General features: G+C 42.3%; 1 protein-coding gene across 3 annotated transcripts; it reads left to right on the plus strand.

The window, feature by feature from the left end:
• Positions 1-22,858: 22,858 nt before the first annotated feature.
• On the plus strand, positions 22,859-60,418 carry clmna (calmin a). 3 transcript variants are annotated; one of them, XM_085391152.1, is made up of 13 exons: positions 22,859-23,245; positions 43,692-43,753; positions 47,758-47,853; positions 47,959-48,042; positions 48,121-48,213; positions 48,936-49,132; positions 49,590-49,783; positions 51,355-51,437; positions 51,541-53,688; positions 54,112-54,293; positions 55,023-55,107; positions 55,195-55,247; positions 57,554-60,418. In XM_085391152.1, the coding sequence occupies exons 1-13, from the start codon at positions 23,161-23,163 to the stop codon at positions 57,669-57,671; spliced, it is 3,480 nt and encodes a 1,159-aa protein (XP_085247278.1). In that variant the 5' UTR covers positions 22,859-23,160; the 3' UTR covers positions 57,672-60,418. The 3 variants fall into 3 exon arrangements, with proteins under 3 accessions (XP_085247278.1, XP_085247279.1, XP_085247277.1); XM_085391153.1 differs by having other exon boundaries at positions 55,026-55,107; XM_085391151.1 differs by having other exon boundaries at positions 22,860-23,245; positions 55,020-55,107.
• The last annotated feature ends 6,846 nt before the right edge of the window (positions 60,419-67,264 follow it).

Here is a 67,264-nt window from a genome sequence, read left to right on the forward strand (position 1 = left end):
CCACCCGCCCACAACCCCGGCAACACACCAACCAGGACCCAAGGCCCCGAGGCCCGGCCAGGGCCCCAGCCCAGAGACGGAGCGCCCCCAGAACCTCACGCCCATCCCGGACCCACCCAGGGGCAGACAGGCTACCAGGTCAGTAACCCACGTCCGTCAGCACAGACCCTCCCCTAGCCCCGCTGCACGCAGCCACGAGGAAACAGTCACCCGAGAGCCAAAAGAGCCCCCAACCGGACATGACCGCTACCCCGGGTTGAGCCCCCCAAGGAAGATGCCTCCGGGGAACCCCCTGACGCCCTAAGCCTGTCCCTACCCCCACACCAATCACAACAGTGAAGGCGGGACCAAACTATGACCCCCCACCCCCACTAGGTGATGGAGCAGATCAAAGGAGCCCAGAGCAATTGATCTGATGTGGTGGCAGAGGCTGTATCAAGACTAATGTAATCTAATAGATAATTTCTATATTGGTTAGAATTAAGATTGTTTTTATTTTTCCAGTTCATGAGGACAGTTTTCTTGGCTATGCATAGGGCAGTGAAAACCATATGGGCTATATTCTTTTCTGAAGTGACATTATCTAAGCTGCCCAACAAACACACTAAGGGGGAGGTTGGAATGTTACATTTCAGACACTTTGATAAGTCTTCACATATCTCGCGCCAAAACTTCTGCACTGGAGGACAGAACCAAAGAGCGTGAATGTAATTGTCTGGTGTATTGCCTTGACAGTGTGAGCAGTTGTTGGAAGATGTAAAGCCCATCTTGAACATCCGATGACCTGTATAGTGCACTCTATGTAGTATTTTGTATTGTATTAATTGCAGACTGGGATTTTTAATCAATTTAAAGGTTTTTAAGCAAATCTGAGACCAGAAGTTTTGGTCTAAACTGACTGATAGATCTGCTTCCCACTTTGCAATAGGAAGGGATATTGATTCATCTAATTTAGAAAGCATTCTGTATATTTTAGATAATAATTTGGGGGGTTTAAGAGTAAGGAAATGTGCCGCACTTGGTGGTGTTTGTAATTCAACTTGACTGAGGTTAAATTTCTTTTTTACTATGGATTTAATTTGTTGATATTCTAAAAATCTTTTCTTGTTGATCCCATATTGTGCAACTAGTCTGTCAAATGGAATAAATTCTGTTCCCTCTAATATATGTTCTAAGTATTTAATTCCTTTACAACTCCATTCTGGGAAATTAATCATATTATTGTTTTGTAATATGTCAGGGTTATTCCAGATAGGTGTACGTTTGCATGGGATTAATGAAGACTCCGTTATTTTTAGAAACTCCCACCATGCTGTCAGAGAAGAACTGATGTTGATGCTTTTAAAGCATTCATGTCGTTGGATGTTTGAGCTGATAAATGGTAGATCTGAAATCTCTAGATCCTTGCATAGTGCCTGTTCAACATCTAGCCAGGGCTCATCTAAGAAGGTATGTTTTGACCATTCTGAGATGAACTGAAGCCTGTTGGCTAAGAAGTATTGGTGAAAATTAGGCAGATCTAATCCTCCTCTATCCTTGGTTCTTTGTAGCGTTTTTAAGCTGATGCGCGGGGGTTTATCTTTCCAAAGGAATTTGGAAATATATGAATCCAGAGATCTGAACCAATCTTCAAATCAAATCAAATCAAATCACTTTTATTGTCACATCACATGTGCAGGTACATTGGTACAGCACATGTGAGTGAAATTCTTGTGTGCGAGCTTCACAAGCAACAGAGTTGTGCAAAATACAATAATGTAAACAAGCAAAATACAAGAATGGCTACATCTGAAACTAATAAATATATGTACAATATATAATAGTATATGCATTTCTGGATGTGTATACTAAATATTTTTCTACGTGTGTGTGTGTGTGTACACATATTTTACAAATTAAATAGAGTAAACAATGAATAGAATATATAAAATAAATAAAATAAGATAAAATATACAGAGTGAGACATGTGCAAAACAGTGGCATTACTGTACAGTATGGAGTGCATAATGTTAAAGTTCCAGTAGTGAAGCTGAGGTGTCTATGAAGTGTTCAGCAGTCTGATGGCCTGATGGAAAAAGCTGTCTCTCAGTCTGCTGGTTCGGGACCGGATGCTGCAGAACCTCCTTCCTGATGGAAGTAGTCTGAACAGTTTATGGCTGGGGTGACTGGAGTCCTTGATGATCCTCCCCGCTTTCCTCAGGCAGCGCTTCCTGTAGATGTCTTGGAGGGAGGGAAGCTCACCTCCAATTATCCGTTCAGAGCACCGCACTACTCGCTGGAGAGCTTTGCAGTTCTAGGCGGTGCTGTTGCCATACCAGGTGGTGATGCATCCAGTGAGGATGCTCTCAATGGCACAGTGATAGAAGGTCCTGAGGATGCGGGGGCTCATGCCGAATCTTTTCAGTCTCCTGAGAAAGAAGAGGCGCTGCTGCGCCTTCTTCACTGTTTTGTTTGTGTGTACTGACCACGTAAGATCCTCAGCCAGGTGTACGCCAAGGAACCGGAAGCTGCTCACTCTCTCCACAGCAGCGCCGTTGATGGTGATGGGGGTGTGTACTTCTCTGCACCTCCGGAAGTCCACTATCAACTCCTTTGTCTTTGCAACGTTGAGGGTGAGATGGTTGTCTTGACACCAGTGGGTCAGGGCGCTGACCTCCTCCCTGTAAGCCGTCTCATCACCATTGGTGATAAGACCCACCACTGTAGTGTCGTCCGCAAACTTCACAATGATGTTGGAGTTGTTAGTGGCCGTGCAGTCGTAGGTGTAGAGTGAGTATAGGAGAGGGCTCAGTACACACCCCTGTGGAGCACCAGTGTTCAGTGTGACGGGGGATGAGGTGATGCTGCCCAGTCTGACCACCTGGCGTCTGTCAGACAGGAAGCTAAGGATCCAGCTGCAGAGGGAGCTGCTCAGTCCTAGATCCTGCAGTTTCCTGTCCAGCTTCGAGGGAACGATGGTATTGAATGCTGAGCTGTAATCTACAAACAGCATTCTCACATACGTGTCTCTCTTCTCCAGGTGTGACAGGGCAGTGTGTAGTGTCAGGGCTATGGCATCATCAGTGGACCTGTTGTGGCGGTATGCGAACTGTAGAGGGTCCAGTGAGTCGGGTAGTGCAGAGCAGATGAAGTCCCTGACCAGCTTCTCGAAGCATTTGCTCACGATGGGGGTCAGGGCTACAGGTCGCCAGTCGTTCAATGAGGAGATGGTGGAGGATTTGGGTACAGGGACGATGGTGGCCATTTTGAAGCAGGCTGGGACTACAGACAGAGAGAGGGAAAGGTTGAAGATGTGCGTGAACACTCCAGCCAGCTGAGCCGCGCATGACTTGAGGACGCGGCCGGGAATCCCGTCCGGACCAGTAGCTTTGTGTGCGTTCACCTTCCTGAAGCACTTCCGCACATCCTCCTCAGACACAGTGTGCGCACTGACGTCATCCGCGGTGCGCACACTGTCCGGTCTCATGGTGTTCGCTGTGTCGAATCTAGCGTAGAATACGTTTAGATCCTCACACAGAGAGGCCGTGGTCTGCGGTGTGCTGGTTTTCCCTCTAAAGTCTGTGATCGTGTTTAGTCCCTGCCACATACTCCGAGGGTTGTCAAACTGTTGCTCCACCCTGTCCCTGTACTCACGTTTGGCTGCTTTGATCGTCTTCCGGAGTTGGTAATGTGCGTGTTTGTAGTCCGATGTGTTCGCGGAGGCAAAGGCGGTGTTCCGTGCCGCCAGTGCCGCGCGAACATCTCCGTTAATCCAGGGTTTTTGATTTGGGAAGGATTTAACTGTTCTGGATGGGACGACATCTTCCACGCATTTCCTGATAAATCCACAGACTGAGTCTGTGTATTCATCAATGTCCCTAGCAGCCACGTGAAACATTTCCCAGTCCGTGTGATCAAAACAGTCCCGCAGCGCAGACTCCGATTGGTCCGTCCAACAGTGCACCGCCCTCCGGGTTGGAGCTTCCTGTTTCAGCTTCTGCCTGTAGGCGGGCAGGAGCAGGATGGAGCGGTGATCTGACTGGCCGAATGGGGCGCGGGGGAGGGCTTTGTACGCATCCCGGAAAGAGGTGTAGCAGTGGTCGAGTAGCCGATTTCCACGAGTGTTAAAGTGGATGTGTTGGTAGAGTTTGGGTGAGACTTTCTTCAGGTTTCCCTTATTAAAGTCCCCGGTCGTGATAAACGCTGCCTCTGGGTGTGCGGTTTCCTCGCTGCTGATCGCGCTGTACAGTTCCCTGAGTGCTCGGTCAGTGTCGGCTTGTGGGGGAATGTAAACAGCCGTAATAATCACTGCTGTAAATTCCCTCGGTAGCCAGAATGGCCGGCACTTAATCATCAGGTACTCCAGGTCCGGTGAGCAGAAGGAATTCACCGGGTGCACGTTCGCATAATCACACCAACTGTTGTTGATCATGAAACACACACCACCGCCTCTGCTTTTCCCAGTAAGATCCTGTGACCTGTCCGCGCGATGCACGGAGAACCCCGGTAGTTGTATTGCGGAGTCCGGTACTTTGTCCGATAGCCAGGTTTCTGTGAGGCAGATCACGCAGCAGTCCCGCATCTCTCGCTGGAATGAGATCCGTGCCCGAAGCTCGCACAGCTTGTTCTCCAGAGACTGCACATTAGCCAGTAATAAACTGGGTAACGGTGGTCTGTTAGTGCGCCGTCTCAGTCGAACCAGAACGCCAGATCTTCTCCCTCTGCGTCGGCGTTTGCGGCCTCCAGGGCCAGAGAACAAAGGCGTCTCAGGTGAGATGAATGGGGGGTCTGCAAACGGAGTGTCCGTGTTGCAAAACTTGAACTCCGGAAAGTTATAAGAAAGACCGTCTTTTATGTCCAGTAAGGTTTGTCGGTCGTACACAAGGAGACGTGCTACTCGCGAAAAAATGAAGGAAAAGTAAAATTAAACACAGAAAAAAGCTGTTGCTTGGGGGAGCTCGCGACAAGGCTGCCATACTCGGCGCCATCTTGTGATGGTTTGTTAGGGATCATCAAAAATAAGTAATTTATTTTTGGCAAGATCATCATTTTTATAGTGGCAACCCTTCCCATGAGTGATATGGGTAAACATTTCCATCTAGTCAGATCGCCTTCTACTTTCTTTAGAAGTGGGATGTGGTTTAATTTAGTTAAGTCTGAAAGCTTAGGAGAAACATTAATACCTAAATATTTAATATTTCCGGATTGCAGTGGGGCAGAGGAAGAATTATGGAAGGAGCAGTTAATGGGGAGAACTGTAGATTTTGGCCAGTTAATTGAATAATCTGAAACTCTTGAAAACCAGTTTATTAGAGTAATTACCTCAGAGAGGTTGGTTTGTGTGTTTTGCAGAAAAAGCAACACATCATCTGCATAGAGACTGATTTTATGTTCTATGTTCTTACATTTTATGCCCTTAATTGTTGTAGCCTGTCTAAATGCTGCTGCTAGAGGTTCGATAAAAATTGCAAAAAGTGAAGGGGAGAGTGGGCATCCCTGTCTGGTGCCCCTCAGGAGACAGAAACTGGAGGATGTCTGGTCATTTGTTCTGATACGAGCTGTTGGGGAATTGTATAATATTCTTAGCCAGTTTATGAAAGAGTTTCCAAAACCAAATTTGTGTAAAGTTGCGAATAAAAATTTCCAGTTAACTCTGTCAAACGCTTTTTCTGCATCTAGAGATAATATTATGGTTTCGATGTTTTTATCGTATGAGTAGTCTATTAAATTAAGTAATCTACGAGTGTTTGTTGAGGAGTGCCGACCTTTTATGAAACCAGTTTGGTCAGGATGAATTAAGAGGGGGGTCATTTTCTCTAATCTCTTTGAGAGAGCTTTGCAGATTATTTTAAGGTCTACATTTAAAAGAGAAATTGGACGATAGCGTGAGGGAAATAAAGGGTCTTTGCCTGGTTTTAGCAGGAGACTAATGTTGGCAGAATTCATATTTGGTGGTAGTCTGCCATTTTCCTCGATTTCCTGTAACACTCTGTGGAATACTGGTGCCAGAATTGTCCAGAATTCTTTGTAGAATTCTGCAGGGAAGCCGTCTGGACCTGGAGCCTTATTATTGGGCATACTTATCAGGGCTTCCTGGAGTTCACTTAGCGTCAGTGGCGAATCCAGTTCCATTGCTTGACTGTCTAGTAATTTTGGAAGAGTTACATTGTCAAGAAACAGATCAATTTCATTTTTTGATGGGTTTATTTGTGGTGAGTATAAAGTTTCATAGAAATCCCTAAAAATGTTGTTTATTCTTCCAGGATCATATATTGTGTTCCCCGATAAATCTTTAGCAGCACATATAGTTGTTTTTTCTTTATTTATTTTTAAGTGGTTAGCTAGAAATCGACCTGATTTGTTACTGTGTTCAAAATTCTGCAAGCGAAGTCTTTGTATAAGGAATTGTGTTTTTTTATTAATAGTTTCATTTAATTCTAGTTTTGTCTTGCGTATTTTGTTCAATGTTTCCTGATCTTGGTCGCACGCGTAGGCTTCTTCTAGTGATTTGATAGTTTTTTCTAATTCCTGAATATTTTTGTTTTCTTCTTTCTTTTTGTGTGATGAGAAAGAAATTATTTTACCTCTCATCACAGCTTTCCCTGCTTCCCATAGAACAGAAGCAGATATTCCGGGAGTGTCATTAAAGTCTAAATATGAAGTCCATTCCTTTTTAAAATATTTAATAAAGTCTTCATCTTTAAGCAATGATGTATTAAATCTCCAGTTTTTACTTGGCGTAGTATTATTCTTGTGCATTAGTGTTAAAGATACAGGAGCATGATCGCTGACAGCTATAGGGTGAATCTCAGTGTCTGAAATGTCGTTCAGCAGTGAGCTGCTGACCAGAAAATAATCCAGACGAGAGTAAGAGTGATGAACATGTGAGAAAAAAGTATATTCCTTACTGGTGGGGTGAAGGGAGCGCCATGCATCGCGAAGGCCAAAGTCGCTCATATACTGTTTGATTATATTTGTGGACTGCCAATTACGCTGAGTTCCTGTTGTGTTGAGCCTATCCATGTCTTCATTTAGTCCAAGGTTGAGGTCACCGCCAAGAATGAGTGTGCCATCTAAGTGTTCAGAGAGTGCACTAAAAAATCCGTGGAAGAATGAGGGTTCATCAACATTTGGACCATATATACTTACAATACATAGTTTTTTGTTCAATATTGATAGTTTAATAATTAGAAATCTACCCTCTGGATCTATAACTGTATCGAGTACTGTAAAATTAACATTTTTATGTATTAAAATTGCTACTCCCCGTTGTCTAGAATTATAACAGGCTGCAAATACGTTAGGAAACTCAGGTGTTTTAAGTTCGTTTAAACCTGTGACAGGTCTGTGAGTTTCTAAATAAATTAAATTAAAGCATGGACTTCTTGAGATCTTCATAATAACGGAGACTGAAGAATAGTATGAAAAAACAAAAACAGGCTGTGAGTGCTGTGTGCGGTGATGTGATCTGTGTTCCTGGTTATGTGTATCTCTTTTGGGTACTTTTCATACTGTCATACTCTTCCAATATTATAATGTCTCAAATCAAAAGCTGTTCCATTAACATGAAATATCAGATCTGGTGACACATACAGACTTTGGCTGCAAACAGGACATATTATTATTATTATTATTATTACTGTTATTGTCATTGATACTAATATTATTATTATTAGCATGGAGAGAGGTTAGCTAACTATTGTAGCTGCAGAAAGGTGCAATGAAGAAAGTGCTTAAGACCTATTACGTCAGAGCGACGCGACGACGGCTGTCCCAATCCGAAGTGTTCTACAAATGCGTTCTACAAATGCGTACTCCAAATGCGCCGTCGATTTCCCCAAATTTGAAGTGCACTTCGTGGTCCCGTATATCCCATAATTCATAGCGTGGCGGTGGGTATGGATAATTTTGCCGAAAAATACGGCAGACGGCTGAAGCGGAGCGGCCTAAGAGTAAACTTTCAAAAGTAAGTACTGAATATGATGTCACTTATTTATGTGCGAATGTTTAATAATGAAGAACATTAAAACATTACTGTTGGCCACATGCCGGCAAAGTTATGTGACATTAGTGATGTTAGTACTAATTTGGTTTTAAAGCCTTTACTTTAAAATATACGCCGTTCAATAGTCGACCTTAATCTTACAGAGAATGTGATGATTTTGTGGATAATTAAAGTCAGTCATATATCCACGAACACAACAGGCTGAAAGTCAGTGATGCTGCTCGGTTTGCAGTCCTGAATATCACGACACAAGCAGGATTCACTGCCCTGTTAATGTTAGCTGTGTTATATTGCTGCCTCTGTTCGGTGGTGTCGAGCCAAACGGACTTTAACGTGTGTTTGAACGAGCTGACGGTTCACTCGTTAAGCTGAAAGAAAGATGCTTTAATCACAGCAGTCACACGTGTCCACTGCACCATCTGGAACTCTTCTTGTTTACACTCGTAATAACACAAACACTAAATCCTGCTTCTCTGGTGCTGTTGTGTAGCAGTGTGTACACCTGAGACTGTCACCTGTCTGTCTGTCCTGCACTCTCTCTCTGTTTCTTTCTCTCTGATTGTGGAATAAAAGTATGAACATGTGTTTATAAGTTACACTTGTGTTTGAATCCTGCAGCTTATCACACATTTGATTTCCATGTGTGACGACTGCAAGTGTCCAGAGTGAGGACAGACTGAGGGACCCACTGCTGCACATCATCTGTGAGGCTTTGCACCCCTGATGATCCACCAGGACAAACTCAGCAGTGTGTGAGGAAGAGGAGGAGGAAGAGCCAGCAGCAGCTGACAGATGGAGAGAATAGACAGACTGTTCCCTGTTTGTGAAGGACTGCTAGGAAAGTTTAACATAACTGTCTGTGCTGAATCAGTCTTATTAGGTAATGTTCAAATAATGTGATCATCCCAGTGTTTCCAGTGTGGGAGAAAGTACTCAGGGCCTTCAAGTTACACACTATGAAAGGCAGCAACAAGTTTAATGTTCAGAAACCTAAAGTCTGTATCAGCAGCAGCAGAATGGAGCTAAAAATAAATGTTGGTTTCAGTTCTATGAAGCTTTGAGTATTTTGGATCAGTAGCTGCTGTGTTTGTTGCATCATATTACTGTAACTGTTTATATGCTTTATATATTCTGAGCTAAGTTGATCTATAGTGTTACATCATATTCTATAAGGATGTTATGTGTTTGTAGACTTTCTGCCCAGTTTGACCCATTTAGCAGAAGCCAGCCTGTTTAAGGCTCTGATATCTATTCTGTGTGACTTAAAGCAGTTATGACATGGTCTGATTTTCTCACCCAATAAAGGAATTTTTCATATATCAGTCTACTCTTCATTCTATCAGAAACAGTTATCACAGCTCGTACATTTCCTTTTTACCCATATATGTAAGCATTGAGCCAAATTTAGTAATGGCAACATATTAAATGAACAATATTTGTTTCTTATATATAATACATCTGTATACACACTGTCACGGGCAAGCAAGTTAAACAGGGCTCTGTTTAGTTGCCGAATCACACCACAGTCCACAACGTGGAGGTCTCCTGCTGAGTTGATGATGGGCCGGAAGTTGAGGTGTACTCTTGATCTCATACACTCTGACTTGAAACAGAAAGTGACAGCAAAACAAGATAGCCAAAGACTGTATCATGATAGACATGCCAAGGAGCGCACGTTTGTCATTGGAGACACAGTATATACCAGAAACTATGGCAGAGGACCCAAACGGATACCAGGACTTATACAGGAGATGACGGGGCCTGTTTCCTACTTGGTGATGCTGGACAATGGGACAGTGGTGAGGCGTCACGTAGATCAGCTGTTTGCCTGCCTGGAGCCGTACCTGTCAGCAGGAATGCCTGAAGGCCAACTGGGCGAGCCTCTAAAAGCAGCACCCATCATCAGCGCTGAGGCAGGAGACAATGATGAGAGGAACATGGAGGTGCAAGTTACACCAGTGATGAAGCCACACATGGAAAATAGTGATTCACAGGAGTCGCCAGCCACTGGGTTACGGCGATCGCAAAGAAACAAGAGACCTCCTGAGCATCTGAGAGACTTTGTGCCGTGATTGACAATAATAAGAAGGAGATTATGGTGAACTGTTATAGTTTAACCTAAGACTGTTGGACTAAAGGTTCATTATTACAGAGTGAAATTTCAGTAAAGGCTGGGGACTGGGTTGTTGCATTTTAATAAAGGGGACGTTTTTATTTGTGGGTATTTTATGTAGTGATTAAAACTACAGAGTAGTTTCAGTTTAATGGGGGAGGAATGTTATGTTGTAGCAGGGATTTGTCCACCAGGGGGCAACAGTTGTTTGAAAGTGGCGCCACACACACTGACACATGCCCCAGTTCCGAATAATAAAGAAGTGACTGTGAGGTCAACATAGTGTCCGTGGTTCCTTAGTTCTAGGATATCACATTCCCCACAGGCCTTCAGAACTCTGGAAGGAACTCTATAGGGTCCCACAGCTTTGTGGGGGTGTACCTTCTTCAGAGCTTTCAGGACTGTGTGTGTGTGTGTGTGTGTGTGTGTGTGTGTGTGTGTGTGTGTGTGTGTGTGTGTGTGTGTGTGTGTGTCATCTGGAAGGCAGTGTCCATGGGGTCGCTGGGGCCCTTTGAGGGTGTGTCTGTGTTCAGACTGTCAAACCTGGCGTAGAACATGTTAAGGTTGCCTGGAAGGGTGGCATCTTGGGTGTCTGTGGTAGTTGCGGTTCTCCTGTAGTTTGTGACAGATTTAATTCCCTGCCACATGCTGCGTTTGTTGTGATCGACATGGTCAAGTTTTTGTGAGTGGACCGTTTTTGTCCTTCAGTCCTCCCTAAAGGCCGTGTAGTCATCTGGTTTTATTTCCTCGTTGGATGTCCTTTCACCCAGCCAGGTTTCACAGAAACACAATATGAGGCAATCCTGAATGTCCCTCTGTGTGGAAATCCGATCGTGGAGCTCACCCATTTCACTTTTGTGAACAGTATGACCCTGGAAGGTTAGTCTTCCTTTGCTAACCAAGCGCTGGAGCTTCCATTCAGCTCCTCCCCGTCTGGCTCGCCTCTCCTTTGGCCTGTTCCTAGGAGGGCTCCCTGTCGGGGGCCGGCCTAGCATTGAGTCAGCATAATCTGCTACCTCAGGGTAGGATTCCAGTAGGATTCCAGTACCACATGAAAGCTCCTGTCGGGCATCATAGTGGTTAAGATGAACAGGCACATGGCTCAATACATGAGCGGAAACAGAAAGGAATTGGCAGCAATACCAGAGTAGTGCAATACCAGCTACTGGTAGCCGAGCAGTCGCCCAAGACTGCAAGATTAGGTTGACCAACTTGTGCATTGCCTGGATTGATTACAAGAAGGCCTATGACTCGATGCCCCACATCTGGATCCTGGAATAACTAGAATTGTACAAGATCAACAGTACCCTAAGAGCCTTCATTAGGAACTCAATGGGAATGGGGCCTACAACACTAGAGGCCAACTTCAAGCCCCTAACACAGGTTGCCATCAAGTGTGGGATCTGCCAAGGAGACGAACTGGATCTACAGCAAGGACATCGGAATGTCATTCGGACTGGAGAAGTGTAGTCAGATGATAACAAAGACAGGGAAGGTAGTCAAAACTGAGGGGATCAAACTACCAGAAGGCAACATTGCAGACATCAAGGACAGCTACAAGTACATGGGAAACCCACAGGCAAACGGGGACCCTGAAGAGGCTGCTAGGACAGCTGCAACCACCAAGTACCTGCAGAGGGACAGGCAAGTCCTGAGAAGTCAGCTGAACAGTAAGAACAAGATCTGGGCTATTAAAACCCATGCCCTGCCCATGATCAGGTACCCTGCTGGGATAATAAGCTGGCCAAAGGAAGAGATAGAAGCCACTGACATCAAGAGGGGTAAGCTCCTGACCAGGCATGGATAGGTTTCACCAATCCGGCACCCTGAAGCTGTATGCTAAGTGGAAGGAAGGAGGCCAGGGACTAGTGAATGTCAGTACCACAGTTCAGGATGAGACAGTGAACACCCACGAGTACATCAGAAAGATGGCAATGACCAACCGTGTGCTCAGTGAATACCACAGGCAGCAGAAACCCAAAAAGAGGAGCAAGAGGAGGAACCGTCATGGAAGGACAGGACCCTGCATGGTATGTACCACCGGCAGATAGAGGAAGTAGCTGACATCCAGAAAGCCTACCAGTGGCTGAACAAACCTGGACTGAAAGACAGAACAGAGGCACTAATCATGGCAGCACAGGAACAAGCTCTGAGCACAAAAACCATTGAGGCTGGGCTCTACCACACCAGGCAAGGCCCAGGTGCAGGTTGTGTAAAGATGACTCTGAGACAATCCAGCATATAACAGCAGGGTGCAAGATGCTAGCAGGCAGGGCACACATGGAAACGCCATAACCAAGTGGCTGACATAGTGTACAGGAACATCTGTGCCAAGTATGGCCTGGAAGTCCTGAGGTCAAAATGGGACACGCCACCTAGGGTGGTTGAGAAAGACCGAGCTAAGATCCTGTGAGACTTCCAGATACTGACAGACAAAATGATGATGACTAACCAACTGGACATAGTAGTGGTGGACACTGAGAGGAAGATGGCTGAGATATAGACGTTGCGATACCGAATGACAGCAAAATCAGGAAAAAGGAACACGAGAAGCTGGAGAAGTACCAAGGGTTCAGAGCAGGGGCGTTTTTAGCCCATTTTGGGGGTGCTGAAGATAGGGGTGCTTCAGCACCCCCAAAATGAATCACCCCCAAAATGAATCAAAGCACCCCAAAGGTTTCTTACTGTTTTTGGACAATATTTGCTGTTTGTGTAACACACTACTAAAAATATAAAAAAATATAAAAAAACATACAGTACTTGGTTGAGACGTAATAGTTTAACAACAAAAGTATAGATATCCGCCCCCCCCCCAAAAAAGTTTTTTTTTCAGCCAGCCTTCTCTGGCTCTAGCGCCCTGTCTGCAAGAGCTATGGTGGCTGAGACGCAGCGGAGCAGAGGTGTGAGTCCCTGGCTTAAAATAGGACATGTTAGCTGAATTTAACCTTCAGTTACTCTTTATATAGTTAGGTAGGAGTCAGGCCATGTTTCTTTTTAGCTGAAAAACATTACACCAGGTAACCTGCAGTGTTGAAAATGTGTTATGTTTGCTACCCTACCCTACAATCCGTCCTACTCTGTAGTAAAATCAGCGACATTTGACCGTCCTGTTTCTCCCACTGAAATTTATATAGCCTATTTAAAATCAAAAACTTACAATTGTCCACAGCCTACTGTGTTACCACTGTACTGTTTGAAATGGAATGAGAGAAGCTGGTTATTTTGTCATATGTGCTGTAAAATAAGGAGGGGATGTTTTTCTCATTTTCATTCATTATTTTAATATGGCATTATTAGTTCATTAGAAGTATATAACCAGCTTTGCATTAAACATAAATTGAAGTTTTTGACCTTACATTATCTTTTGCATTTACAGTGATGGCTATAATTTCAGTTTGATCTTTTTCCTTGCAGGTACCAGAATAATAACATGATTTTCCATTGCAGATGTAACCCTGATCATTCCATACACATTGCAGTTTGTTGCTTATTTTAGAGTTGTGCTCAAGTTAATTAAAGGTTAAAAGCTACAGCCAGCGCGAGTCTGGCTGATCTATGGAGGGCAAAGGCTTTGAGCTTGGAAGGCCGCACGCGCTTACACAGCACTTATAAGATGTTATTCTTGGTGATTTTGTGCTTAGTCATGTTTTAATATGTTTTAAGTAGAAGTAGCTGATCCAGCAATATTCATTTAATATTATATACTTGATTTAGAGCAATACACACTGATGGTCTGAGTAAATGAAAGAGTCCTTGTAGCTGCCATGTTGTGTCTTAGCAGGGTACAGACGGTTCCAGGAGACGGGGGCAGTCAGCGTCTGCCCTCGGGAAGGAAACAATGTTATTCTTTGTGTTAAATAAACTTGTCAACATTGATTGTATTGCACCTGTCACTACGCATGAAGGGGCGTTCTAATACCCTGATTTCATAAAACTATGGTGATGTGTTTTTTGAGACGAGATCTGAGACTGTCTGCATACAGTGTCCATCTCCCACGTGTGTGATCATTAAATCATCGTTTGACTCAACCCGACCGGACCAGTGTTGTTATTGTGGGTTTTTCCTCTGGTGTCCATCCCCAATATGTTGAACCTTAACAGTGCCAACATTAAACCTAAGGTACTAACTAGCCAACTGACTGGATGCCCATTAACCTTATAACCAGGGCTGCACATAAGTGGTCCGCAGGTGCGCATTCGCTGTCAAAATAAGACCCTAGCGCGTATTCCTGGAAATTCCAAGAAATTCAGAGAATACGTGCTTCTTTTGCGGTGGAGGAACACCAAAGTAATTGCTTACGGAGCTTGCTTCTTCGACATCTTTAAGAATTCTGAACAAATGTCTGTCCTCCTCCAGAACATCTTCAAATCAAATCACTTTTATTGTCACATCACATGTGCAGGTACATTGGTACAGCACATGTGAGTGAAATTCTTGTGTGCGAGCTTCACAAGCAACAGAGTTGTGCAAAATACAATAATGTAAACAAGCAAAATACAAGAATAGCTACATCTGAAACTAATAAATATATGTACAATATATAATAGTATATGCGTTTCTGGATGTGTATACTAAATATTTTTCTACGTGTGTGTGTGTGTGTGTGTGTGTGTGTGTGTGTGTGTGTGTGTGTGTGTGTACACATATTTTACAAATTAAATAGAGTAAACAATAAATAAAATATATAAAAAATATACAGAGTTGAGACATGTGCAAAACAGTGGCATTACTGTACAGTATGGAGTGCATAATGTTAAAGTTCCAGTAGTGAAGCTGAGGTGTCTATGAAGTGTTCATCAGTCTGATGGCCTGATGGAAGAAGCTGTCTCTCAGTCTGCTGGTACGGGACCGGATGCTGCAGAACCTCCTTCCTGATGGAAGTAGTCTGAACAGTTTATGGCTGGGGTGACTGGAGTCCTTGATGATCCTCCCCGCTTTCCTCAGGCAGCGCTTCCTGTAGATGTCTTGGAGGGAGGGAAGCTCACCTCCAATTATCCGTTCAGAGCACCGCACTACTCGCTGGAGAGCTTTGCAGTTGTAGGCGGTGCTGTTGCCATACCAGGTGGTGATGCATCCAGTGAGGATGCTCTCAATGGCACAGCGATAGAAGGTCCTGAGGATGCGGGGGCTCATGCCGAATCTTTTCAGTCTCCTGAGAAAGAAGAGGCGCTGCTGTGCCTTCTTCACTATTTTGTTTGTGTGTACTGACCACGTAAGATCCTCAGCCAGATGTACGCCAAGGAACCGGAAGCTGCTCACTCTCTCCACAGCAGCGCCGTTGATGGTGATGGGGGTGTGTACTTCTCTGCACCTCCGGAAGTCCACTATCAACTCCTTTGTCTTTGCGACGTTGAGGGTGAGATGGTTGTCTTGACACCAGTGGGTCAGGGCGCTGACCTCCTCCCTGTAAGCCCTCTCATCACCATTGGTGATAAGACCCACCACTGTAGTGTCGTCCGCAAACTTCACAATGATGTTGGAGTTGTTAGTGGCCGTGCAGTCGTAGGTGTAGAGTGAGTATAGGAGAGGGCTCAGTACACACCCCTGTGGAGCACCAGTGTTCAGTGTGATGGGGGATGAGGTGATGCTGCCCAGTCTGACCACTTGGCGTCTGTCAGACAGGAAGCTAAGGATCCAGCTGCAGAGGGAGCTGCTCAGTCCTAGATCCTGCAGTTTCCTGTCCAGCTTCGAGGGAACGATGGTATTGAATGCTGAGCTGTAATCTACAAACAGCATCCTCACATACGTGTCTCTCTTCTCCAGGTGTGACAGGGCAGTGTGTAGTGTCAGGGCTATGGCATCATCAGTGGACCTGTTGTGGCGGTATGCGAACTGTAGAGGGTCCAGCGAGTCGGGTAGTGCAGAGCAGATGAAGTCCCTGACCAGCTTCTCGAAGCATTTGCTTACGATGGGGGTCAGGGCTACAGGTCGCCAGTCGTTCAATGAGGAGATGGTGGAGGATTTGGGTACAGGGACGACGGTGGCCATTTTGAAGCAGGCTGGGACTACAGACAGAGAGAGGGAAAGGTTGAAGATGTGTGTGAACACTCCAGCCAGCTGAGCCGCGCATGACCTGAGGACGCGGCCGGGAATCCCGTCCGGACCAGTAGCTTTGCGTGCGTTCACCTTCCTGAAGCACCTCCGCACATCCTCCTCAGACACAGTGTGCGCACTGACGTCATCCGCGGTGCGCACACTGTCCGGTCTCATGGTGTTCGCTGTGTCGAATCTAGCGTAGAATACGTTTAGATCCTCACACAGAGAGGCCGTGGTCTGCAGTGTGCTGGTTTTCCCTCTAAATTCTGCGATCGTGTTTAGTCCCTGCTACATACTCCGAGGGTTGTCAAACTGTTGCTCCACCCTGTCCACATCTTATATATGCAAACGCGCATTCCAACTTATCTGGTGCGCGTCTTTTATTTTGACAGCGAATGCGCACCTGCAGACCACTTACGTGCAGCCCTGCTTATAACTCCTGTTGTGTGTGTGTGTGTGTGTGTGTGTGTGTGTGTGTGTGTGTGTGTGTGTGTGTGTGTGTGTGTGTGTGTGTGTGTGTGTGTGTGTGTGTGTGTTTGTTTTTGTGTACAGAGGGACAGCCAGGTTCATAATGGATATAAGGAAGTTTTTTCAAAAAAGGAGCCACATTCAGGTAAAAGTGTAAAATCAAATGATCCGTCAATCAAGGATAATGTTGGATCAGTGTTTCAATATTTATATCTTTTATTAGATGTACATGTGATTTGGTTATTTGCCTTTTGGTTGAAAGTACACTGAGAGAGGACTTTTTTATTAGTGATCTTAATAGTATCTTTTTTCATATTAATGTAATTTTTTCATCTAATTGAATACAATCTATTTGTGTATGATTGTCAGTCCAAAGAGGGAGAGAGGAAAGAGGGGAACATGAGAAGAAAGTACAAGGTCAGGAAGAACAGGTAAGGAAACAGACAGGGAACAGTGACAGGCAAAACAGAAACTGTTAAACTGGCAAAGAAAAACAAACAAACAACTAATTTTACTCGTACAATCTGGAAGTTGTGTTCTCCCTATATTAAAGCTGCTGTACAGAATCTGCAAAACAAACTGGGTTGAAAACTTTTTTGACCCTCTTTAACAACATTCCAACATAACATTATCATTGATTGGGGAGATTAAAATTAATGATATATTTTTATGTGGTTCAGCCATAACTCTACTAAAAGGGCAACTTTTAGAGGGTGGTCTCGTAGGGTGTCTTGCATTGAAATCTGCTACAATGACCTGGTTACTGCGTTCACCAAATATCAACACAATTTCAATCCACTCCTCACGTGTTGTTGTGAAATCTGTTTATGTTGTCCTAGTAAGGCTACCATGAGGGCAGCCACTAGAGGTCGCTAGGAGACCGGTGTGTATATGTGTTTTCCAGAAATTGATGTAGCGACGTACACTGCTGCTACAAGCCAATAAAAGTGGTTCGTGCTTGAGAACCCTGCGTCTTATTGCCTCCGAACATGACATGGTGTCAGAATTGAGGACTTCACGCCGAGTTACACGAAGAAATGGCTAAATTTGGACCTCCGGAGCCGTTCGACTTTACACAGCCGGCGGAGTGGCCGATATGGCGGCAGAGATTCTCCCGTTTTCGAGTGGCGTCCAAGCTAGGGATGGAGAGCGGCGAAGTGCAGGTGAACTTGCTTCTTTACTCCATGGGGAGAGATGCCGAACCAATATATGGCTCATTTGTGTTTCCTGCTGCTACGGAGGCCAGGCCAAGTCCGCAGTTTGAGTATGATCTGGTTATACAAAAGTTCGATGAGCACTTTGTCCCAAAGAGAAATGTTATCCACGACCGTGCCTGTTTTCACAAACGGAGCCAGAGGGCCGGGGAGACTGTCGAGGCTTTCGTGCGGAGCCTGTACGAGCTCGCGCAGCACTGCGAGTTCGGCGGCAGTAAAGACGAGCAGATCCGGGATCGTATCGTCATTGGATTAATTGACAAAGATGTTTCACAAAAACTCCAGCTCGAGGCGGACTTAACTTTGGATAGAGCCATTCAACTAGCACGCCAGAGTGAACAAGTCAGACAGCAAAGTGCAGACCGAGTGGAAAGCACGGTGAATGAGGTGAAACAGAGGCATTATAACAGCATGAGAAGGAGTTACTGCCAACCTCATCAGGTACATGAGCAACAACATGGTAAGAGTAAACCAAAATGCCAAAGATGCAACAAGGTGCATGACAAAAGACAAAACTGCCCAGCCCGCAATAAAAGATGCAGAAAGTGCAATAAGTTGGGACACTTTGAAGTTGTATGCAAAACCAAAATGCTAAAAGAGGTCAGGGCTGAGGCTGTAGAGGACTCAGATGAGGATTCATTCTTCATAGGGGAGCTTTTCCTGGGAGCAGTAATTGAGCCAAAAACAACAGTCATTGAGGAGTCAGGCTCAGATGCCGACTGGGACATTGAGCTATTGGTAAATGGCAGTCCAGTTGATTTCAAAATTGATACAGGCGCAGACACCACTGTTATGACAGAAACGACCCTTAATAAGCTACAGCAGAGACCCAAACTTATCCAGTGTAAGCCAACTGTGTACAGCCCTGGTGGAAAAGTCAAGTGCATGGGTAAATTCCTTGCTACTACAGAGTACAAAGGCCAAAAGTACCAGTACTGGATTACAGTTATAAAAGGGCAATATGCAAGTAACCTACTGGGGAAGACAGTGGCAAAGCGAATGGGATTAGTCACTAGAGTTAACAAAATCAGTAGTGACTTAACAGAGGATGTGTTCGGAGAAATTGGCCTGCTGAACTGTGAACCTGTAAAAATCGAGCTGACCGAAGATGCAGTGCCGTACAGTGTAACCACCCCACGCCGGGTGCCTTTTCCTCTCCTCCCAAAAGTGGAAAAGGAAATAAAGCGCATGCTCAAACTTGGCATCATTGAGGAAGTCACCGAGCCAACAGACTGGTGGGCACCAATGGTGCCTGCTCCAAAGCGCAACAAGGATGAGGTCAGGGTGTGTGTGGACTTAAAACGTCTGAATAAGGGAGTAAAGCGTGAACGGTACATCTTGCCCACATTGGATGACATAACTCCTAAGTTAGCAGGGGCTAAAGTTTTCTCCACTTTGGATGCCTCCAGTGGGTTCTGGCAAATACCACTGGATCCCAGCTGCCAAAAACTAACCACGTTCATAAATCCCATGGGCAGGTTTTGCTTCAGACGCCTGCCATTTGGCATAACTTCAGCACCCGAGATCTTCCAGCAGCTCATGAGCACCTTGCTCAAGGGCCTAGAGGGGACTGTCGTCGTGATGGACGACATATTGGTTTTCGGGGCTAACAAAGAGGAACATGACCAACGCTTAGGTGCAGTATTACAGACAATCAAAGCATCAGGACTTAAGCTCAACAGGTCCAAGTGCCACTTTGGAAAGAATGAACTACAGTTCTTCGGTCACATCATCAGTGCGGATGGTGTGAAACCTGATGATGGCAAGGTGGAGGCTATTGCCAGGATGCCCAGCCCCACCAATGTAGAACAACTCAGGCAGGTACTCGGATTAATAAACTATGTTGGAAAATTCCTGCCAGGCTTGTCCACGGTGCTGCACCCCCTCTCCAATCTACTCAAAAAAGAGACTGTATGGGTGTGGGGCGAGCCTCAGGAGCGAGCATTCAACAAAGCAAAAGCAATGCTCGTGGCTGCACCAGCACTTTGTTATTATGATGCAGGCCGACCAACAGTTGTCAGTGCGGATGCCAGCAGCTATGGCCTGGGTGCTGCACTGTTACAGGACAATGACGGGGAGTTACGGCCTGTTGCCTTTTGTTCTCGCACGCTCACAGACGCAGAGAAAAGATATTCGCAGATCGAAAAAGAGTGTTTAGCATCTGTCTGGGCCTGCGAACGTTTTACCCGCTACATCCAAGGCATGGGTCATGTACATCTACAAACTGACCATAAGCCCTTGGTGCCTTTGATCAACTCATACGACCTTGATAAAACGCCACTGAGATGTCAGAGATTGCTGATGCGACTGATGCGATTCAATGTCACTGCTGAGCATGTTCCCGGTAAACAGTTAGTGGTGGCGGACGCACTCTCCAGACATCCACTGCATGGATGCTACCCGTCCGAGACAGACAGCCAGGTCAAGGCATATGTGAGCAACGTAGTGACAAGCAAACCTATCAAGTCACATAAGTTGGAGGAAATTCGTAGAGCAACACAGAGGGATCCAGAACTTCAAAAAGCAATCATCTTCACCAGACAAGGGTGGCCTCGGAGAATGGCAAAGAGCTCACCACTGCAAGGCTTTTATGCAGCTAGAAGCCACCTTTCAGAATCAGATGGTCTAGTGCTCTACCACGATCGCATCGTAATTCCCACAGCACTCAGACCCAGTGTCCTTGACCAATTACATGAAGGCCACCAAGGACTAACTAAATGTAGAGAGCGCGCAAGATCAACAGTGTGGTGGCCCAACATTGGACTTCAAATAACACATAAGGTGAGGTCATGCAACTTTTGCAGAGAGCACAAGCCTACACAGCGACGGGAACCTCTCGTGACTACTCCTCTGCCCAATGGCCCCTGGCAAAAGATTGCAGCTGATCTTTGCGAGCTTGAGGGTAAGAACTTTCTTGTCGTTGTTGACTATTTTTCAAGAGACATTGAGATTGCTTCCCTCACTACAACAACCAGCAGACAGGTCATTAACAAGCTTAAACACATGTTCGTTAGATGGGGCATCCCGTTAGAACTGGTCAGTGATAATGGGACGCAGTTCACATCATCAGAGTTTCAAGACTTCAAACTGAGTTATGGCTTCACCCACACTACGTCGAGCCCTCATTACCCCCAGTCAAATGGAGCTGCTGAAAGAGCTGTCCAAACGGCCAAGTACATTCTCAAATAGCCTGACCCCTGCTTAGCCTTAATGAGTTACCGCTCTACACCAATTGCAGCAACCGGTGCAAGCCCAGCTCAACTTATGACAGGACGTCAAATCCGCACCACCGTCCCAGTACTCGAAAAGACATTGCTGCCCAGTCCAGTCAATAGGGACACAGTGTGCCAAAGAGATGCTGCAGCTAAGGACTCTTACAGATTCTTCTACAACAGCAGACATTCAGCTCGTCCACTTCCTGAGCTTCTCCCAGGCCAGGATGTTGTAGTGAAGCTTGACGGGGAAAAGGGGTGGACGACTCCAGCCAAGGTCATCAGTAAGTCTAAGGAGCCGAGATCCTACTTGGTGGAGATGGCGAATGGGAACGTGACTCGCCGCAACAGACGACACCTTCAGCCTGTCCCAGGCACCGCTGATCCTGAGGAGCAGCAGCAGAGCACTGTTCCAGCTACGCCGACTACTCCAACTAAAGGGGCGGCCGCTTCCCAAGAACCACCAGTAAGGCAGACATCGCCAATCCCTGTCCCGGGGTCTCCTCTCCGCCCTACCACACCTGTGAGAGTGACTTCCAGGGGGCGGGAAATTAAAGTACCTCTCAGATTCAGAGACTGAGGACTATCTCCTTTCTATGTTCTAAGGGCAGAATAATCCCTTATCAGGACTGAGGGTAGTCTATCCCCGTGATGTCCTGCGTTCTGACAACACTGTTTTATGTTTAAAGTACTTTTGTTAAAGGGGGAGATGTTGTGAAATCTGTTTATGTTGTCCTAGTAAGGCTACCATGAGGGCAGCCACTAGAGGTCGCTAGGAGACCGGTGTGTATATGTGTTTTCCAGAAATTGATGTAGCGACGTACACTGCTGCTACAAGCCAATAAAAGTGGTTCGTGCTTGAGAACCCTGCGTCTTATTGCCTCCGAACATGACACGTGTTAACCTCTTTGATATGTCAATGGCTGTGAACAAGGAGAAACTTGTAAAAAAACTCATGAAAGAATAAAGCTACGTTGAAACCAAGCACACCATTGTTTTTCTTGTGACATTACCAATAAGTTTGATGTGTCACATGGCCCTCTTCCTATTGAAAAAACAAAAGTTGTATCCAAGATGGCCGACTTCTAAATGGCCACCATGGTCACCACCCATCTTCAGGAGTTTGCCCCCTCACATATATTAATGTGCCACAAACAGGACTTTAATATCACCAACCATTCCCATTTTATTACGGTGTATCCATATAAATGGCCCACCCTGTAGATCAAGTGTCACAGCCTGGGTCAGTGGAAGGACAGATCAGGAGGCCACACATGATATATTTTTTTTTCAAAAGTTAAACATAGTAAAGCTAAAATAACCATAAAGATCGATGAATTCAGTAGTGTATGTAGTGTCTGACTCTCTCCAGGCTCCCCAAATGAGGAAGCACCGAGAGACCTCACAGTGTCACACAAGCTAGTCAGTAATTTATAAGTAATTTATTCATCAGCACCTGCGATGATCAAATAATGTTTGTGATGCTGAAAAGTAGCATTCTGCATAATGTGCATGTGTACTTACTCAGTACAGCTGATGCATTATTAAGCTATTTAAGCAGGGTTACTGTATAACTTTTTACTGAGTAAAAGACTTCATTTTAATGTTTTTCCCAATTTAAAATGAAATTATGCAAAGATAAACTCCTGTGTAGCAGTGAGCTGTAAAAGTCATCCCCCCAACGAAAAGGGAAAAGAAGGGGTAAAGGGAAAAAAGGAAAAAGAGGGAAAAAGGGAAATCAGGTTCTGCCATCAGTTATTTTCCACCACTTGGAGGAACCTGTGTATGTGTACAAAGCGAGAGAGGGAGAGCGAGCGAGAGCGGGTGGGCGGGCTCTGGCGCAGCTCCATCCCACCTCGAAAATACCAACCAGGTGCTGCAGCTTCTTCCTCCTCTGCTGCCCGCTGGCCTCCCACATGCTTGTGGACGTGAGTCGCTTCAACGCTGCTTTGACGGAAGCCTGCGGCAGTGAGCAGCTGCTATGTGCTTCCACTGATTGACACACCGCCGTGGTGGATTCCGCTCGGACGGACGGACAATAGGCAGCCCGGTGCAGCAGCAGCTTCTCGTTCTTAGCCGGGGAGCTTTTCCAGCATTCCTGTCCGGGAATTCTGAACTCACCGCGGCTCCAGATGGCCGGACACGGCTGGGAAGACTGGTTCGAGAGGGAAGAATTTATCGGACAAATCAGCGATATCCGAGTGCAGAACCTGCAAGGTAGGAACATCTCCGCTACTGTAGTTTGAGTCCACAGAACAGTGCGGATGGCCTGGCCACGCATGCACCAGCAGAGTGCACAGTGCCCAGGAACTCAGTTGCGTAGAAGATCGTTTTATTCTGATGTGGGGAACTTTTCTTTTGTTGTATTTGGCTGCTTTCACTTGCAGCACGAAGGTTCCAAACTTTCCAAACGGAGCTCACAAACGCTTTGTTCCACACTGTGCGCCCAGGAGCCTCACAGACTCAGTGACCCGGTGATCTGCTGTGTGGAGGCTTTTATTTACTGAAGTGCACTTTCAGTGTACTCGACGTATGCGGTCCCTGATAGGTATACTCTTTTCAAGACTAGTACACTAAAGATTATTTTAAAAAGGGAATGATCATAGAGCTGCAGTAATTAGTTATTCTATTGTTGGTCTACTTATTTGAATTATTTGTCTATTATTTGAATCCAACATAGAATCACTGAAGTGGTCACACAGTAACCCCCCCCCCCCCCCCCCTCTCTCTCTCTCTCTCTCTCTCTCTCTCTCTCTCTCTCTCTCTCTCTCTCTCTCTCTCTCTCTCTCTCTCTGTGTGTGTGTGTTCATTTTCTAAAACCATCCAATCCCAGTAGTTGATTAGACCAGGTTCACTTCCAGAGAAAAAATAACTTCCACTAAATCAGAGTGCACTAGTGTGGACACTTGTATGTCATCACTGGGTAAAGTACTGCTGTTGCTGTCTGAATGACTTTTGTATTGGCCTATAATGCTCCTGCAGAAATGTGGGGAGGCATCCGGATATGAACCTGCAGCTCAGGTTGAGGCGTCCTGACTTCCTCAGTATGTATTAGAGCCAGCTTTTCAAGCAAACATCTATGTGTTCTTGTCTAATAAGTTATAACGCTTCTTTAATTGGAGTGTGCTTAAAAGCCAGTATTAAAATGTGAGTTGTCTTAAGATTGTTTTTCATGTCACACATAAAGCAAAAAAAGTAACATAACAGTTTTCATAATTTCCCTAAATACTCCTCAGAGAAAGCAATCTTGTGGTTTTTATTATAAGAAGGGGGGCATGAATGTGTGAGCTAACATGTTGTGGATTGATTCTTACAGACAGCTCTTCTGCATGTGTAGGTGCATTACATTCTATTTTTCACTCCTGTGGGTGTAAGAATGGCTCTCTCTGCCTCTTCTCCAGAAGCAGAGCACATGTGAAAAAGCAAAGCCTGCTGTGGATTTTAAGTAATTTAACACCACTGTTGAACAGTGAAAACATCTTTAGATGTTTAATTCCACTGCAGTCACTGAAAATCTCTTATTTAGCTGCCAATCGACCTGAATAAGAGCCAAACATGTTAAATGAAACCAGGTTATGCAACATGATCAGAAAGGTGTGTTTTGTTATTTTGACACACACATCTATGTTCGGTCATTCTCAACCACCTGCGGCGTTTCCCATTTTGACCTCGGGACTTCCAGACCATACTCTGTATGGATGTTCCTGTACACTATGCCGGCCACTTGGTTAATGTGTTCCATGTATGCCTTGCCTGCTAGCATCTTGCACCCTGCTGTTATGTGCTGGATTGTCTCTGGGGCATCTTTACACAGCCTGCACCTGGGCCTTACCTGGTGTTGTAGACCCCAGCCTCTATTGATCTTGTACTTGGAGCTTGTTCTTGTGCTGCTATGATTAGTGCCTAGGTCTTTCAGTTCAGGTTTGTTCAGCCACTGGTAGGATTTCTGGATATCAGCCACTTCCTCTATCTGCCGGTAGTACATACCGTTCAGGGGCCTGTTCCTCCTCTTCTTTCTCTGGTTTCTGCTGCCTGAGGTATTTACTCAGGTATACTCAGGTTTTTGTAAGGAAAGAAAACAGACACAGAATATTATTGCACAGCATACTAGCAAATCCACCAAGAAATCATGAAAGAAAAAGAAAATGAAGGCACAGGTATGAATCTTACTGGAATGTTGTGAGAGGATTCAAAATGATTTAATCATGTGCATCATGGTTTGGTACAATCTAGACTCAAAGCGACGGAGGGAGTGTAGTCATGTGTCTGGCTCATAAACCCAAGCCCTGCTGTCTCTACGGGAGCATGTGCTCTAATGAGAAGCCCGCACATTCTCAGCCATTCATTCCTATATGGTTTTAAACAAAGCTTTTCCCATGAACATGGACATGTCAATTCCACCTTCTTAAAATGCGCCAGTTTCACGCTTTTGTCCCTCTTCTCTGCACGAAAGCTCGATGAGCAGCTATCACTTTAAAACAATGGCCTGGAGGTTGTTACATAACACAAAATGAGAGGGAGAACGAGAGAGAGCAGCTCTCTGTGCATAACAATATTGAACGTTCCCACACATCCCACACAGCTTTCTGTCCTACCTCACTGGGATGTAGGTTTCTTTCTGAGTACAGTTAACATTGCTGGTTTGCATTCAAGTAACACATTACTAAAGAATTACTTTCTGCTAGTTTATACCATAAACACGGGATGATTCTAAACTTGATTATGATGTGCTGAATCCTTGTGAAAAATTCATTTGCTATGAGTGTGATTTCATTTAAATGTACAGGACTGTCTACAGAGCTGTATTCACATTCCTTTACATTTATCCCACGATGACCAGAGTTTATTTTTCAGGTTGTTTCCACTCATATCATGGGTCAGAACACTTCTAATCTTTGCACAGTTGTCACAGGTGTTCCTTTTTGATAACAGCACGAGTCCCACTATATGTTCTCTATTTGACCCTTTCCTTCAAACACATGCTGAACTATATCCTCATGGCTTTTTCTGTGGTCTGCTTGATGTCAGGAAATTATTTTGGGGGAAAAGTAAGTATCAATCTCTGTCAAAGAAAGTTGGCAAGTCTAAGAAAGCATAAAGGATGAGTTCTCGAAAATGTATTTGATTGCTGTCTCCTGATGCTCTAGACTAGCCTCAGTTACTCCTTCTGAAGTTCTTGAGTAGAGTTTTGGTGACACTTCTCTCAGAGCTGTGGTCATCACTGTTGCTTCTGCACTTTTTCCCTGATAGATTTTTTTCCTTCCAGTCAACTTTACTTAAATATGCTTTGATAAAGCATTCTGTAAACAGCAATGACCTTCTTTTGGCTTTCCTTGTTCATGGAAGGTGCCGATAGTCATCATCTGGACAACTGTCAACTTTGCAGCCTTCCCCATTATTGCCATCATCTGTACTGAGGTAGAGAGAGGTGCACAGTATTTATACAGTTTAAACAGAAATGTACTGGAACTTAATAAACGTGGATAATAATAATAATAATAACAATAATTAATATTAATAAAAATAATGAAGAAAAATAAAGAATAGTGGTTTTGTGATTTTCACGAGAGATAGATATAATCTATTAATATAAGATATAATCACAAAAGTTAAACAAAGATATATTACATAAGAAATGTTGGTATATTGCTATTCATGTGTAATGAATATTAAACGTACATCAGAACTCAATTTTTTTTAATTAAATGGTGGAAAAAACGAATATTGAACAATACTCAGATTTCTAAATGCATCATTGTATTTCTTATTGAGGCGTACCATTTTAATGTGTCCCAAGACATTATAGACCAGGGGTGAGAACTCCAGGCCTCGAGGGCAGGTGTCCTGCAGGTTTTAGATATCACCGTGAGTCCACACACCTGAATCACATGATTAGTTCATTAGCAGGCCTCTGGAGAACTTCAAGACATGTTGAGGAGGTCATTTAGCCATTTGAATCAGCTGTGTTGGATCAAGGACACATCTAAAACCTGCAGGACACCGGCCCTCGAGGCCTGGAGTTCCCCACCCCCCCTATAGACCCTCATATTGTCTGTGTACTCAGGTCCATGGGATCCTGTACTGATCCTCGTTGTTTTCAAGAGAACTGACTGGTCAGTAGGCTGTGATTTTTATACACGAAATGATTATACCCAAGCATAGCCTACAAGCGTAAGCAGATTGGGTGTGCAATAAAAGATATTATAATGTACCACAGTCGGAAAGCAACCCTGTTCATAACACTGAGAGTTAAACATGAAATTACCATGATAACCACCAATGTTGATTCATAGTACAGGCCTGTGATCTGTGCATTACTATTTACAGTCAGACTAGAACTGCATATAAATTTAAATGTTTTCTTTTGTCTGATAGTGTTTGACTTTGGACAGTTTAAACGTTTGTCTTTTGCTCTGCAGGAAACCAAAACCTGGTTTACCTCAAAGTCACATAATACTACTCAGACTACTAACAGCAACCAGAGAGCTTCCAGTACCGGCAGCTTTTCCTTCAGTGAGTCTGCATGCTCAGAATCAATTTAACATGGTTACACACTTTTAAAATCTAATCTGGGTTTGCACATGCTTTGGTAACCCTGAAAAAAACAAACAAACAAACAACAACAACAACCAAGCAAACGTGGGGTTCACCCACGCCAGACGTGCTGCTGCGCAGCCCTCCAAGATCCTGACTGTGCGTCACTGGAAGTGGACGAAGTGTGCGACTGCTGATGTTTATTGCTTGACAAGTGGGTCAGAATGCAGCAGGAAGCAATAACAGAGTTCACTGGGAACAGGAGAACTGTGGAAAAAAACAACAACAACAAAAACTTCAGAGATCAAAAAATAAAGCATCAAAAGCACAGTCAGTAACTGCAGTGACTCTTTTCATTGTTTTTAACACTTCAGCTCTTTGTATGTTAGAACCTTGCTCTCTTCCGTGGTCGGCTCAGGGACCAACAACAACACAAGCAGAGCGGCCCAGACACCAGTTGTAGCACATACTTTGTGCATTGCCTCTATGTGAGAACAGAGCTCACTGCAGGCAGACGGACAGGGACACACTCTCACTGCTCGACCATAAGACCGGCTCGAGTCTCCATACACTCACTGCTTGAGGATCCTGGAGGTGAACAAAGGTCTCGTCTTTTGAGTTCATTCTTGTTTGCATTTCCTGCGGGCAAGGCATGTATAGACTTCAGATTTCGCCTTGATACAGTAAAAAAGCTTTCACTGCACAAACACTCTCTAGCCTGAAACTTATAGAGTAATAGACTCCTCCTTTGTGTGTGCACATTGGACACACAGCATAACAACCAGTCAACTTTAAAGCTTGTGCTGTATTCACATACAAGCTTCTCCCTGAGCCAACAATGGGAAAATCTTTGTAATTAACAAAGTGCACATCATTTCATTACACTGCTCTAACACTTGTGTATACAGCCTTGCATCCATTTTGTAAATGTACTATTTTATGTACTACATTCCACAAACACATAAGAATCTCCAGAAAAATAGGCCTGCTGACTGAAATATACATTTGAAAACATCCAAAGGGCAATTCAGTTAAGTTCAACTCAAAGACACACAGTGAAACAGAACAGAGAGCAGCAAAAGACAGAAGATTAGCTGTAGTTCAGGAGGCTGAGCAGGGCATCTACTGAGTGAAAGGTTGGTGGTTCAATCCCTAACTGCTTCAGTCTATAATCTAATATATAACCTTGGGCAAGTTGCTCTCCGATACATTCATCTGAGTGTGAGCGTTAAAGTATTTCAATATAGAAACAAAGGGCTCGTATGAATGGGTCAATTATGTCATGCTGTATAAAGTGCTTGGAGGCTCAGGTAAAGTAGAACAGTGCTATATAAGAACCAGTCGATTTACCATTGACTTTACACTGAGCTGAAATGAAATCCTAGCACATAAGTCAGGAAATGAAATTTGATCATTGTGCTTTTGCCCAAGAAAGTCTATAAATGGATTTTTGGATATTTATTACAGGTCAATAGAGTTCAAGTTCGAGTAATCCTCTCTGTTGTGTTGAACAGAATCTTTTAAAGATTATTAAAGAGCACTGGCTTGGTAAAGCGAAAGTGGAAAGGTGCAGGGATCTTTTGCTCTAAAAGGCAAAACAGGATGCAAATCTGTGAGGTTGCATAACTTTGAAGAAAAAATCTTTCCTGCTTTCATGAAAACTCCACGGTGGTTGTATATCATTCATGTTAAGAAGGTTTCTTCAATTCAGAGGATAGCAAAGTATCACAGTATATCTTTACACATTACCAAGAGCTGTGCGTGGCTGGACAGTTGGCTGCAATAAGAACAGACAGATCAGAATATTGTGACTTTATCAGATTTCTCAGAGCTACTGCACTGTAATCCTGATTGTGTGTTTGTTGTAAAGATTCTTGTTTCATTTGCCCCTTTCCTCACGCTCCCTCGCCTCACCAGGACCACTTTGCTTCCTCTTTTACTTTCTCACCACTGATTGGCTCTGGAGTTTGTTCCTTAATGGAACTCACCTGGCACACATTATATAAAGACTGCACTCACTACCAGCTCACTCTTTTCACTCCCACATGGGGCAGCAGCTGAGAGTTAGCAGTCCATGTGGGTGTCCCCTTAAGTTAAGCTATCACTGATAATAACGAAATAAACCGAGATATACTGCAACAGATTGATGGCTGTTTCATTTTGCGTTCTGACCAGAGGACACGATGATGATGATAATTTCAACCTTCCTATGAACCTCGTAATTAACAGTATTGCGATGGCGGGTGGGCAGAGTGAAGCAATTTCTCTCCTCCTTAAAATATTGATCTCAGATGAGCTCAAGTCTCAGTGACCTTGACTTTAAGATCAAGGTCAGAGGTCAAGTGTTTTGACAATCTTGTGAATGCGATAATTTATTTTTTGGGGGGACCATTTTTACCATGATGAACTACTCCATAACAATTTTAGGAACTTTCAGAAGAAGACTTGGACTACTCAAAGTAAAATAATCAAACCAAATCTGTTGCATCCCTAGTAAATACTACTGAACAGTTTTGATCTGTAACTGTAGCAGACTTTAACCAGAAACAAAATTATTCTTCACTCTAAAAGATAGCAAATTGTGATATCCCTTTACATTTACTGTAGACTGGAAAGCATTAGGTTTTAATTTGTCCAAACAGACAAGCTTTTTCAGTGGAATCTCCTTTTGCCCAGCTGTGAATTATAACAAAAATTCATCTTGCCCAGTCTTACTTTAACTTACTCCTGTTAATGGCTGTGTTTAACATAGTAATTACACAATGAATGACCACTGAAAGTCTGGAAGAAGCTCCTTTTCAACATTTATTCCCACTTCCTTGTCTAAAAATAAAGTGCTGGGTAATGTAAGCCTGGTTTTGCTCAGTTTTCATCTGCAGTCTGTGATTGGCCTGGAAAAGCTGGTTTTATGACATGCACATGATTCCCTGGAGCCTGACAAATGGCCTGGTACGGACACATGCACTGAAGTAGAGCTGCCTCCAAAGAAATGGTGATGAGCCATGTGCCTCATTGTTACTAAGAGATTATGCTCTCAGGTTGACTTGCCGCCCCCGGGGGTGTTCACTGAAGAGGTTTAAGTGCAACAGAAAAACATCCACCCAACCACTGAGCAGGGATCGCTTTTCAATTCTCCACATATTCAACCTGAGGTCCATCTCTTGATGCTTCACTCGTTTCTTTAAGCATCCTTCATTTCGAAGCTATTGCCTCAGTTTTTGATCAAAACTAGTGTTCGAGCTTTGTTGAAGTAGTGGCTGGTTTGTATAATTTGCTGGAATTTAGATGATGTTTAAAACAGGGTGACATGAGCCAGTTTATACTGTGTTCAGCTCTTATATCAGTTCAGAATCACCCTCTGATTTCGTATGATGGCCCAAGGGTTCGGTAGCGTGGTCACCCCATGATCGGAAGGTCGGGGGTTCAAATCCACTGAACGGCTACCCTGAGGTACCCCTGAGCAAGGTACCGTCCCTACACACTGCTCCCCGGGGCCTGATTTGCGTCCGCCCACTGCTTCACAGAGTGAATGGGTTAAATGCAGAGAGTAATTTCCCCACAGGGATCAATAAAGTGTACATTGTTGTTGTTGTTATTTAATCACAAGCTGTTGTTTTGAAGCAGAGTTGCACACTTCTCTGCAGCTTCTATCCTCCTGTTATCCCCCCAAAACCCCATCCCCTTAGAGGCTGTGTCAGCTCCCAAACAGACAAAAAACAAACTAAAAGTTAGTTTTTTGTCTGTTTGGGAGCTATGTTTAAGTCAACAAATGACTTAAACATAAGAAATCACAAAGAAAGAACAATATAGTATCCATATCTTCACAAAAGACTAAAACATTGAAATGTGGATTATTAAACATTAAGTCCCTGTTAGTACACGAATCAGTAACTGATCAACAAATCGATTAACCCGGCCTTAGAGAAACTGGGTTACAGCAGGATGATTACTGGTTGTTGTTGTTATTATTAACAACTTTTATTTGTAATCATCTATCGTCCACATGGGCCTAACCCAGAGTTTGTCTGATTTCTCAGACAGAAATTTCTTCTTATCCATGCCGTCACTCTGAGAACGCTTTTCAGCTTGCTCTAATTTTCAGTATTAGTTCACAGATGTTGGTGTCATTGGCAGCAAACTGTATGATGTTCTGCTTTCACTTCACCTGAAATGTTCATTCAGCCTCCTGTGTCTGATCTTCTGATACAAAGACACTTGGCCCATTCGACCATAGCTGGTTGTGTATCAGGGCCTTTGCTGTTTGCCTTCTTGTGGGAAGGTCAGCTGGATTAACCTTCCCCAGGATGTGTGACCATGAAGATAAATTGGTAAGCATCTGGACGTCGGTCACTCTGTTTGTGACAAATGATTTCCACCTTTGTGCAGAACTGCAAATCCATTGTGAAGTGATCTTATTTTATCTGGCTTTCCTCAGTCTTCAATGAGATGATCAAGTTGTTTCCCAGTCTTGATCCAGTCAGGGCTTCCCATGAGCTCCGGACGCAGCATTGTTATTTATTTTTTTTTATTTATTTTTTGGATGGATTTAGATGCGACTAAGCTCATTGTTGTTTCTCCTTCTTGTTTTTTAGCTTGCAGATATGCCACAGCACTGTATGCTTTCTCACTCCCTTCACAGAACACATGTAGTTCCAATTCATAATTATTTTGCTGCATGCTGGTTTGGTACCACCTTGGTTTGGTGAGCTGATGTATGAATAAGTGAGTTCTGAACACCACTGTTTCCATTCTCGGGCCAGATCTGGTGGCAATTCTTCATCCCAGGAGAGCCCCCTCTCCCACTTCCATTTCTTGAAATGCACATGATGCTAATGGTAAAGTCATAAGTGCGTGTTGAGGAATGCAGAACACTTCCTTTAGTTCCTTTCCTCTCTGTTAAAAACCTGACTAGTGCCTTAAGGTCAAAGGTAAAATCGTTAGTCTCTGGCCTCCACACTGATTCAAGTACTTTAAGTGGTTTTCCATTTGTCTCAAGTGCCAACATGTAGTTTGCGGAGCTCTCCTCATCCATTTGCAGAGCTTCATACCTGCAGCAGCCAGTTTTGTTTGGCAGTTGTTGTTCTATGTGCTTCTTCAACCGTGCGTGTACTTGAAATGAATTCATCCACACAGAGTGACTCCCTTATTGTATTCACAACTTGTGGTTTGTATGTTTCATATTGCTTTAGGTGTCTTTGAATCCTAGCCACAAGCACAAATGGGCTTGGTGTAACCCCAAACACCAGTCTCGTCATCCTCAGAATGCACAGGTGTTCATTCCTTTTACTGTCGGTGTACCTGAGAGTCACAAGAACCTGCCAGAAAGGCAACTTTATGTTTCTACATCTAATAGGAACAATGAGCAGATCTGGATTCAAGTTTGGCTCTGTAAGTAAGCAACCATTCAGCAATGGACAGCTGTCTTCATGGGACGACACATCGAGGACCACTCTTAATTTGGTGGTTGCTTCTGAGCACTACATGGTGAGGCATATAGTATCTTACAGTATCTGTGCTGATGTTATCTTGTCTCGCATCTTCTGCTATGTTCTGCTCTAAATAGTTCTGCACCAAATCTGCTGAACAATTTCTGTTCACCAGGAATGGCCAAGGACACTTGTGGGGTCTCCACAGCTTTTATTACAATTTTCTGCCTAGGATGCCAGATATTTTGTAGCAAGACCTTTACTGTGATTCATTTTGATCTTGTGGGAACAAAGGAGCCAAACATGTGCATACATTCTGAATTTGTATTTTGTTTGTTCCATTTCCCTTCCATGCTCGTCATCTGCCACTCTTGCAGCTTCGGCTGTGCCACAACGTGAATCTTGTTTGCTCATTTCTCCTGGGTTTCAGCATCAAAAAATGATGTAGCAAATTCTCTTAGCCAAGCAAATGGACAGGACGTCAGCTATAGAGACAAATGTCTTCATATGAGTCTTCAACATGGCGTACAACACAAGCACAAAATATAATGGCTTCTTGATATTCTTAATCTGGATTACCAAGCATTTAGGCCCATGGCTAGTGTTAATTTAAAGTCATGATCAGAAGTTTAATAAATAAACAGGACAAAGACTGAGCTGTTTGGCCACAATGTGAAGAGGGTTAAAGGTGAGGCTTTAACACCTAAAAACACTGCACCAGCAGTCAAGCACGGTGATGGTTGTGCAGTGTTTTAGACTGTATGGCTCAAAGCACAAAGTGGATGGAATCATGAAGGAGGACAACTTTACGCCTTGATGATGTCAGTTATGATATGGGCTTCTGCTCCGCGGCTGCTGAGTGAGCCCTCATCTGGGACTCTCCTCAGCTCTTTCCGGGACAGTGGCGCGGCTGCCCCTCTGTTGGTCTTCCTTGGTCTCTTGTGTTCTGGGGGCCTCTGGATGTCTGGAGTTTTGATCTCCTCCACACCTGCTTCACGCCCTGGAGGACGGGGCTGTGGCCCCCCACACCCTCTAGCAGATTATTACATGAAGGAACCTTTTAAAAAAACAAAAAACAAGCGCGTCCATGCTCACAGGTGTACACACGGGTGATCACACCCACAAACTACACCCTTTTTGGCTCCTACCTCAAAGCACACTGTGTTCTGTTGATCTTATGTGCTGCACAATAATGTTTAATATTTAGTATTTACTGTCATATTCCCATATATCATTGTGATGTTGTTTATTCTATTACTCTTGTTCTCTTCTGCTTGCTTTCTTTTTTCTTTCTCAGCAGGTGATCCAGGTGATTGATATATGCATTTTTTTTTCTCTGCCCGTTCTGTTGGTTTTTGTCTTTTGCCCTTCTCCCCCGTCCCTCTTCCCAGCTGTTTCTCTTTCCCTCTTTCTTTCTCCCCTTCTTTCCCCCAGTCAAGTCTGTCCCGTATTCAGTAAGTGAAAATAAAATAAACAATAAAAGGTGAATCAAATGGACCATTACGGCAAGGCTGGGATGGTCAGTTTGGTAAAGTAAATCCGTTGGGCATCTTTCTTTGCCTTTAGACAACAATTCTGAGGGCAAAAGAGCCAAACGGGACAGGCCAAAAAAAAAAAAAAAAAGTTATGATATGGGCCTCCAGTATTATGTGGTGATGTTGTTGATGAACATAAAATTCTCAAGTCTTATAGAAATGTTGAAATAAAAAATAAAATCTGACAAAATAGTTGTAACACATTTTAATATCAGTGAGTAGCTTAAAAAGTAAAAAGTTTGTGGCAAACACGTGTGATTTGATGTTGATTTGTAAACCAATCCTCACTGTCAGTTTTATCCTCTCATCCTATGACACGAGAGATAAGCTTAGTCAGTCGTGTCAGCAGCGTTTGTTGTTCTCTGAAACATTTTTAAACATTAACCTAATAAATGGCTTCCTTGAGGATTTATTGATGCTTGCAGAGGAACAGGTGCAACTCGTGCACCAACATCAGTGACCACATAAAAAATAGTCTGGGGCTATTTCTTTGTTTGACTAGCGTGCCACGTCAGAAAGGGGGGGTGTGAGCATATTGGCTTACTGGTGAGTGTGAAAGACATGAGCAAAGAGATTAATAACTGATTAACAATCATGGACACTAGTGGTGCTGGCTAGCATACAGGGCTGTGTTGAGTCTGCATCATTGTAATCCTTTTTCCCTCCATCCACAAAAAAGGAGGGGTTGTTCCGTTGGCCAAGTTATGTGGACCAGATGTTACAGATCTTACAATTCAGTTTTATTTAGACAGCGCCAAATCACAACCACAGTCACCTCAAGGCGCTTTACTTGGCAATGTAAAGACCCCACAATAATAAAAGTATGGACATGGATTACCAATCCGTTTGAGCACAGCAGAGTGTGTGCTCTAATTGTTTAGATGGCTACCTTACTACGAGAACAGACTGAAAGCACTCTCCACACCGCTGTGAGTTGACCTCTGTATAGGGAGATAAAACAAAACACTCTGTTCAGATCAGTATCCAGATTGTTTTTCTGTGTGTTTACTGTGAGACAGTCACAGTTACCTGAATTCAAAGGTGAGACCTTTGCACTGTGAAGGGCGTGCTTTCAGGTAGGGTTGGGTGATAAAACGATTAAAAGAATTACTGTGAAATAACTTTTCCTGGACAGACAAGAAGGGTACCGCGCTGAACAAATCATGGGGTTGGAACAGAGTTAGAGCCATGCCAGTTTAGGCAGATTATGAGAAGCACATGTGCTAAAGTTCAATATACAGGGTGGGCCATTTATATGGAAACACTGTAATAACATGGGAATGGTTGGTGATATTAAAGTCCTGTTTGTGGCACATTAGTATATGTGAGGGGGCAAACTCCTGAAGATGGGTGGTGACCATGGTGGCCATTTAGAAGTCGGCCATCTTGGATACAACTTTTGTTTTTTCAATAGGAAGAGGGCCATGTGACACATCACACTTATTGGTAATGTCACAAGAAAAACAATGGTGTGCTTGGTTTCAACGTAACTTTGTGTATGTGTGTACGTACACATACGTACACACATACGTAAGTGTGTACGTGTGTGCACGTAAGTGTGTACGTGTGTGCACGTAAGTGTGTACGTGTGTGCACGTAAGTGTGCACGTGTGTGTGTGTGTGTGTGTGTGTGTATATATACAATATATAAAAAAATAGCTTTACTTTGTTGTCTGGGTCAACTTTTCTTGCAAGAGACAGAGAGAGGCGTTGAAAGACTGCTCCAACGGAACTTGTTGTTGAATTGAATTGTTTTCGGAGGAAAACACGAACACTGTGTACAGTCGAGTCTTAATAGCTTACTTACAGCTGGGCTCGTCAGGCACTCTTCTTGGCTGCAGTGGTTATTATTATATTTACATGCTTCCAGCTCCCGTTTTTGCTCGATGACAGCTCGTACTTTTCCACTCTCCTTTTTCTCCCTCCTCTTGCTCACACACACATAACGTGTATGGCAGTCCATTCTCCCTGCAGCACGGACTACACTGCCCATGATGCTACATTCTTTAGAGCTATGCCTGTAGCATTCTGCCTGTTAGCTTAGCACAACAACAACAACAAAAAGGCGCTCTCTCACCCAGGAAACACACAGTCGCAGAGAGAGAGAGAGAGAGCGCGTTGCCCTGTATCCATGGCAACCGTAAGCTGCCGCCTGGCACAACAGAACATCACAGCTGTCAAACAAAAACCAAACAGTCCTGACCCGCCACAATATGAAACAGGAAAATACCGCAGTGTAATCCATTTATTTCAACAAAGTAACTGTATTCTAAACACCACCTTTTTAAACGGTAACTGTAACGGAATACAGTTACTCATATTTTGTATTTTAAATACGTAACGGCGGTACATGTATTCCGTTACTCCCCAACACTGGATACAAATAATATCAGGCTGATCCTGCCATGATTTGTTCCCCCGGTTCAAATCACGGACAAACAGTATCCCACAGTTGTTTGTTTTTAAACCCATTTTGTACAGAGAGGCATTTTTTGAAAAATGTATTGATAGCAATGTTGAATATTATTACACAGGAAAAAAACATCTACATGTTAAAATAATCACACCGTGACGCCTCTGCCTTTGTAAATGGAGGGACAGTAACTGCGTGTGTGTATGTAAGCGTGTAAAACCTGCAGATAGAGACAAAATACTGTTAATCTGACTATCTGCCATTCTGCAATTCATCTCATATAAACAATAACGTGGCGCACAGCGTGGCGTGAAAAAAGGCACATACCTTTGACGTTGCGTGACCAACTCTGTATTCCTCATCCACACGTGAACGCAAAAAAGAAGTTTTTAAAAACCTCAGTTTTCGGTGTGGACGAAACAGCTGCGCTTTCAAAAATACCCGTGTAGGTGCTGATGTAGCCTAAAAGAGTTAGTAGTTTATTTTATTACTACCTGTAATTTATTGCAGATTACTTGTATTTGCTTAATTGTTTACTAAATGTTTGAGGTGTGAAATAAACCACAATGGAGCAAAATATGGGCGTGTGTGTGGTTGGAGGATGTGTTTGTGCGCGCGCGGGGGGGTGCGAGCGAACATTTTTCTTGTAAATCAAAGGGGGTCCTAGCAAAAAATGTTTGAGAACCACTGGGTTATGGCGTTATTTTTGTGCCACTATTCTGAGCGCACGTAAAAAATATTTTGCAGGTGCAAGTGTTGCATGTTGAGGAGAAATTTATTTTGAGCGAAGAAAAGCTAAATTTGAGTGAACAAAATTCAATGCTGCGTGCAAAAACTGTATTTCAGTGTTTGCTATTACACACACACACACACACACACACACACACACACACACACACACACACACACACACACACACACACACACACACAACAGCAGCCCCTCTCGCTCAGTGTTTGCATTTGCGCTTTATTGAGACATCACATATTTACAAGAGTGCTGTAACGTTTTCGGAGATTTGATTAAAACAATTTAATGGGTTAAATGTCGACGGGGAAAGAGTGGACCAAAGCGTGGGGAAACAGCTTCTTTGAACTCTGCTGTTATGTAATGTCTCTGGATGATGCAGCACTGCAGTCTAAAGGGATGCTCCTGTCATAGCTGCTCAATAAATATTTCAGTGAAATTGCTCTACTGCTATTTTGGTATTCTGTTACCTTGAGTCACAAACCAGCATTAACGCTGCAAGTGTAATACTGATAATAATTAGGTCCCCAAACACAAAACAATCACAATCACTAAAAGAAAGGACTTTCTCTGGGAATTTGCAGTATTTCATCTCTTGAGTCGGCATTCAGAGTGACACCAGTGAATGTGTAGGTGGATCCAAGATATGTGCAGTGATTCATTTTCAGTGTTATCAGAGTGTAAGAAGTTGTCTTTGTGGCTCAAACTAGCAGAAGTCAAAGCTAACCCTTCCCTTTGAAATTACCATCTTTTAAAGACGTTTAATTAAAAACAACATGTCAGGTAATGCTGTATAAGAACCAGTCCATTTTTTACTACAAAGCCAGTTCAACCTATCTGGGATATCTTTCTGTTATCTGGATTCACTTGCCCTAACATTGTTGATCAGCGTCAGCAGTAACATGAAGCTGGTTATCAACTCTTAAGTTAACCCCGAGTTTCCCCTGCATGTTCATATGAAAGGGGTAACAGCAGCTGACCAAACACGAAGGGGTGTTTCATGGATCGCATGACTCTTCCTTCAAAGAAAACAATCCCTCCAGAGATGTTATCAAATGGTGATAAGCTCTAAAAAGCATAAATGTAAACCAGTAAACTGCAACACTGTTGATAAAAGGACAAAAGATCAGTGCTGCACAGAGCAATAAAATAAAGATTTTAATTCCAGTTAATTATTTTATCACTGTGTTCTCAGTGCTGCTGTTTATTTCCAAAGCGGCGACTGCACATTTAGAGCTGTGAAGACTATTTAAACATTAAAGCTTACTGTCTCACAGCCTGATGAAGAAGACGTGGAAATCGCTGCAGTTTGTCGCAGATCACAGTGATAACACTGCGACTGTTTGCTCGGGTATTCTTGACGTGTGTTCTGTGTTCTAGTAGCTGCAATCCCAGCAGAAGAATACATTTGATAGCAGATTAGAATGAAGTGTAAAAGAACTTTTTAACATTTTAATTTTGATACACGGACATTCCTGTGACAAAGCGACACACAGTTTTAAGTATGGCTTAACAACCTGTACATATAACATGTATCCCCAGCAGAAAATCTCTTAAAACATGCTGTAAATAAAAGAATCAGTGAAAATGTTTCCAGTAGATTTGGAGCCAAAAGTGAACACCTAACCACTTACTAATTAATTATAATTGCTAACTTTCTGAGTGCTCTTCCTCCACCTCTGTGTACCCAGTAATATCATTAAAGCTGTAAATACATCCTTCATACTGCCCATAATTTAAAAACAAAAAAATTTGCACAGCAAACAAATGAGAGCAGCCAGCCAGAGAAGGCTTGGCTTAGATAAATGTAACTTGAGCACAGATGAAAGGTGGTTGTTGGGTAACTGAGCATAAATCCCAATTTTTGGATAACTCTGATTTGTTTGGTCTCAAAATTCTCACAAATGTCAGCGACACATTTTAAACAATACAAAATGTGTTTTAGACATGTGAGAGGGTAAATAATGCTGCTGCTATGGAGTTCAGAAGTGAAATCATCAAATAAATTTGAAGCCTTACGTATACAAGGCAGGATTTAAAAAACCGTGGGTGGTAACAGTCATCTTAAAGTTAGTCATATTTTGCTCAGTCTGTTCTCTCAATGCCTCAAGCACAATCTGAGATACATGGAGTTACTTGCAACATGTGAAATAGCAGCTTCATGAATGTTGATGGTGATGCAGTTACATCCCCATCCCCGGTGTCTTTCTTCTAGCTAATGTTTTGTGCCATTAGCTTTGTTGGTGAGAATATATACTACCTGCTCCAGTGCTAACCAGTTAACTGTAGCTTACGTCTTTGTGTTGTTGTGTGCTGTTCAAGTAAATCTGTTGCAATGAATGAGTGAGAGGATCCAGGCAAAAGACAGTGAACACAAGTGAATCTAACAGGGTGAAAGAAAGAGGCACAAAAACTATACTAAGACTAAAACAAAGCAAGAACTGAAAGTACAGAATACTGATGAATATAAGAACATGATACAACAGACCTGCAGAACCAAGGACACATGAAAACCACGTAAAGGTAAACATGAGCTCCGAACTTCAAAAAAACTCATGACCAAAAAATAAAAAAAATCAGTTTGTAGGCATTTTCTAAAAGAGGATGACAGATGTGCGACAACCAGAACAACAATTTCCAGTACTGAGTTTGTTTGCTTTCTTCTGAAATGATTGGTAATCTACCCTCACATTTGAATAAAATGATGATCATATATCTATTGTAGTACAGTCAAAGCTTATCCATTAATCACCAAGTTATGAAATCTGACATAACTTTTGAAAGAAGCCCATTCATTATGTGTTATGAAAGTAATGTCAGCAGCTGAAATCGTTTTTCCAGGGGTCCGTTCTTCGTACCTCGCTAAGTAGGTTAGCTGGATTTGATTGTTGACGATTTCGCGTGATCTTGGATCGTTCGGTTCCCCGAAGCTCATCCGGGACTTGCTGCCATAGCAACAGAGCCGTAAGCGTAAACCTGCTCGGGAGCAGGTTCACTTTATGTAAACAGGATTAGATCGCGGCCACGCAGGTATGTCTGCTTCATTTATACGAAAGCAACAGCGATATTCCACCACTGTTTCACCATAAATAAATATTATCAATGTAACTAAAGATAATGCAGCACTTGATCCTTTTATTGATTTCATACAGATACATACAGGTCATTTCCTAAAAAAGGGAAATGTACTATTAACATTCTATTACATGTATGTGATTATTACAGATGTAATTCATATTTCAGAGTAGTAATTGGAAATTACTTCGTGTAATCAAGATGGGAGACCACGGCTATAAAAGCGAAGGTGGATTTGGGAAGTCTGTCGCAGTCATATCCTGTCCGTTTACGCGAGCAGCCCATTGCGGAAGGTGCAAGATTGATAAGGAGAGTCCTCAGAATCCATATTGCGGGACAGCGACAGTGTGCTCATAGAGAGATATCGATATTCCCGTGAGGGTATTATTTACTTAACCAACTTGTTGACGAGGGGGTGCAGGACCACCACCTGTCTTTTTGTGCTCTGCCCTTTTCTTGGTTGCTGTTATGAACAAACAAACAGAGTATTCCAGGGTCTCTTTCCAAGAGACGAAAAGCAATATAAGTGATAAATATTACCATTCTGTAGAATATTCTTATATTTCCCTTTTACTTGTTCCCATGTTCTAGTGGGTCCTGTTGTGGCTCTAATGTGTAAGGGGATATAATATAACATAATATAATGTAATATAATATTGGATAATATAGTGTAATATAATAAATTTACCCTACCGCCTACTGGTGTTGGCCAGAGGGGCCGATGGCGCGATATGGCAGCCTGGCTTCTGTCAGTCTGCCCCAGGGCAGCTGTGGCTACAACCGTAGCTGCCTCCACCAGTGTGTGAATGTGAGAGTGACTGAATAGTGGCATTGTAAAGCGCTTTGGGTGCCTTGGAAAGCGCTATATCAATCCACTCCATTATTATTGTTATTATTAAATTACTTACGAGTTTAATTTGTCAGCAACTTTCTGCCAGCCCTCGCTCCTTGCTTTTGCAGCCTTTGCAGTGTTCCCTTGCGTTCTGATTAAACTCTGAAACTCCCGAAATCCCTCACTCAAGAGTTCTTGCTCTGCTGCCGAAAAATACCGAGCGCTCTCCTTCGACATTTTCGCCGACCAATCAGAGGGTTGCCGATCAATGTTTCTACTATCGATGCGTAGCCCCTTTTACGACACCCAGTGATCTCACATTACTTCATCCAGCTGTACTGATCGTCAACAGCAGGTGTGTTCGGGGAACCGGATTAGCGAGCTCACGGTTAGCGCGATGGTTTGGTCTTGGATGTGTCATTTGATCTTGGATGTAGTAAGCGACGTACGAAGAACGGGCCCCAGGTGTAATATCTGACACACTGCTCTGGTCCCTGTTAGGAAATGAATGCTGAACTGTGGCAAGTGGCTGATGTTTTAATGAAACATTAAGTCAGTGTCTTGCATACCTAACAGTGTATCCTTTTTAGAAGTGGGAAGTAAGTAATTCTTTTTTAATAGGAACTTAGTGAAGCTCAATTAAAAATAGTCAACAAGAGTGGCATCAGTGTTTGAGGATATGACTGCTGAAAGCAGAGAGACCCATAAAAAGGCTTAGCATCACAAGATGAAATAGAATTGGTACTGAAACTATTTCATCATTGTGGGAATAGTTAGGACCTAACTAGAAGTATGTACTTTGAACCCTTGATCATCGAGTACGGTGGGATTCAGTCTGTAGCACTGGCTACTCTATAATTGTTTTAGAGCATACTCTTCAGTTCATCTGGCTCATCTTTCCTCAGGCTTTTTCCCGTCATGCTTTTTCGGTTTTCTCACCTAACGCCACCCCCTTCTTCTGTCTGCTGTGACAAAAGCCTCAGCTACACCCCCTAAATACCAAAACTGGCACTCTCTGAGAACAGTGAGGTAAATCCTCTGCTGGAAGGCATTCCCTTTGAGGAAACACTGCTGAGGTTCACTTTACTGGACACATTGACAAGATGTATCAGCATTCTACATGTTACTCCTCTGATACAGAGGTGCAGCTGATATTGATTTTTGCTTTAAGGTGACCTGTCATCAAACTGCACTGTGATGATGATGATGATGAAACATTCAGCATTACTGCAACTGTATAAGCTCTCGTTACCCTTGTCTGCAGCGTTTGCTTCAGTACCTGACCCATTCTGAACATGGAAATAAATAACAGCTGACTTTGCTGCCATGGCAACCCCTCCGGTCCGCTCTCTAGTTGTTTCCCTCCATACATCCACTCTCTATGTTGCAACTTCTGCCTCTCTAGTATTGGTAAAGGATATTAACAGGAAAAAATAATAATTGTAATTCATCTGACCAACTAGAGTTTCCGCTAGTTGGTCATTAGCTCAGCGGTCCACCTGGCCTGAGGTGAACCAGACAAATATTACTGGTGTATCTGTATTCTGTATATCATTGGTGTATTTGTAGTTTATTAGTGGACAGATAACAGAGTTTACAGGCATGACTACTGGAAGTAGTCAGAGAGCACATGTGACACACTGACTGATAATAGGACCAAATCCGCTGCCAAGCAGGGGAGTTTACATGTTCTCCCGTTGTGGGTTCTTTGCAGATCCTCCAGCTTCTTCACACACTCCAAAGCCATCCTTGTTAGGCTTGTTGGTGATTCTGAATTTGCCATAGGTTTTATTGTGAGTGTGAATGGTTGCCTGTCTCTGTGTTGGTTGTGCGATAAAGTGGCAACCTGTCCAGGGTGTACCCCGCTTCTCATATCGTGACAGCTGGGATGGGCTCCAACCCTAATTAAATTGTTCTTTTTATGAGACAATAACGTTTGGAGCATACTCTCTAAATACTACTTTCCATGCATTGTGACTGAACAACATTATGTCACAATGCAATGCATTGTTTTGAATAGTAACCGCAGTAGACCTACGTGTGCTGTCTTCTTTGATAAAGTAACTCTCAAATCCTTTTTTCTTGTTTTTCTGTGTTACAGTTGAAAGGGAACTGGTTCAGAAGAGGACCTTCACCCGTTGGATAAACCTCCACCTAGAAAAGGTTTGTGCAGAGCATCAGGATGTTATCACTGCAGAACATTCACAGGACTAGAAACATAAATCATGCTCAGTTACTGCAGTTGCTACTCTTTAATCTAACTGCGGTTAAGCAGAGAAACCCGCTCATACACATGGTAGGACACACAAGATGGATATAAATGGGGACAGCCACTCTGAATTATGTATGTGGTTGTGTGAAACTGCCTGTGTGTGACATTAAACTTTCATTTGGTTTTCTACTGTTGATCCAATCTACTGTTAATCTATTCCCCAGACATACTCTGTTTCTAGAGACTGATTATGATTCTGTGGAGTCTGTGCTTTTCTACTCTGGAGCTTCTGTTTTGCTTTTGTTGGCAGTTCTAATCAGGGGTGAGTCAGAGTTAGCTGTGAGTTGGAGTGTCTGATCAAGGCTTTTGTTTTGCCTCACACAATGAGCCTCTCTTCTCTTATTCACTCTTTGGCCATGTGTCAAATTTCTGACCCACTAATTGACAATCATGCGTTTGTCTGCTGTCAACTTGGAAAGTTGATTCCCCCACCCTCTGACCCCTCCACCACACAACATGCAAACCATGTTCAGATTGGTTCACAAATCCCTGAGTTGTTTTTTAATTGTTATGACAACAGAGCTAAGTGTTGGCTCATGCAGACTGATTTTAACGATAAGCCTGTGCTTGCACTTGCTGCCGTTGGCCTACGTACCATGTCTTTAAGCAGGTAACAATTAAACCAAGACTTCAAAACCCATCATTTGACCCAGCTGTCTTAGCTAATTATAGGCCAATCTCCAACCTTCCTTTCATCTCAAAAAAGAGTAGTTGTCAAACAGCTAACAGATCATCCGCAGAGGAATGGCTTATTAGAAATTTTGAGAAAATAACTCGAAATTTCGAGAAATATAACTCAAAATTTCGAGTTACTTTTCTCAAAATTTCGAGTTAGCTCTGCCAATCAAAAATATACGTGAATGAGGTCGCTTTCTTGTTACCCGGAAGCATATGGCGCAGAGGAACGCGCACTCAAAAACGGATCCCAACAAATTGGCGCTTTCGCGAGTACGTTTACTGATAGTAACACCATGTGATTCAGCTAATAACACAGGGATTTCATCATTTGTGAAGCCAGGCTGAAAACACGCAGCAATCTGTGCATTCACGACTGGATGTAATAACGGTAGCTTAGCTGTAGCATTTGTAGCTGAGGGCTTCAGCTTCCGGGTAACAAGGAAATGACGTCATTCACGTAGATTACTGATTGGCAGCGCTAACTCAAAATTTCGAGTTGCTTTTCTCAAAGTTTTGAGTTAATAAATCGAAATTTCGAGTTACTTTCTCGAAATTTCGACATATTAACTTGAAATTTCGAGAAAATAACTTGAAATTTCGAGAAAATAACTCGAAATTTCGAGAAAATAACTCGAAATTTTGAGTTATGGATCTTTTTTTTTTTTTTTTTTTTTTTTTTATTAGTGGGGGAAACGGGCTTCCATACAAAGGGGTGGGATTAAATAAGTGTTTACTTCTTCCTACTCCCTTTCAACATGTAAATTAATCAGAACGGTTTTTTTTGTATGTAATTTGTATAGTATTTTTTTTCTTTCTTATTTTATTGTTATTATATTATTATTATATTGTTCACATGTTGAAATAAATTACCAATCAATCAATGTTGAATTGTCTCGCAGCTGCTCTATTCCCATGTTGTTGCAGTATGTTAATGACTAACCTCGTATTGTGGATGGATGATCTCAGTTGTTCTCCTGACTGAAGTTTGGTCTGTTTACGGCATCCTGTCATGCAATTACATTTGTCCCTGACCACCAGAAACCTTCACGTTAACTTTTATCGAGTATCAAGTTAGCGTTCATCCTTCAGCTTCACTGTGCTAATGTTATGCTAACGTAGCTGTTTTACTAGTGATCACGTAGGACATCATTATGTACCAGCTAGTCCAACTTCAGTAACCCTAAAAAAGTCGCTGCTGTTCAGTTTTCTGTTTTCATTTATGTTGGAAGTGATAGCAGAGCTGTACGTTTTAATTTTTTCAGAAATCTCTCAGTCAGAACATGCTATATCATGTTTAGGTGGAAACTAGCGAGCTAACTTCCTGCTAACTTCTAACTCCGTTGAATTTAATAAATTCATGGATGCCTGGATGTTAAACTTAATTGTTACACCTGGTAAAGCAGCAACGCTGATCATTTTATTACAGATGAAAGGATTTAGACAGTTTTTAACTCTTAGTGATGCCGCAGTGTTCGTTTGACATTGGGTCCAAAACTCCATCTGCTTCAGGTCCCAGATTACTCTGCGAGGCTCCTCACTACGGCAGCCATAATGCTCCGACAATCCATCAAGCGGTGCGGTTTCATAGCTTACCAAAGTCGTACTAAAACATTTCTTGACAGATTTGTGCACGCTGTGTACCACATAAAATCGGTTCGAGGTCAGTAAGCACAACCGGAATTCATACAGAAGGCACACTGTCGATTTTTGAGAAAATTAAAGGATTTTAAGTGTGACTTATAGTGTGTAAAATATGTTATACAGAAGAAAAGAATATATCGTGATATATATCGTTACCGCACATGCTTCATATTATACCGTGATATGGATTTTAGGCCATATCACCCAGCCCTAACTCAAAGCATCCGTTTAAAACATTAACATTAATTAAAGTGTACAGCAGTGAACCTTTGATTTTTCACAAAGCTCTTATAGTTTGCTGCACAGCTGATGACAGGAAATGTTACACAGTTTCTACAATCTTTCAATGCCCAACCTTCATCAGCTTGTTGCCAACCGGAGATTTCAGTGATTTAAGACAGTATTAATGTTGTTTTTGCTCTGTGCTGCTCAGCTTGAAGCGTAATGATCTATTACAGTTTAGATCTTGTTAATTCCCATCACAGGTCATGTTAAACTAAACTCTTCAACTTCTTGAAATTGAGCCTTTATGCTAACATTTTCTGTTTACTTTATTAAATATCAGATTTCATTCAGATTTAAATGATGTAGGTGTAATGATGTAAAGTAGGTTTGTACAACCCAATCTACAACAAAATGAGATGTTTTAATAACTGTAAATAAAAAAGAATGCCACATTTCATTTCAAACTTTTGGTCACACGTTCCCCCAAAAATGCCCATATTCTCAGACCACGTGGAAGAACATACCAGAGTCATCCAGATATGCTACATAATTTTTCACACCAGACTGCACAGTGTTCATCAGCCTTTGAAAAGTGGCTGGGACATTTTTTCAACTTAAAAGATTTGGCAGTGTATTATACAAACCCATCTTCCAACATCCGATGACCGATCCGTGCTGGGTTAATGCAGTATACGTGCTGGATGATGGGTTTGTGGTCACCACTCTCTATGTAATGCTCAAGAACTGTGGCTAAGACAGCAGACTCTAGATGTTTTCAAAATTTTGGTATTCTCATTTTTTTAACATGTTGACTTTCCAAAAATGGGACTTTTTGTTCCTGTCAAGTCTTTGAATTGAATAGTCTATGTCATTGACAAAACGGTTTGCAGGACTGAGTCAGTGTGGCTAACAACCAAAGCCAAGACATTAAATTATTCCTTTAGCTGAGAGATCTTCATTCTTAAACTGTTGAGGTGGGGCAATGAAGTTATTGAAGTTCTGGTTTCTATCAGGAGAAACCAGAACTTCATGATATACAAATGCATAAACACAGTCAGGGCTGGAATTCAAAATGTATTATTTATATATACTATTTTTTTGATTAAATATGATGCTGTTTTTATCTGCATTTTACCCAGTGTCTCAACTTTTTGCTTGGATGATTGTCTATGACATTAACAGAAACAAGAATCTGCATCTGTACTGCCAATTATCAGCTTTAGTAATTCCTAAAAAGGAAAACAATTGATCATGATCATTTCTGTAAATGGTAATAGACTCTTTTCCTTTCTCCATGTCTATTGTTAAAGAAAGCCCTCTTTTCTCCTCATTCTTGTTTGTCCATCCACAGTGTGACCCACCCATAGAGGTCCATGACCTCTTTCAGGACATCCGGGATGGGCGCATCCTCATGGCCCTGCTGGAGGAACTCTCTGGCTGTAAACTGGTCAGCCTGTAACACTGACTTTTAAGTGCTAGATTGGTTTTGCACTACTTGCTTTGCCAAGTGTTGTTGCTGTTTTATAGGATACTTAATTGTACTTTTTCCCAGCTTCATGGGTTCAGGAAGTCCTCCCATCGTATTTTCCGACTGAATAACATCGCCAAGGTCCTGTCTTTTCTTGAGGAGAGAAATGTGAGTATGACAGTTAAGCAGTGGTTAAATTGCTGGATGAAATGCAGAACTGTGAGGACATACACGCTCTGTCAACAGGTAAAGCTGGTCAGTATCGATGCAGTTGACATTGCAGATGGAAATTCCTCCATCATCTTGGGACTCATTTGGAACATCATTCTCTTCTTTCAGGTAATTGCATTTTTTGTCTTGAAGCTTCTTCATCAAAATCCTCTCTCACTTCTCTAAGAAGAGGATGCTAGTACAAAACGGTGTATTTTTCATAAGCTTTGCACTTCCTTTCTCTAAAAGGGAAAGAAAGCTCTTCTCCTCTATTCTAGAGTCAGATCTAGGCGAGGTTAGCTATTGGCTAAACTATACCTTTTTCTTTTGTTAACTTCCAATGCAAATCTTTGTTTAACACAAACTGTAATATAAGATTTGTGTAGCTTAAAATTTGGCATTTTATAGCAAAGCCAACAATGTATTGACAGCAGAAGTTATTTTTTGCTTTGGCATCAGTGCTTTGACAAAGAAACTTTTGCTCATCACTGTTAAGTAGATGGGCCTCAAAGCGTGGTAGCTATGATCACTCAGCTAATCAGCTGCTATCAGGGGTGAAGAGGCAAATGTTACCCATCTTGTCAAATGTTCAGTCACAGCTGTTTTCTTATTCTGAGTAACTCTGACAGTGTAAACTGAACTAAAGGTGAAAAGCTCCACAGATTCTCCACTAAACGAATTCTCAGTTTTATTCTTTCACAATCTGTTTAAGGGTAACAATTTCATCCAATGGTTACTATAGTAACCATGATGTAATGAGTCAATAGATATGAGGACTTTATCTGTTTAATGCCTAAATGTTGAAATGAGTAGTAAAGTAGCTCAGCTAACTCAGCTCTTCCACCACCCAGATTAAGGAACTGACTGGGAACATCAGGAGCCAGTTCCCCTCCTCTTCCAGCCTTTCATCCATTCCCACCAGCTCTGACTCTGACACATCCTACAGCAGCACGCCATTGGACGACAGGCAGTCAGCATCCACAGCCGTGCGAGAACAGAGCAGGGCCATTAAGAAGTTACTGCAGTGGGTACAGAAGCGAACACGCAAGTGAGTTGGAGCTGCCGTTTCCATTATATGGAAATATGTTACATGCATTATACAATTACATAGTTTGTGTCCTTTTTGGAAAAGCAGTAATTCTTTGTATCTGTTTGTGTTTGATCCAGTTAGTTCTTTGTGGTCCCTCTATATTCTGCTTTTCTCTTGCCTTTTTACCCTCACTGCCCAACTGGTTGAGGCAGATGGTTACCCCTCTAGAGCCTGGTCCTGCCGAAGGTGTTGTCCTGTGAAAAGGACGCCCTTCCCTCCCATTGTCACCAAGTGCTTACTCATCGGGCATCGTCTGATGTTTGGGGTTCCCTCTTTGGTTATGCAGGTTTTTTCGCTTTCAATGGAAAGTGCCATGAGATGATCAATGTAGTGTTTGTTTTTGTTTGTTTGGGGTTTTTTTGGTGGTGTTCCTGGACTGGCCCTTTCCACAGACTATTTCTTATTTTTGTTACAGGTATGGTGTAGCAGTGCAGGACTTTAGTAAAAGCTGGATCAGTGGTCTGGCTTTCCTGGCTGTTATTAAGTCCATTGACTCCAGCTTGGTAGACATGAGGAAAGCCCTACTGAGAAGTTCCAGAGAAAATCTAGAGGATGCCTTCAGAATCGCCCACTACAGCCTGGGTATACCGCGCCTTCTGGAACCTGAAGGTAACAAGACAACAGCTACTTTTACTTAACAGCCTAATCACTACTCTAGTGACTGAAACTGTAATTCATCTATTTTACAGATGACGTGATAAAAGAGAGCTCAAGAACAGTGACAATAGTAGTTGAGTGTATCTCATCAGCATATTTTTGTAATGTGTGAGTAATTTCTTGAGATTAAAATGCAACAGTAAGAAAACCTTCGTTAAGAGTCAGAATCTAGTCAGAATCAGCTTTTCTGAGGATAGCCGACTGCTTTTGTGTATCAGAATGAATAGCCTTCAGAGATGCTGCTTTTAAGAGGGCGAAGTTTTACATTCTACTTTGTAAGGAATGCAGCAGTGACCTTTTATATTTGTGAGAAGAAAATGACCCAGTGGTTATATGATAACGTAAACTCCCATTAACAGGAAGAAAATACATTTTACTCAGCACCAGAGAACAAATGGACCATAAATATAAAAATACATGCACTGTGTATACGACACATTGCTTAACTGTAACTTCCTGTAGTCTTTTGTGTTTCCCATGCTACACCACCACATATGCTCCCATCTGTCCTCCATAGGCAGACTGCTGCCACTAGAAACTTTTATCTGAAGTGTTTGCAAACAGTGTTACACACAGTATTCTATAAATATGTTTTACATTAGCTCGGCTGATAACGTAATTCTTGATTTAGCAGACACTGAGATTCAGATGGATTATTTGCTAACAAAGAATGAGAAATCCTTTTTGTTGTACACGTGATAGACTGAAGGATTTGACGGGGAATATCGACCATCATTTGAAAAAATCAAAGCTGTTAAATTTAGCGTAGTGTCATTTATTTTTACCACATATAAAAAATGCTGTTACACTACACAGTAGCCCTTTGAGACAGTCTTCACTGAGTTAATAAAGTAATGGTAGTTCCTTTTTACACAGAGCTGCAGTGCCTATGCTGTATTTGTCCTGGTCTAGTATGCAAGAGACAGTAAAAACCAGACAGCCTGTAGATTTCCCCATTATTATGAGTGGAAATATAGAACCTTTCAAGGTAATCCTCTCGTGCATCTCTGGGCTGTCTTCAATTGGCTGCTTTGTTTTTAAGATCAGTCCGTGGAAGTTCCATTGTATTTGTACTTGTAATGAATGCTTTGGTGCTCCTGTAAAGCAGTCATTCGATGCTCCTGGTCTCAGTCTCTTGCCTGGCACACAACTGTCAGAGTTAGTAAGATCACATTCTTCCAGTGAAAACTGCTGGAAACCTAACTTTCATCCCCAGTGACGAGGTAGAGATTTTGCCACAGACAGGAAACTGGTCAGAGTCTCCTAAGACCCTCCAAACAGAGCAGCTGCACTGGAAGCTGTGTAGGCATGCCCAAGGAGATTATGTTGAACAGGAGCCTTACCTAATTTAAGTTGGACACGGCTTTTTGATTTTCATAAGCCTGTTCCTGGATTGTCTTTTGGGCACATCTTGGACATAGGATCATACCATAATAACAATAATAATAATAAAAAGGCATGTTTACATTTAGTTACTCTTTCTTTCACTCTTGTTCTCTCTCAATTTTGCTTTATTTGCTCAGATGTGTCTATCAATGCACCAGATGAGCAGTCTATCATTACATATGTGTCTCAGTTCCTGGAGCACTTCCCTGGTATCGAAGAGGTATGAAAGATCCCTTACCTAGACAAAATCAGTGAATTGGAATTGAATTGTATTTTGACTAAGCAGTCATTTGAAAACTGATATTTCCCTGTTCCCGTCTCAGCCAGAGGAGCCCTGCCAGTTAATTGAACGAAGTGTCTCTATGGGCCGACTCAACTTCAGTGACTCTGACCACATGAGTAAAGGTACTCACCGAAGCAGAATAAGGGAGAGGTCCTATATGTTTCAGAAGGACTGTGCCCAACCCCCACCCAAAATCTTAATTTCCTCTGTATCGGAAGACAGAAGCATGATGCCACCTTCCTTCAGGGTTACGGCAACTCGATCGTGGTCCAGCGATGACATTTTGACAGATTCGCCCCACACAGATGACCCCATAAAACCGGTGGAAGAAATCTTAACCAACAATGATGACCCACAGCTGTCTTATACTCACTCGCCCACCGGCTCATCAGTACCCGAGTCTGTAAACACAGAGTCAGTAATGGATGACTCTGCAATCAGCTCACCGGACTCTTGGGTGGAGAGTGAGCTTGCCGTGGCAGGGGAGAAGGATGGTGAGAGCCAAAGTTGCTTGTGTGATATTGGAACAGCTTGGGATGTGTACCGTGCGACTCCTGTGGAAGTAACTGCTATTGATGAAGGATTTATCCCATCCATAGAAGAAAGAGCCGCTGATGAGCAGTCACTGAGTGAGTGTTGTGTTGATGAAGGGATTTACTCTTTGAGCTCACTGGAGAGCATGCAGGACAGATTCCAGGGGCATGCTAAGAAAAGGGAAGTGCGAGTAGCTGAAGTGGAAGATTCAAAACTTGAAAGAAGCAACAAGGACTTGGAAACGGAGCAGGTACCTGAGCAGATCAATACTGAGGTTATAACACAGCTAGAGTCTGAGTCCCTAAAAGAGAAGGAGCAAGAATCTTCAGCTGAAGTGAGCGACTTTGGTGCTGAAGATATCCTTGAACCTCAAATACTGAGCTCCAACACATCCAGCGACTATTGTGAAGAATCTGTGAAAGAGAATATTATAGAAGACGGTACTCACAGAGATGAGAAATGTGTGAAGAAATCTGTGGATGCACAGAACCACAAAGGAGAAACTAACAGTCAAAGTGAATTTCTGCAAGACATAAATGTCTCTGAGGAGGTTGAATTGGAAACTGAATGTCATAAAACAGACTGCTGTGGTTCTTTAGAGAACAAAAAAGAACCAGAAATGTTAAAGGGCAGGAATGAAGTACTTGTAGAAACACAAGATGAAGCAAGTGAAGGACTTTTAAAAGACAGCCAAGACTCTCAGGACACAAATAATTCTGTACAAATTACTAAAGCTTTAGACAACACCTCTTCTACCAACACAGAGGAAGTATTAACAACAAGTCAGGATCCAAGCATAGGCATGAATATTCCTTCCATCTCTATTGTCAGTGTGCCAGAAGAACAGGATGAACACGGTACTGATGATGAAAATCTCAGCCAGCCATTGGTGTTTGTAAGCGAGGTGACCGACATGTGTGTCAACAGTACTGCAAACCCAGGTGAAAAAAGCTCTACCTCCAATAAAGACGATGAAATTATTGCTGAGGGTCTGTTTGAAAATGCTAAAGCCACATCTTCAGGAGAATTAATGGATCCAGAAAATCAGCATTTAATTGATATAAATGAACACAATCTATCATCAAATGAATACGTGCAAGGTCAGATTGAAATAAGTGAAGATGGTGATAAATGCAAGCCTCCTCTTGATGATTCTCAGGGAGAAACTAACTTTTCTACAGAGGCTGAAACTCATATAGTGGATATTGAGCATGCTGTAAATTCCACTGATCCACCTGATGGACATGAGAGCAAACTAGCTGACACCTTTTGTAGCAGCGACATAGCCAACACACAGCTTAGTACACTGGATCCATTCAACACCGAACCAAGTGATGAGATAGGGACGTTGCGCTCTGAACCAGCTACCCTGTCCAGAAACATGGACGTTTTGTTTTACACGGACTTTGATCGAGGTTCTCCAACAGAGGATCTGGTTGGTGACCCTGTTGAGCCCATGGATCTGTTCTACCCTGACAAAGAAGAGCTCATGTTTACAGACCAACCTGACACTGAAGCACAAACCTGGCCCTCTGTTTTGAGTGTCTCTGCTCTGCAGCCAGCACCACCTTCAGACATTTTACCAGATGACCAACAATTCGATCCGCTGGGTGAAGACTTCAGGGAAGTGGACTTGATAGAGGAGCACGATGAGGTAAATGTGAACCTGTTTCACTTTCTTGGGGCTTAAAGGTCAGTAACACTGTTGCGTTGCGAGTTTTCAGGAGCATTTCTGTTGTCATTTTGTCTTTTCTCTTGCTATTGCTCTTAAGGTATGTACCGCTACACAACTCGTCATTGTCTCTAGCCTTCAAAATGTGAAACACATGAGTTCTGCTGACTTTATATTGACCATGTCTCATATTTCGATAGTGGAAAAGTTATTTCGCTGTATTTAGCATTTTATCACCTAGCCCTGCCTTCAGCTTGTTTGGCAAGTTTCTCAGAGACATTACTGATACATTAAGTGGTTGATGATTTTCACACAATGAGCAGGACAGAAGCAATGATATGTTGAAGTGTGACGTTTTTTTCTGTACTTTTTATTCTGTTAAAATATCTCTTTTTATCCTATTAGGTGATCACAAAGACCACCCAAGAGACAAAGAATGTATTTGGATCCCAGCAGCACTGCTTGTTGCCTGGAGTGAAGCTATGTAAGCCCTTAGGAGATGCTGATGTTCTAGCAGACAGGAGGGATCCCAGTGAGGCTGAGCAACAGAAGCCAGTCTCTGCCAGGGAAAACACAGAGCCTGTGAGGTAGGCTTTCTATTCTTAGTGTACACTGAGAAGCACACTTTACCCAGGGGGAAAGCAATGTTGTGGCAAATGATGGGATTCTTCTGACCCAGCCTTTCAGTTAGACATTTCTATAAATGTCCTGAAAAGTGGAGGCTGTAGGAAATTAAAGGAAGGCAGTATGAGACAGACAAGACTGTGACTTGAGAATTAAAGACATTAAAGTGAAACACTTTCTTCTGTGCTTTCTAGCTAACATTCACACACATTTATCAGAGTATGAATGTGTTGGGGTTAGTATCTTGCCCAAGGATATTTGGCCTGCAGACTAGGGGGTGCCAGGAATTGAACCACCAACTTTACCTATCAGCAGATGACCTGCTCTACCTCCTGAGCTACAGCCACAGCTGGACCAATCTCACTTTTTAAAAATACATAGCAGAAAATAAAGGGAATAAATAAAGGATCTTTTTTAATGTTTAAAGCCTTTTTATATTCTTCAGTTCTGCCTGACCCTTAAGTATTAGTAGAATCAGAGCTTGGTCCTGTCTGGTTCTTTGTTTTGTTTTAGTGTTTTCACTGTAAACCTGAAGTTTCTTGAGCCAGAATGTTGGAGCAGCTTAGTGTTGCTTTCATGCCAGTACTTATTCTGTGATTCCAGAGGCTTGAAAAAGTAATTGTTTTTGTTATTTCCTGGCTTTACTGTCTCCTGTTGAGAATGAAAGTGATAGATTTTTGTTTCGTCAGGAGCAGTGGAGGTTCCAGCAGACAAGGTGAAAGCCATATCCCACCAGTTCTCCGTCACAGAAAGGGGGCTCATTGCCCCGAGTCAGTGGTGAGTTTGATGCTCCTTTCCCTCCCACAGAGATGTTAAAACAATGAGTACCACTGTATATTGAGAGTGCGACTGGCATTTTCACAGGACAGTCGGAGAGCTGTAACTACAAAAGCTGACCGTGATGACTTTGATTTTTGGTAAGAGCATTTCCTTCCCTGATTTACAGTCAGGTCCATAAATATTAGGACATCGACACGATTCTAACGTTTTTGGCTCCATACACCACCACAATGGATTCCAAATGAAACGAACAAGATGTGCTTTAACTGCAGACTGTCAGCTTTTATTTGAGGGTGTTTACATCCAAATCAGGGGAACGGTGTTGGAATTACAACAGTTTGCATATGTGCTTTCCACTTGTTAAGGGACCAAAAGTAATGGGATAGAATAAGAACCATAAATCAAACTTTAATTTTTTAATACTTGGTTGCAGTCAGTCACAGCCTGAAGTCTGGAACACACAGACATCACCAGATGCTGGGTTTCATCCCTGCTGATGCTCTGCCAGGCCTCTACTGCAACTGTCTTCAGTTCCTGCTTGTTCTTGGGGCATTTTCCCTTCAGTTTTGTCTTTAGCAAATGAAATGCATGCTCAATCCGATTCAGGTCAGGTGATTGACTTGGCCATTGCAAAACAGTCCACTTCTTTCCCTTCAAAAACTCTTTGGTTGCTTTTGCAGTTTGCTTTGGGTCGTTGTCCATCTGCAATGTGAAGCACCGTCCAATGAGTTCTGAAGCATTTGTCTGAATATGAGCAGAAAATATTGCCCGAAACACTTCAGAATTCATCGTGCTGCTTTTGTCAGCAGTCACATCATCAGTAAATACAAGAGAACCAGTTCCACTGGCAGCCATACATGCCCACGCCATGACACTTCCACCACCATGCTTCACTGATGAGGTGGTATGCTTAGGATCATGAGCAGTTCCTTTCCGTCTCCATACTCTTCTCTTCCCATCACTCTGGTACAAGTTGATCTTGGTTTCATCTGTCCATAGGATGTTGTTCCAGAACTGTGACGGCTTTTTTAGATGTCATTTGACAAACTCTAATCTGGCCTTCCTGTTTTTGGGGCTCACCAAAGGTTTTACATCTTGTGGTGAACCCTCTGTATTCACACTGGTGGAGTCTTCTCTTGATTGTTGACTCTGACACACATACACCTACCTCCTGGAGAGTGTTCTTGATCTGACCAACTGTTGTGAGGGGTGTTTTCTTCACCAGGGAAAGGATTCTTTGATCATCCACCACAGTTGTTTTCCGTGGTCTTCCGGGTCTTTTGGTGTTTCTGAGCTCACCGGTGCGTTCCTTCTTTTTGAGACGCCTGATGTTTTTGCTATCTCTCTGATGGGTTTGTTTTGTTTTTTTCAGCCTAATGATGGCTTGCTTCACTGATAGTGACACCTCTTTGGATCTCATCTTGGCAGTTGACAGCAACAGGTTCCAAATGCAAACAGCACACTTGAAATGAACTCTGGACCTTTTATCTGCTCATTGTAATTGGGGTAATGAGGGAATAACACACACCTGGCCATCTAACAGCTGAAAAGCCAATTGTCCCATTACTTTTGGTCCCTTGAGAAGTGGGAGGCACATTTTCAAATGTAAATACCCTCAAATAAAAGCTGACAATCTGCAGTTAAAGCACATCTTGTTCGTTTCATTTGGAATCCATCGTGGTGGTGTATAGAGCCAAAAATGTTAGAATTGTGTCGATGTCCCAATATTTATGGACCTGACTGGAGTTGTTTGTAACACTCAAGCCTTTAACTGTGATGTAGGTTTACCGTGTTGCCAAGTTTGTAACAGTAGCTGCTGAATTGAAGTAACTTCAAATTATGTTTTTGTGAGCAAACAGCACTCGAGTTAGATTTATACGTGGCACAGGAAGGACGGACGTCTTCATTTCTCTGAAGCTTACAGATTAGCAGGAGAACCTACGTTTGGATGTACCTGTGAAGACTACACAGACTTCCTTTGAATGAAATCACAACGTAGCTGGTCCATGCAACTTGTTTTTGTAGTAAATATAACAAAAAATTACAACATGGTAAATGCTGAAATCTGTTGCTGTCAGAAAAATGTGATTTGTTACTGGACATGACTTTTGTAACACAGCAGACATCTTGTTGTAACAGACAGGAAGGCACATTCAAATTTCCGTTCCATCTGTGTGAGCTAATTCCAGCACGGCTGTAGTGTGCAGTCTGGTTCAGCATCATAGCTTTGCCTCAAATGTGGGTTTCTTCTATGTTAAATTGTCTGCAATGAAAACAGCTGCTTGAGTTAATATAGCGAGAATGTGCTGCAATACTGAAAATGTTATGAAGAGCACAAGTGTGTGAACTAGCCGAAGAGTGCAGCTCAACCACCAATTAAATCAAATGAGCTCAAACACTGTGCAAAGAGAAAGTAAAGTTGCACTTGTCTCTGTGTGTGTAGGTGGAGGGAGAACTGGGAGCTACGTGTGCTGCTGCTGCTATGGTTACTGCTCTACTGTTTCTGGGTGTTGCCTCAGATCGACCTGAAGACACTGCCCGACATGCTGCTGAACCGCTGAACGCACACACACGCGCACAAGCACAGCTTCTCTGAGCTATGAGGAAAAATAAAAAACTTTAGGTTTTTTAACATGCACATGCTCATACAGCCAACTGCCACCTTTTTATGAATCTACATTAAGTGAAGATATTTAAAACCTGTATAATTTAAAACTACAAGAGCTTGTTTTCTGTGTTTTGGTTTTTAGCTTCTAGTGTGGCTTAAGCAGTTTATGTGAGAGTGTAAAGGTCACTTGGGGAGGAAAAACATTGCAGTCTTTTTAGAAAAAGATCACACTTATATGAAAATGAAGTTAAAAATTTAAAGATCAAAATTTTACTGGTTTAAAATAAACAAACCAGATTCTGAAAAGGTTGGGACACTGTGTAAAATGTAAGAAAAACCTAAACAGAATTCTGTAATCAGACAAACCAAAATTTGAAATTAATTTTAAATTAATACATCTGCTAGAAGATTCTGGGGTAGCACTGGCGGTATAGTTTTTATGAGGCCTGCTGTCATCATGCACCCAACTGATTTTTAGATGAGGCTGGAATCCTAATTTGATTTGATATCTAAATTTAATTATTCACTTCTAACCTAAGAACAACAAAATGTAGGTGTAAAAAGTGAAGATAAAAATGTCAGATCTGAATCCATGATCTGTTTTGGATAAGTAGACTCTGACATGGTTTGCTGATCTGTTGCAGAGCCTATCATCTCAGCGATTAAGGTTCCGGGTTGACTCGACACTAATTTAGCTGCTTTTCAGTGTAAAATGTGTCTAGGCTCAGACGCTGAAATTCAGATACCAAAATGTTGTTTGACATAATTCAGAATAATAATGACTTAATCTGAGTCTGTGCACACAATGTAAATGTTCAGAACCTGCAGATAGTCCATGTTTAAGAACAACTCTAAAATATATATAATATAAAATATATAGTTTGAGTGTCAATGTCGTGATATGCTGTGCGGCAGGCAGGACCCTGGAGACAAAAGGATAAACTCAAAAGGATGTTTACTCCTGGATGTCACGGAGACAAAGCTGGGCTCAAGGCAGAAGTGCAAAACTAGGAGACAGCAGAGAAAACACAGAGCGTGGGAGCATGGACAACAAAACATGAACTGAAGAAAACTGAGATGACTGAATGGCAAAATAAGACAGGAAGTCATGAAAACACCTACACTGAGGGAACGGGGAAGGCTAAGAAGAATAAGTATAAACCGAATCACCAAAAGCAGAATGATAATAAAAGATAGACATTAATTGAAGCTTGTTTATTAAATTATAAACAAAAACCCAGAAACTTCAGGACATAATCCAAACATAATTACAAGAACGCTGAAAATATAGATTTTAAAAAAAATTAACTGAGGAAAAAGAACAACAAACTGAAAACACTGACTCCAGGAACCATGACACTTAAAGTCATCTCAGCCCCACCTAGTGTTCACACAAATTACATGCGCTCCAAGATCCAAATGTGACACGTTTTTCGTCAGTGTGACAGCTGACAATATTTCCAGTGTGCAACACACGGTAAATGTTTTCAGGAAATTTGCTGACAGCCTGACAGGATTATTGCCCAGGGTCAAAGACTTAGAAAGATGGTGAGTATAGATCTGACTTTGAGTTTGTTAACCCTGAGATGAGGGAAACTTTATTATCAACTCAGTTTTAGCTAAGCCTGCTTCCCAGAAGCTCAGTGTTCATACAAACTGCCATCAATTTCAAGATGAGCCAATATTTTTCTTAAAATAATTCCTAGTTTAAACCTTTAGTATAGTTTCAGTTTTTTTTAAAATTGTGAATAAAATATGGGTTTGTGAGATTTGCAAATCATTGCTTTCTGTTTTTAAACACATTTTGCACAGGAACCAAAAAAAGCTACATTTCAAAAACACATAGTATCTTTGAGTTTTACATGACTGCAAAAGATCCTGCAACTTTATTCTTGAAATTTTAGTGCACTCATATTAGTCTTAATATTAAAATAAATGTATTAACTTTCACAAAAAAGGGTTATAGATTAAAAGTTTTAATAGAAAAATAAAGGCTTTTTTGTTTTGTACAAATAAGTCCTATTTATAAAGGCTGAAGAAGAAAGCTGCAGTTGTGCAAGTAAAACTGTAACAACATCTATGTAGGTGTATGCTACAATGCATTTTTAAATACATTTATCAGACATTTGTTTTTAAGGCTTTATGCATTTCACATGTCGAATGTATCAAAACATTAGATACTATTTAAAAATCATTAAATTATTACATTAAAACACATCGTCCCCATACATTAATTGCGTTGTTGTAACCTGTCCTGCCTGCCACATCCACAGTTGGTGCATTGTAATGTACATCTCCACAGATGAGTCCATGCAATCAGAAAAACTTGACAGGCATGGAGATGTCCGCATGAACCCATGCACTCACTGTGTGAGAAAAATGTCACTTGAAGCAGATCCTGCTGCGTTAATGTGACCTTTTGTCCACCACTGCTATATAGACCTTGTCACATATTATTAGAAACCTTTATTCAGGTGTCAAGCTCCATAACAGCATCATGCTGTTTTGCATCATAGATGTGATGACCTTAATAAACATTGAAGGTTTTGAGTTACTAATATTTACAGTTAAGTTTTCATTTTAATTTGTAGTTGTAATTTATTTTTTTTCCTAATGAATTCTTCTCTATTGAAATGCCATTGTGTGATGAAAATGAACTTGTAATTTGACAAATTATAAATAATTATAAAAATGAAAGTGTGTTGGTAAAATCAAGCATATTTTCTCTCTCAAAAGGCTTTTTCTTTTCACATTTTCCCATGTAGAGATGCAGCTTTGTTCTTTAAATCCAAACCTCATCGTATGTTAGACAATTATGACTATTACTATTAATAACATCTTTAATCAGAAAATGGCACATTTCTTAAAATATTACATTCATATTTTTATTCAACTGTGGCCTTGATATTTTGTTGCATATGTGCTTACAAATGCACTATTATATTTTTGTGGTTCATCATAACTGTACAGTAGACTTGATTTGTACACAAAAATACATACTATGGATAACTGAATGCAAAATGTAAAGCCATCTAAACCTGATGAAGATTTTATGAAATAATGAGGGTGTTATCAAGACGTTCTTCAAATCTGGTTCAAGAAGAAGGCGTGCTTGAAGGATATATGAGCTCAATTTAAACCAAAAAGGTTTGTTGTTTCTTTTTTTTAATATATATATATATATATATATATATATATATATATATATGCAACGATACACAAAATTCACGGTTCAGTTCGGTACTTTGGTGTCACGGTTCGATATTTTTTCGATACAAAAAAAAAATGTTCATGCGTTTTTAATTTGTCATTTATTAAAATTGTAAATATATATTTTAACACAAAAGTACAGTTTTTAAATTTAACCCTAACCCTTGTGCGTGTTGTTTTTTAGCTCGTCATATTGCAGCCACAGAAATTCTTTTGTCCATGAAACCATAAAGCTGCACTTTCTTTTTGCCTTATAGTCTGATTTGTCATAACTTCTCCGTTTTGTGGTAAGCTTTTCTTTGGCTGTCACTTCTTCACCCTGACCTGTCTTATTTGGCTCAGCAGAACTGAAATGCTTTTACACACGGACTCACATAAGCTCAGCGATTCTCTGCGCGATCAACCTCTCACATGTTTAAGCTGCGGGAGATTTCACTTGTCATGTTTGCATAGTAAGCTAACAATTAATAAGACGATGTCAGAGGAATTGGTGCACAAATTATCATCACTCACAGATCAGTGCTGTCGCTCTCTATACACAGTTCGCGCGATTGCAAAGTGAAAGCAAAAAAAAACAAGCGCAAATTCAAACACGATTTCAATATGTCACATATTGACAGTGGCTCACCGATGCCAATGACATAATTACCCAGCTACATTTCTGAAAGAATGCAAAAGCATTGACATATATTTTTCCTTCCTACAATAGCCCGACAGGCAGGGCAGAGATAGCCCCGGGACGTCGGGCTAGCGATTTTGCGAGCCCTGTATCTGATTGAGGAATCACTCATCTTTGGAAAAGAGAGTTTATTACAGAGAAATGTCTCTTTCCAAAATAAAAGCTATACTATCCGCTTCTTCTGGGCTATATTCTCAGCAGCATATTAAACATATCAGGTCTCCATAAGGAGAATCCTGTGCTAACAGCTGTCTAAATGACTCGGCTAAAGTTTGTAGCATGCATGCTTGTTGTTTTTGTCTTTGCACTAGGATGATATCGGTGTAAATGTGCAGTCATATTCGTTGTGTTCCCACTAGTGCTTTCAGGTTAATCTCGTTGAAATAACCTTAACGCCACAACACGGCAAATCTCCGTTAACGAGCTACCCTATACAGAGGGGCTAGACGGCCAACACGTTAACGAGCTAACTGCGCTAACACACTAGCTCCCACCCATGTAATTGAGCATTGCATGGCACATCCAACATACTGTTTTACTTTAGTCCATGACGCGCTTACCTTCAGGGTCATACCTCACATGAAAACCAAAATAATTCCAAACGCCAGATCTGAATGAGGGTGGGGAGGTCCACTTCTGTCTCGCTAGCTTGCCCTGCGCTCTTCCTTCTGACCATGCTGTCTGTGTTGAGTGCTCAGTGAATCTGCGTTCGACTACTCCGCCTAGGCTGCACTCTCGAGCCTAGGCGGAGTAGTCAAATGCAGATTCACTGAGCGCTCAACACAGACAGCATCGTCAGAAGGAAAGTTGATAAAATAAATTACAAATTTTGTATTGTTCTTTTTTTTTCTCCCCTTTGGTTTTCTTTCTCTCCCCCTCTTTCTTTCATTCTTTCCCCCTGTCCTATCCCACAGTCATGTCTGTCCCGTTTGCAACTGAAAATAAAATAAATTCATAATTATAAAGGGCAATCAAATGGACCAATATGATGATCCACTTAAAATAAATCCTCTTGGCATCTTTCTTGGCCTCAAGACAACAATTCTGATGGCTATAGATCCAAACGGGACACAAAAAAAAAAAAAAAAAAAAAAATTGAAAAAAAAAAAATTTGGAAAAAAATTGTATTGTTCGATACATATGCGTACCGAACCGAGAGCACTGTATCGAACGGTTCAATATCGATACGAATATCGTTGCACCCCATATCTATATCTATCTATCAGAATGTTTTTGATGGCACTTAGAAAAATTGTAGGACAATATATGTCAAAACTTTGGAATACTGAGCTTCCGTACCAGCACTATGAAGGAAGAATTTTGAGTCTTTTGCACTTTTTAAGAAGGAACACAAACTGCCAAAGATAGTGTTGGAAGTGCAAACAGAAATGACACAACTCACCACAGGCCCAATAACGGAGTCTTGTTTTCAACACACATAAAGTCACATATTTCTTGTGTAGTAAAGCATCACCCCATCTCCATGTTGTATAATATTAGGCAGAATATGAATTCAGTCAATGAGCTCGTCAATAGCTTTAATGCAAAAATGTTAAATGTAATGGATACAATTGCTCCCATTAAGGTGAAGGTTATCTCTGGAAGGAAAAAGTCTCCATGGAGAAACTCCACACTAGTGAAAAATGAAAAAAAGAGAGTGTAGGAAAGCTGAGCGCAGATGGAGAAAAACAAACCTCCCGGTTCATTATGACATCTATAAAGAGAAACTTCACAATTATAATTTACAACTGAGGAGTGCAAGAAGGTCCTACTTCTCTGACATCACTAAAAACAGCCATAATGCTCGGGTCTTATTTTCTACAGTTGACAGGCTAACAAACCCTCCTGTGGCAGCTGAACTTCATTCAACCATGGCCTGCAATGACTTTGCCAAATTCTTCACAGACAAAATCCAAAAAATTAGACAAGCAGTTGGTACATCAACAGCAGATCCAGGATATGTACTGTGTCCACCAAAAAACTGTTTAAACACCATGAAACAGTTTCAACCTATTAACAGCAAAGACCTGGAGGACATCTTAGGTCAACTGAACTCCTCCTCTTGCTGTTTAGATGTCCTGCCAACATGTTTTTTTCAAAAAGGTCTCAAAGACTTTAGAGTCAGACCTGTTACAGATCGTCAACTTTTCTTTATTATCAGGTGTGTTTCCAGAACCACTAAAAACTGCTGTAATCAAACCTATACTGAAAAAGGACAATCTTGACAAGACACAAATGAACAACTACAGGCCGATCTCAAATCTCCCATTTTTAAGTAAGATCATTGAAAAAGCAGTTTCTCAACAGCTCAATTACTTCTTAAAACAGAATAACTGCTACGATGCCTTCCAGTCAGGTTTTAGACAGAACCACAGCACTGAAACCGCTCTGACCAAAGTGTTTAATGACATATGTCTGAATACAGACAGTGGAAAAATGTCAGTCCTAGTTTTACTGGATCTCAGTGCAGCATTTGATACAGTTGACCACAACATATTACTCAAACTGTCACGGCGGGTGAGGAGAGCCATGTAGAAAAGGAAAAAGGAGGATCCAAGTGCAGGCAGTCGTGAAGGTGTAAAGGTGGTTTATTGAACATGAAAGTAAACACAAACGGCAAATGGAGCGGGAACTAAACTATACTGGGATCAACTAAACTACAGAGCACAAACCTTAACGAGAACGACCAGAAGAGACTAACGGCGGACTGCAGGGAGAACACGCAGATGAGGCAGGGTGGAATACACAGACGGACCAGCAACTACAATGACGGAGGACATGACTTAAATACACCCAGAGAAACACAGGGGAATTACACACAGGTGGTGGACACAGCTGGGAATGATCAACAAGACATGGCCACCTTAAGAGAACCAACAGATGTTGTGGTGAAGTGTGTTCCCTGCTTAGAATGAGACAGTGAGGATGGTGGCTGAATGAGTGAGTGGGTAGGCTGCTGAACTGGTGGCAACTGAGCTACTGGCCGAACTGAGGGCAGCTGGGCTGCTGACTGAGGTGAAAGTGAGGATGGGACAATATGGCCAGAAAAACCAGTTTCAGAAAGTTTTATTACTTTCCCTGAAGGAACTGACGGAGACAAGAAAGCTTCCCTGATGCTTAAATTCCCTATGTTCGTAGTGCTAGGCTCAGCTACTCCGGGCATGGGAACAACAGCATGAACATAGTCATTAGCACAAAAAGTCTGCTCAACAAAGGTAGACTTAGGAGCAATGGCCATGGGCGAGACAGGGAAATCCTTATTATTTTTAGAGGAGACACAAAAAATAGCTCCAGAAGAAATAGACCTAGTATCTGGGTCAGAAGGAACAGAAAGAGTGTCTGTTTCACCCACCACAGCCGACTGTTTTGTCATCCTGAAGTCCGGCTGTGGGGTGCCGCGCCGGTGACGCGAACGTCGCTTCCTCCCTGCCGACTGATCCGGCGGGCCGGGCAAAACCTCCGGCGGGCCGGGCAAAACCTTCGGCGGCGGGCTGGGTTGGGAAGCGGTAGAGGCTGGAGGGTGGAGGTGAAGTTCGTGGAGAATGAAGTTTTGTACCAGAGGGTGTAGAGAGTCCAATAGCCAGGGATAATCCGTGAGCAGCTGTTGCAGTCTGGCTTCCGGAACGTGGAGGAATGCTTCTCCCTCGTGCTCTAGCCACAGGTTGATTATTTGTGAAGCGGAGTTCGTGATGAGGTCCCGAAGCTCCGTGGGTGGGGTGAATGCCGCTGGATCCATATCTGGCTGGTCCGTACTGTCATGGCGGGTGAGGAGAGCCATGTAGAAAAGGAAAAAGGAGGATCCAAGTGCAGGCAGTCGTGAAGGTGTAAAGGTGGTTTATTGAACATGAAAGTAAACACAAACGGCAAATGGAGCTGGAACTAAACTATACTGGGATCAACTAAACTACAGAGCACAAACCTTAACGAGAACGACCAGAAGAGACTAACGGCGGACTGCAGGGAGAACACGCAGATGAGGCAGGGTGGAATACACAGACGGACCAGCAACTACAATGACGGAGGACATGACTTAAATACACCCAGAGAAACACAGGGGAATTACACACAGGTGGTGGACACAGCTGGGAATGATCAACAAGACGAGACAGAGGTAAAACTGAACACACTCACATGAGACCCAGACCTTCACAATAAAACAGGAAATGAGAACACCACACCAAGACGCAGACCTGACACTGAGAGACAGACAGAATGACACATGGAACCTGAACTAAACTAAACGTGAGATACAACCGAGAACAAATCCTTAAACATGAAACTCAAATAATAAACATCATAATCATCATCATCATCAACACAACAAGAGAACAAGAAAACAATCCCTGATGCAAACTAAAACCAAAACATAATAACCTCAAACATGGAATAACAAAAACATGAAACTCCACATACTGGGTCCAACGGACCCAGACCCGTGACACAAACGACTGGAGAACTGGGCAGGTCTTTCAGGAACTGTACTAAACTGGTTCAAAACATACTTAGAAAACAGGAAATACTTTGTATCAATAGGTAACTTCACATCCGAGCAGACAAGTATCACATGTGGAGTTCCCCAAGGTTCCATCTTGGGACCCCCTCTGTTTAACATTTACATGCTCCCACTGGCACAGATTATAAAGAACAACAAAATAAACTACCACAGCTATGCAGATGACACACAAATATATATCACAATGTCACCAGGAGACCGAGGCCCTGTACAGGCTCTTGGTAAATGCATTGAGGAAATTAATGACTGGTTGTGCCACAATTTTCTCCAACTAAACAAAAACAAAACTGAAGTAATAGTCTTCGGCGCCAAAGAAAAACGATTACAGGTCACCAGAGAACTTCAATCTGTACATCTAAAAACCACAAACCAGGCGAGAAATTTGGGTGTAGTGATGGATGCAGACCTAAACTTAGAAAAACACATTAAGACAATAACAAAATCAGCTTACTATCACCTCAAGAATATTTCAAGGATAAAATATCTGATGTCTCAACAGGACCTGGAAAAACTAGTCCATGCATTCATTTTTAGTAGGCTTGATTACTGTAACAGCATCTTTACAGGTCTACCTAAAAAATCAGTCAGACAACTACAGCTCATTCAGAACTCTGCTGCTCGAGTCCTCACTAAGACCAAAAAAGTGGACCACATCAGTCCAGCTCTGAGGTCTTGACACTGGCTGCCTGTCCGTCAGAGGATAGACTTTAAAGTCCTGATGCTGGCCTATAAAGCTCTGAATGGTTTAGGACCAAAATACATCAGTGACCTCCTGACCCAGTATGAACCTTCCAGATCCCTCAGGTCATCTGGATCCGGTCTTTTATCAGTTCCCAGAGTCAGAACCAGACACGGAGAAGCTGCATTCAGCTTTTATGCTCCTTATATCTGGAACAAACTCCCAGAAAGCCTCAGATCAGCTGAAACACTCAGTTTATTTAAATCCAGGTTGAAGACTCACCTGTTCTCAGCTGCATTTGAATAAAGCACCAAATCCACACTTTTAAACTTAAATTTCAAAACTTACACTAACTACTGATCTTATCTATTTCTGATTTTATCTGTTTTGATTTTATATACTGTTTTGTTTGTTTGTTAAGCTTAAATTTCAAAACTTACATTAACTACTGATTTTATCTACTGT

The sequence above is a fragment of the Rhamphochromis longiceps genome, linkage group LG19 (assembly GCF_057381845.1).
Source record: "Rhamphochromis longiceps isolate RC_006_pf linkage group LG19, R_longiceps_female_GT1.1, whole genome shotgun sequence".
In the NCBI taxonomy this organism is placed as follows: domain Eukaryota; kingdom Metazoa; phylum Chordata; class Actinopteri; order Cichliformes; family Cichlidae; genus Rhamphochromis; species Rhamphochromis longiceps.

Bases quoted from the DNA above. Each gene is read 5' to 3' on its own strand.
- clmna (XM_085391151.1), top strand. From the start codon at position 23,161: ATGGCCGGACACGGCTGGGAAGACTGGTTCGAGAGGGAAGAATTTATC. The intron at 48,043-48,120 runs GTGAGTATGACA...CTCTGTCAACAG, and splicing joins CTTTTCTTGAGGAGAGAAAT to GTAAAGCTGGTCAGTATCGA. The intron at 49,133-49,589 runs GTGAGTTGGAGC...TTTTTGTTACAG, and splicing joins GTACAGAAGCGAACACGCAA to GTATGGTGTAGCAGTGCAGG.